The sequence below is a fragment of the Salvia hispanica genome, chromosome 4, assembly GCF_023119035.1.
Source record: "Salvia hispanica cultivar TCC Black 2014 chromosome 4, UniMelb_Shisp_WGS_1.0, whole genome shotgun sequence".
Lineage (NCBI taxonomy): Eukaryota > Viridiplantae > Streptophyta > Magnoliopsida > Lamiales > Lamiaceae > Salvia > Salvia hispanica.
In genome coordinates this window covers 33,389,745-33,444,782 of record NC_062968.1, presented here as the reverse complement: position 1 = coordinate 33,444,782, position 55,038 = coordinate 33,389,745, and the positions used below count along the sequence as shown (strand labels likewise).

General features: G+C 39.1%; 8 protein-coding genes across 11 annotated transcripts; 3 read left to right on the top strand and 5 right to left on the bottom strand.

The window, feature by feature from the left end:
• The first annotated feature begins 16,546 nt into the window (after positions 1-16,546).
• LOC125221856 lies at positions 16,547-17,394 on the top strand. The gene is made up of 3 exons (XM_048124160.1): positions 16,547-16,707; positions 16,834-16,895; positions 17,132-17,394. The coding sequence occupies exons 1-3, from the start codon at positions 16,650-16,652 to the stop codon at positions 17,252-17,254; spliced, it is 243 nt and encodes an 80-aa protein (XP_047980117.1). The 5' UTR covers positions 16,547-16,649; the 3' UTR covers positions 17,255-17,394.
• A 1,424-nt stretch (positions 17,395-18,818) lies between these two features.
• Positions 18,819-21,314, top strand: LOC125221855 (AT-hook motif nuclear-localized protein 9-like). 3 transcript variants are annotated; one of them, XM_048124157.1, is made up of 6 exons: positions 18,819-19,065; positions 19,475-19,895; positions 20,236-20,300; positions 20,404-20,529; positions 20,623-20,781; positions 20,913-21,314. In XM_048124157.1, exons 2-6 carry the CDS (start codon positions 19,508-19,510, stop codon positions 21,078-21,080), a joined length of 906 nt encoding a protein of 301 aa, XP_047980114.1. In that variant the 5' UTR covers positions 18,819-19,065; positions 19,475-19,507; the 3' UTR covers positions 21,081-21,314. The 3 variants fall into 3 exon arrangements, with proteins under 3 accessions (XP_047980114.1, XP_047980116.1, XP_047980115.1); XM_048124159.1 differs by lacking the exon at positions 18,819-19,065 and adding an exon at positions 19,114-19,136; XM_048124158.1 differs by lacking the exon at positions 18,819-19,065 and adding an exon at positions 19,145-19,283.
• A 474-nt stretch (positions 21,315-21,788) lies between these two features.
• Positions 21,789-23,592, bottom strand: LOC125221857. Its single transcript, XM_048124161.1, has 2 exons — positions 22,825-23,592; positions 21,789-22,359 (listed from the first exon to the last, which is right to left on the bottom strand). Exons 1-2 carry the CDS (start codon positions 23,569-23,571, stop codon positions 21,862-21,864), a joined length of 1,245 nt encoding a protein of 414 aa, XP_047980118.1. The 5' UTR covers positions 23,572-23,592; the 3' UTR covers positions 21,789-21,861.
• Positions 23,593-24,040: 448 nt separating this feature from the next.
• LOC125220940 (putative ripening-related protein 1) lies at positions 24,041-25,589 on the bottom strand. The gene is made up of 3 exons (XM_048123067.1): positions 25,419-25,589; positions 25,197-25,370; positions 24,041-24,639 (listed from the first exon to the last, which is right to left on the bottom strand). Exons 1-3 carry the CDS (start codon positions 25,587-25,589, stop codon positions 24,133-24,135), a joined length of 852 nt encoding a protein of 283 aa, XP_047979024.1. The 3' UTR covers positions 24,041-24,132.
• Positions 25,590-25,958: 369 nt separating this feature from the next.
• On the bottom strand, positions 25,959-30,358 carry LOC125221854 (FT-interacting protein 7-like). Its single transcript, XM_048124156.1, has 2 exons — positions 30,135-30,358; positions 25,959-29,285 (listed from the first exon to the last, which is right to left on the bottom strand). The coding sequence occupies exon 2, from the start codon at positions 29,226-29,228 to the stop codon at positions 26,202-26,204; it is 3,027 nt and encodes a 1,008-aa protein (XP_047980113.1). The 5' UTR covers positions 29,229-29,285; positions 30,135-30,358; the 3' UTR covers positions 25,959-26,201.
• Positions 30,359-39,761: 9,403 nt separating this feature from the next.
• Positions 39,762-40,937, top strand: LOC125218168 (actin-depolymerizing factor 1-like). The gene is made up of 3 exons (XM_048119785.1): positions 39,762-39,867; positions 40,149-40,414; positions 40,497-40,937. The coding sequence occupies exons 1-3, from the start codon at positions 39,865-39,867 to the stop codon at positions 40,645-40,647; spliced, it is 420 nt and encodes a 139-aa protein (XP_047975742.1). The 5' UTR covers positions 39,762-39,864; the 3' UTR covers positions 40,648-40,937.
• Positions 40,917-45,359, bottom strand: LOC125218167 (O-glucosyltransferase rumi homolog). Of its 2 annotated transcripts, none has more exons than XM_048119783.1 (6): positions 45,101-45,359; positions 42,456-42,976; positions 42,012-42,204; positions 41,872-41,936; positions 41,559-41,769; positions 40,917-41,497 (listed from the first exon to the last, which is right to left on the bottom strand). In XM_048119783.1, exons 1-6 carry the CDS (start codon positions 45,272-45,274, stop codon positions 41,126-41,128), a joined length of 1,536 nt encoding a protein of 511 aa, XP_047975740.1. In that variant the 5' UTR covers positions 45,275-45,359; the 3' UTR covers positions 40,917-41,125. The 2 variants fall into 2 exon arrangements, with proteins under 2 accessions (XP_047975740.1, XP_047975741.1); XM_048119784.1 differs by having other exon boundaries at positions 45,110-45,359.
• A 6,043-nt stretch (positions 45,360-51,402) lies between these two features.
• On the bottom strand, positions 51,403-53,433 carry LOC125185162 (O-glucosyltransferase rumi homolog). Its single transcript, XM_048081656.1, has 5 exons — positions 52,892-53,433; positions 52,458-52,650; positions 52,301-52,365; positions 52,023-52,233; positions 51,403-51,956 (listed from the first exon to the last, which is right to left on the bottom strand). The coding sequence occupies exons 1-5, from the start codon at positions 53,197-53,199 to the stop codon at positions 51,585-51,587; spliced, it is 1,149 nt and encodes a 382-aa protein (XP_047937613.1). The 5' UTR covers positions 53,200-53,433; the 3' UTR covers positions 51,403-51,584.
• Between the last annotated feature and the right edge of the window lie 1,605 nt (positions 53,434-55,038).

The window sequence follows — 55,038 nt, the reverse complement described above, 5'->3', positions numbered from 1 at the left end:
GAGAAAACACATAAGCAAATCAAAAAACAGGGCTACTAACTTGAAATCAAATCTATGGATAAATAACGAAGAACTTAACAGATCTGCATACCTAGACGAAGTGAAATAGAAAACAAAGGAAATAAAACAAGTCTATTAACTACTGTTTCTTTCACACGCCAAAACCAACTTCAGACGCTAAATCCACTCCGGATCCAAGCGTCCGACACGGACTCCAAACAGAAGAAATTCTCCATTACGTTAGATTTACAAATTTAAGCTCCGAACACTCAATCAACCACAGATCTGTCACCAAATTCCACATCAAACACCTCAATAACGAAATAAGCAGAGATCGACATAGCAATTTAAGAATTACGCTAACAGCAGAGAGATCTAAGCAAAATAACTTGAAATTAAACAGCTAAACTCAGATCCATGAGCGATAAGCAGTTAAACATCATCAACATCAAAGTCGACTCCCAAAAGTGAAGTTCGACGGTGGAAACTAGCAAAAATAGCTGAAATTAAAACAATTGTATCTTCGCCCTCACTAGGACGGTGTTACCAAACTCGAGATCTTTAGAAAGTACCCCCCTATCACGATTATCCCCAGAATTTTTCCCAAGTGTGTGTGTAAATGTATGAGCTAAGAAGAGTAAAAACTATATCATTGCGCTGCATGCTCCTCTCTATTTATAGGCGTTTTAGTGGGTCCAGCGAGGTATTGATAATGACTTTGTTGCCCTCAGCTGTAGACTCCCTTTATCACGCCAATTTCCTCGTAATTCCTGCTCATTTCGTTCCATTCTCCTGCTAGACCATCTCCTCCATAACTTCCTCGATCTAGCCATTTTCTTCACACACCTGGCTTAGGAAACGTGTTAGACCCAGCAAATTATAACATTACTTTGCACATACCGATGCATGAAATTAGCCTTATCAGTCCCCACCGCATGTTTGTTTTCTATTTAGCTAGATTAGGTAATCTGTCTGCTAGGTCGAGGAATCATTGTGACTATCTTGTTGAGTTGTGCGAAGTTATGGGTATGATGCATGTATGCGAGTTTTTCGTTTTCTAGATCTAGCTGGTAGTTAATTTCATTTTCAGTCTAGTGGTAAATTTCTCAACCCAAAATTGCGTGGCAGCCAACCCCTTTCCAAAATTGAGAGGCTGCCTCTGTTGGGTCTGGGAAAGCGTTTCTCCAAGCCATTCTGTCATTTTCTTCATTAACTTGATCGCGTCAGTCATCCTCTCGTTCTGAGTCGATGATCTGTTAACCAAGACATTTATGCTTTCCTTAATGGCCCACAATTCTCCTCTGGCCCTGTCCAATTATTCTCTCATCGCAGCGACCTCCTTCCTTAGCTCCTCCACATCGGCATTCGCCACCTCCTCTTCCGGCTCCTTCTTCGCCTTATCCACATTCGCTCCCACATTGTAGAAGCACAACTCATGTCCCTGCATGTATAGGAGCCCCTTGTTGAAAAATTATTCCACGCTAAATAGCTCTGGGGGCTCGCACATCGTCACGCTGGGCTCCGCCTTTCCAATTTTCATCACAAAGTTGCGTTCTATGTAGGCGCCCAGGAGATGGCAAGTATACATGTGGCGGGAGGGATTGGCTGTCATCTGGTGACAAGCTTGAGCCAACCAATAGCCGAGGTGGACTTTGATGCGTTTTGACATACACCATGTGAAATAGAGCTCAGTGGTGGTGAGGCTGGAGCTGGCAGTGCCCATCAGGTTGTAGCCAATGAATTCCTGTGCAAACCGGAGGAGGTGATCAGTGATATGGATTCCTTTCGACAAGCTGGTCTTAAAAGTTCCACTCCTAGCGTGTGTGATAGACTCCCATGCTGTTTCCGGTGTGAATCCCGGCATGTTCCTTGGTGGGTCGTACGCTCTGTCATCCCAAATGCCCTCTTTGTCTCCAGCGTTTGTAAACAGTCTCATTCTGAGGAACCATTCTCTGACACTCATTGTGTGCTCAATGATGTTAAAGAGGCGGAAGGAGATTGAGTGTGCGTCTGGGTCGGTGTTTTGCTTGAAGCGAAAGATGGAGAAGAACTCTCGTGCTGCATCTACTGGCACCTCCTGCTCGTTGTGTTTTAGTAGCCACTCGAAACCGATATCCCTGATGTGGTCGAGGAACTCCTCCTCCAACTCTATCTGCTTCAGAGAATCTGGGTCATATCGCTTCCCAGACTTGGCCAGCTTCCCCACTGCACTCCGGTCCTTATGTGTCTGAGCCCGCCTGGAGTCATTAAATTTAGCCATAGACGTCAGCAATTTCTTCATAACCCAGATCTCTTTCCGCTCGAAGTTTGGCACCTCTTCTTCTTCAGACTCTTCCTCTGACTCGCTCTCAGCAGTACCAGATCCAGAATAATTGGGCAGTGTACGAGGAGATTCCCTGACGGAGGAGGTCCTCTGTGACGTCCTGGCCTGAGGAGTGGCTACCTTCTTGCCCTTCCTCTTGCGTTCCATCGCCACTCGACGCTCCTCGGCAGCGTCTACCTCCCCTTCTGACCCAGGTGTCTTTCCCTCCTGTACACTCCCTGCCCTCGGGGCAAGGAATTTTGATCCCCTGGACTGTTCTCCGCCATCCACCTCATCCAGCGCGCTCCTCCGCGCCATTCTTCTTGATGCCCTTGGTTTCACTGGTGAGTATTCTGGCACCTCATCCAAATCTACAATTTCCAATGGCCCATCATCCGTAGGCCCTTGTTCTTCAGCAATAATGGGGACCTCATCCCCTCCAGACTTTTTAGGAATTTCTCCCTCAGCAAACATGGTCGGGGTTTCTCTCTTAGATAGTCTACAATTTCCAATGGCCCATCATCCGTAGGCCCTTGTTCTTCAGCAATAATGGGGACCTCATCCCCTCCAGACATTTTAGGGATTTCTCCCTCAGCAAACATGGTCGGGGCTTCCCCCTTAGATAGTTTCAGAGTCTCCTCCTCAGGTTTTTCAGGGATTTCTCCCTCAGACACGATTGGGGTTTCCCCCTTAGATTTCCAAGGGATTTCTCCCTCAGTACACATGGTCGGGGTTGCCCCCTCAGATTCAAACGGGGTTCCCCCCTCAATATACAGACTCGGGGTTCCCCCTCCACAGACTTCAACATAGGGGTTCCCCCCTCCACAGACTTCACAATAGGGTTTTCCCCCTCAACAGACTGTAATACAGATGTGTTACCTTCCTTCGCGGCTTCATTCACAGAGTAGTCCACCGCCATCCTATCAATCTCGTCCGCAAAACCGCTGACGCTCTCATCTTCAGGTCTGCCACCATCCTTTCCCTGTTCTCCGATGTCTGGGCTCGGCCCAGTCTCTGCATCTGCTCGATCTAGGGTTAGGGCTCCCTCTGAGTGTGGAATAGGCGGTTGGGCCGTTGATTCGTCAGGAATCATCTGCGGCTGTTGGCGGAACGCCGAAAAGCGGGAAAAGATTCTCATGGCCTCCTCTTTACTGCCAAATTTCTCCTCCAACTCCTTCAAGAACGCCTCCTCCTCAGGATTTCCGACGCTAGTGGGTTCTGGAACGGGAGTCGGGCGCCACTCCGAGCGTATATCGAGTACTGGAAAGGTCGTCAGAACCGACGGCTGTTTGGACGAATCGCCGGACGGTGGTTTGGTGGCGGGGTTCTCCTTCCTCGCAGTAGGATCTTGTGCCTTCTCCATGGTTTCTTCATGCACAACACTCGCAAAAAAAACTAGGGTAAAATTTGGGTTAGGGTTTGGGAGAAATTGGGGGAAATTAGACAGAGAGAGAAGAGTCGATTGAATGTTTGATGTGAAAGGGAAGAGTAAAGGTGATGGGCTTTTCAGGGTGGGCAGACAAACGGTTGTGTGGTGATGTAAGCAACCGTACGTCCCCTAGAAAAGCGGATTTTGAATTTTGAATAGTAACCGTCTTCCCTCCAAATTCTCACTTGTGAAATTTCTTCGTCCCCCTAGCAACTCACAATTCCATAAACAAAAAACAAAGGTGAAACGCCAAATTCTCGGGTCTAGGGGTATGAGTAAAATTTCCCCGAAGAGTTTAGTGCTTCGAAAATCTTTTTGGAAAATTAATTTTTTCTCTTTGTTTGGATTTTTCTCATATTAGAAAGCACTTAAACTATTTACACTTGCAAACGAGTATTCTCAAGACTCCCTAGGTCAGTGTACAGATAAACTTTTATTCCCCATTTTACCTGACCTAGGAGTTCATTGAGAATAGCCATTCGCCTGACCAATTAGGAAATAATGGCAGATGCATGCAGTGGCGTTTCTTCCACCACATGCAGATCTGCATTATCCCTATATACCTTCACCATGTGTCCATTGACTAGGTGATAAGGCTAATTTCATGCAACGGTTATGTGGTGAAAAACGTTATAATTTGCTGGGTCTAACACGTTTCCTAAGCCAGGTGTGTGAGAAAAATCGCTAGATCGAGGAAATGCTGAAGGAGATGGTCTAGCAAAGGAATGAGGTGAAGTGAGCAGGATTTAAAAGAAAAGAAGGCGTGACAGAGGGAGTCAATAGCTGAGGGCAACAAACTATCTATACCTCGCTGGGCCCCACTCCAACGCCTATATATAGAAGAGCATGCAACGCACATCATATCACTTTTTCACTCTCTTTTAGCTCACACACATAACACACACTTGGGAATGGGAGATCTGGGGTAGTCGGGTTACGAAGGGTTCCTTTCTTTAGAAGTTTCGCAGTTGCAACACCGTCCGCGTGTGGACGAAGATACGATCTCTTTTAATTTCGTTTGTTTTGCACTTTTGCGGTCGAACTTCACTTTTGGGAGTCGACTTGGCTGTTGATGACAACACTCGTTATCTTTTCGCTTTTGTTGATTTGCGTTTAGTTGTGATACTTTGAGTTGATTTACGTAGATCTCGCTGTTGAGAGTTTATTTTAACAAGTATTATGTCGATCTCTGTTTTATTTCGATGTTGTGGTGTTTGATATGGGAATTCGGTGATAAATCTGTGGTTTATTGACTGATTGGAGGTTGTTGTTCGAATCTGAAGTAATGAAGTGTTTTTGTTGGTTGGAGTTTGTGTCGGACGCTTGGATCCGGAGTGGATTTAGCGTCTGAGGTTGGATCTGAAGCGAGAAAAGGAAATTGTTAGATAGATTTGAGTTTTCTTCTTGTTTTATGCTTTACTTCGTCTAGCGTCTGCAAATCTGTTTAGTTCTTCGTTGTTATGCATAAATTTGATTTAGATTTAGTTTGCTCTGCTCTGATTTCGTTCATGATTGATTTTCTTATGAGTTTTTTTTTACGCAATTTGGTTGTAGAAGATGATGTCGTTGTTAGTTAGTACTCGAGTTAGTTATTCCGCGACCAACGAGTTCCTAGACCGCGTGATCTAGCGGATTTGCTAGACCGAGGGAACCTGTTTATTTCCTTCTGAACGCACTGAGAAAACAACATACTTTCACTAGGAAAGGAACAGAATTTGGGGCGCTTCCTGGGATCTTCACTGCTCCATTTGCTCGAAGGCCAACGATCGTGTGTGGTCCTATCCACTTGGATTTCAACTTCCCAGGCATCAGCTTGAGCCGAGATTGAAAAAGAAGTACTTTCTGCCCTACTCGTAGTTCCTTGACCCGGAGGTTCTTATCATGCCAGAGCTTTGTTCATTCTTTATAGCACATTGCTGAGTCAAATGCTTCTAGCCTTAGCTCCTCCAGTTCTTGTAGTTGCAGCTTCCGTTCTTCTTCACAGGCTGGCGCCCTCATATTCATCTCTTTTATGGCCCAGTATGCCTTGTGTTCCACTTCCACGGGCAGATGATACATTTTTCTGAACACCAACCTATAAGGTGACATCCCGATTGGTGTTTTATAAGCGGTCTTGTATGCCCAGAGAACATCTTCAAGGCGTTGACTCCAATATTTCCTCTTAATATTCACCGTTTTTTCCAGAATGCTTTTGATTTCCTATTCGAGACTTCAGCTTGGCCATTCGACTGGGGGTGATATGGTGTAGACAGCCTATAATGCACACCGTATTTCCTCATCAACGCCTTTATGGCGCGGTTGCAGAAGTGGGTTCCCTGGTAAGAGATAATAGCTCTGGGCACCCCATACCTGTTGAAAATGTTTGCCATTAGAAATTTAGCTACTTTCTTCGATTCACAGGTGGGTGTAGCCTTTTCCAATATCCATTTGGATACATAATCCACTGCAACCAAGATGTAAGTGTTACCATGAGAAGATGAGAACGGTCCCATAAAATCCATTCCCCAAACGTCGAAAATTTCACAAACTATTATTGGCACTTGAGGCATCTCATCTCTCCTTGAAATTCTTCCTGTTTGTTGACATCTTTCGCAAACTTGACAGAATTCGAAAGAATCCTTGTTCATGGTCGGCCAATAGAATCCACTATCCAAGACCTTCCTGGCAGTTTTCCTGGGTCCAAAATGACCTCCACACGCCAGGGCGTGACAATGGTTGAGCACATCCCTCTGTTCCCACTCTGGAATGCATCGTCGAATTACTTGGTCTGAGCACATCTTCCAGAGATACAGATCGTCCCAGAAATAATATCTAGCCTCACTCCTTAGCTTCATCTTCTGGACCCGGGAAATTTTTGTGTTATTTCGTGTTGTTGTTGATCGAAGGTTGTTGGTTGAATCTGAAGTTATGGAATGTTTTTTTTTGGCTGGAGTTTGTGTCGGATGCTTGGATCCGGAGTGGATTTAGCATCCGAGGTTGGATTTGAACAGGGAAAGTCGAGTTATGCATGGATTTTGAGTTTTCTGTTTACTTTCTGTTTTACTTCGTCTAGCATCCGTAGATCTGTTTAGTTCTTAATTGTTCTTCATTTAATCGTTAAAATCCAGTCTGCTCTGTTTCCGATTATGCTCATACCTGTTTCTTCTGAGTTTTTATGCAAATTGGTTGAAGAAGATGATGTCGCTGTTAGTTAGTACCTTAGTTAGTTGTTTTTCCAGCTTTTCGTCCGTACTCTGCTTTTTCAGTTATGGTCCCCACCGTCGGTTTATTTCCCAGATCTAGGTAATTTAGAATAGTCTCTCAGATCTAGTGATTGTTCGGTTCTAGTTTACGTGCATGATTTTGTTGTTTCGCCTAGATCTAGCTGTTAGTGTAGCAGTTTAAAATCCCAAGTTTAGTTTAATTTCCTCAACCCAAAAAAAATGCGTGGCAGCAGCCAACCCAAAAACAATTCCCAAATCATTGAGCATGATTATTACGCATCCATCTCTGTGGGATCGATCCCTACTTCCCTGTGCTAGGTTTTAGTATAAGTGGTTGAGGGTTTTTGAAGAAGTGCTCTGTGTGTCCGACGACCAGGATTTTCCAACGACCAGTGAGTTCCTAGACCGTGTGATCTAGCGGATTTGCTGGACCTAGGAAACCTGTTATTTCTTTCTGTGCACACAGTGACCCACACTACATATCTTCAATTCTGAATAACAATCTTAAATAGACAAGAATGTTTGCAAGACTTGTGATACTACCCATGGGCTACTTAAGCCAGTGGGAGCTAGTGGATCGACAAGTGTAAACATGGATCTTAAAAGGCTAGAATAATGGCTAATGGGTTTTATGCCCAGAGAGAATCATCTTCTTGCCTGCCATTCTGCCTAAGTCAATCTGTATCATATTGTCTATTATAGCCTACATAAATTAGGATGTACGTATTATGATTGTCAAGACAGTTCTCTTTGGTAGAAGTCTTGAGGAAATCATCTGCATTGAATATCTTAATGGTTATGTAATGAAGGGCAAGAAACACGTGATTTGGAAGCTTATGTAGATCATTTGTGGTCTTAGGAAATGATCTAAATCATAGAACATGTGTTTCATCATCGTTGTCAAATCTTTTGATTTTGACAAGTGCCCTTAACATAGCTACAAGTACAAGAAAGTTGAAAGTGCACTATATTTGGTATTTTTTTTGGTGCTCTACGATGATGACATCTATAAATGTTGACAAACAACTAAGAGGGTTATCAATGCACATCCTCCATCCAGTCACCAATCGAGTAGGTACCAACTCATTCTTATCGTTCTCTATCACATTCCTGACTTCTTTGGCACCATGTGAACTGGGCTGACTCATTCACTGTCTGAAATGGAGTAAATAATACCCAAGGATAGCAACTTCAGGACTTCCTTCAGAACTTCCTCCCTCATGTTTGGGTTCAGCTTACGCTGCGGGTCTCTATGAGCCTTTGCCCCTTCTTCCAGTCTGATGTGATGCAGACAAAGGTCAGGGCTGATTCCCACCAGGTCTGAGAGAGTCCATCCTATGGCCTTCTTGTTTCTCCGGATTACTTCCAGTAGATCATTCTCCTGCTCTGCTGTCAAGTGGCTGTTGATTATCACTGGAAATGTTTCATCTTCCCCAAGGTAGGCATACTTTAGGCTCTCGGGCAATTTCTTCAACTCCTTCTTTGGTGTGATGGCTTCCTGGGGCAGGGGATTTTTCTCCAGGCCTCTGGTTGCCATTTCACCCAAGTCAGTTCCCTCGTCTGGGCTCCTCACTTGAACAGACCCCGTCGACTCGAATGACAGTGGTTGGTGGCAGAATGCCATGATCGCTTCATTGATCTGCTCGTCTGTCAGGTTCCGAGTTAATAGGGTTTCACACCACCCTGCCACCTCCTTGTCAACAGACTGACTCAACTCCGAATTGTTGAATTGTTCCTGCATTAATTCGGTCTCAAGGTATTCCTGGACCAGGGGGTTAATAACATCAACAACATGCAAATTTTCCACATCCAATGGTTTCTTCATGGCTTCATCAATGCTAAAGGTGTATTTCTCCCCATGGTAGTCTAGGCATATAGTCCCGTCAAACACATCAATAATAGTCTTAGCGGTGCGTAGGAATGGTCTTCCTATAAGCACTCCGTTAGACTCAGCAGACTCGTTATCACTCATTTTAATTACATGGAAATCAGCTGGGTACAGGAAATCATGCACTTTTACTATCACATTCTCCAGCACACCTTCGGGTAAAATGCATGTTCTATCGGCTAACTGAATTACTACTTTCGTATCAACCAAACTTACCCCTCTCAACTTCTTATATATCGAAAGTGGAAACACATTTATCGAGGCTCCTAGATCACACATTGCATGCTCAATTTTAATGTCACCCAAAGAAATGGGCAAAGTGAACATACCTGGGTCTGTGCATTTTGATGGCATCCTCATCTTCTGTATCACAACCGACACATTTTCTCCAATTACTATCTTCCCGTCGGATTTGGTTTTTCCAGCTATGAACTCCTTGATGAATTTGCTGAAAGTAGGCAGCTTCAGAGCCTGTAGGAACAGTAAGTTGATTTCCAGTTTGCTGAAGATCTCCATGAAGTCTTCAGTGTCATCCTTCTTCTTCTTAGCCTCCCCTCAGTGAGGAAACGGCTTCATGCGCTTCAATGTTCCTACTGGACCCCCGACTGAAGATTCTTCAATTTCTTTCCTTACTTCCTCAATCTCCACTTCAGGCTCTGGTCTAAGAAAAATGGATCAGTCATACGAGGTAGTGGCTTCTCCAAATCGCCTTTTTGAAGGCCATCTTTTACCCTGGTGTTCCTTATCTCAGTATCCCCTTGATCAGTAGTCAGTTTCTCATCTTCCTTGCTTGTCATAGGAGGTACACTCTCATCATCTTTCATTACTAGACCCTCATAGCCCCGTCCTGACCTCAAAGTAATCTGACTAATGTTTGCCCGGTCAGGTGGTTTCATTGAAGCTGGTATCGTTCCCTCGTGTCCCCTCATCTCATTAAACGAAGTGGCCAATTGTGACATTTGCTTGGCCAACATATCCATGGCAGACTTCTGCTCTTGTTGTGCATCTTGAATTTTGTGTACCACATCATTGTTTGCCTGCATATTGTTCTGCATATGTTGTTGAGAGCTGACTAGGTCGTGTACCATATCATCCAGATTCCTCTGAGGCTTATAGTTCGACTGATTGGAACTCGACCCTTGATTATGGCCCAGTCCACTCCCCTGATTTGGGCAATAGTTCCCTTTACCTCCTTGATTGTTGCTGAACTGACCCCCTGATCTTTGATTTCCCTGGTGTGTATGCTGGAAATTCTGATTGTTTCCCATGGCGTTCCTCTGGTGTGGTGGCACATAAGAACTCCCTTGATTATTCTGGTTCCTATTGTTCCAATTGGGCTGGTCCCCTTGATTGCGATAACTCCAGTTGTTTGGGCCTTCCTGATTCTTTCCTGACCAGTTCGAATTATGTTGTGGTCCTTCTTGACTACAGTTAGGCCAATTCTGTTGGGCTTCTGCTGGACTTGGGTACTGTAGTTGGAGATGTTGGTTCCCATCGGCCCACCTGAAACAGGGGTTGTCTCTCCATGGTACCTCCTTAATCTTCCACTGATTCCAGCTTGTATTCTGATTATTCTGATTCCAATTCCCCACTGCATTCACCTGGGCTTGGAATTCTCCATCGGGCGGTGGACCATGATAGAGTTGGAGTTGATTTTCCTCTGGACCTGGCGGTTTCTCTTTCTCCTGCGAGGTAGGGGAATTCTTCTTTTCAATTGCACTTAGAAGTGCCTTTTCCAACCGATCTATCCTGTCCCCGACTCCTTCTCCTTCTTGTTCCTTTACTGCATTAGCCGAACTTCTCCTCATGATAGTACGTGGGTTATCGTACGCCTTCTTTGCATCGATCAGCCTTCCCAAAATCTCACGTGCTTCACTTGCCTTATTCTTAGTAAAATTCCCCCCGCTCGAGGAATTCATTAAGTCCTTAAACTCAGGATTAGCTCCTTCATAGAACAAGTAAAAAGTCTCAGCCTCCATCATCCTATGATTAGGACAAACGTCGAGCAGCCCCTTAAACCAAGACCAGTATTGGCTCAAGGACTCATCGTAGTCCTGCTTACATTCTTGAATCTCCTTCTTTAAGGCATTTGTTTTGTTGGACGGGAAGAAATAGTCCAGGAATTCCAGTTTGAAATCCTTCCATGTGTTGATCGAGTCAGGTGGAAGCCTCAACAGCCATGTATTGTCCTCCCCTTTTGGGGCAAATGGGAATGCACGCAGGCAGTAGTCCTCCTCAGTGGCATCGTTGGGCCGCTTTTGGATTCTGCACAGCCTGCTAAACTCGTTGAGGAACTCGTAAGGACATTCATTCCTCCGTCCAGAAAATGTAGGTAAAACACCCAACACGTTTGTCTTAATATCAATAGACCTCTGTCGCTGATTCGAGACTATGGCATGGGCGGGTTCACCATCCAGATGCGCGGTGAGTGAACCAATCTCCGGATCATGGTTCACCAGGTGTGCCATAACTACGTCTGCCTCCTCCTCTGTTTCGGAGTGCTCTGTTTCTGTAGACGACTTCGGGTCCTCTCCTCCTGACGAATTCCACTCTTTTTCACTTTCTGATTCGAACGGAAATGGATCTACTGTTGTAAACTCCGATCTGGTGGTGACTGTGGATGTTGATTCCTTGACCTGCTACCTGACTTGAGCGTCCCTCGACCCAGACGGGTTACTCCAGTTTCCAAATCGTGAGCCCTTGTTCATAAACTGTCAAGAGAAACAATAAAGGAAATTAAAACTATATACACCAAATCTTTAAACACGTAAACAAACTACGCCATCCATCCCCGGCAACGGCGCCATTTGAAGAGTGAAGGTGTGAGTGCTGCGTGGTTATATAATAGAACTTCCCCGATCCAGAGAATCCACTAGACACTAGGTCTAGGAACTCAGAGAATCCTCGGGTTACTTGTCGTTGAGCACACAATCACTTCCTTCTCCTTTCAAAACCCTCAACCCGCTATGCTAAAAAGATTAGTACAGGGAAGCAGAGATCGAATCCACAGAGACAGATGTGTAAGTAAACATGCTGAAAGACTTGGAAACTATTTTTGGCTGCTGCCACGCAATCTTCTCGGGGTTGAGATTCAATTCCCAGACTCTGGAAATGAAATTTCCTATCCTAACAGCTAGATCTAAGCAGAGATAACAGAACATGCATAATGGTGACCAAATGAGCTTGAAATTGCTACTAGACGGGGTAAACGGTTTCCTAAACTAACCTAGGGAAGCGTAGCATGTGGGGACCATTTTCCTAAACGACATAGTACGACGGAAAAAGTTGCAGATCAACCAACTAAAGGACTAACTAACAGCGAAATAACAGATGAAAAACAGAGCAAAGCAAGGATCGAAACAGGGCAAACGAAATTAAACCGATTAAAACAAAAAAAACTGAAACTAAAGCAGATCTACGATTACTAAACGAGGTAAACAAGTAAACAGAATTTAAATATCACAACCATGCAAACACGAACAGATCTACACGCTGGATGCTTCATCCACTCCGGATCCAAGCCATCCACAACAATCCAACACAATTTCCATTTCCGATCTTCGCAAGTTCAACCAGATTCAACCGATCAACTACAAATCTCCATGCAATTCAAACTCCACCTCAGATCAAACCACAATATCCACCAAAAACAACCAGATAATGCAACAATAACATAACCGAAACCATAGTAGCAAATTCCATAACAAAATACGCAGTATCCAACGAGAAAGTAGCAAAACACGACCGAGCTTCGAATAGCGAAGACTCGGTAAATCCGAAACACAGACAAAAGCAAATAAAGGATTGTATCTTCGCCTCCCTTGGAGACGGTGTTACACCACAACGGAAATGAAAAGTGAACCCCTAAGATGATTCCCCTAAAAGTGTGTGTGTGAAGAGAAATGGAAAAGCTAAGCTAAGAGTTGATGATGCAGAAGGAGGACTCGCTTCATGTTGAATGCGTGCTCTTATTTATAGGGGGGAGATTCTAGACTCTTCCTGGTGTTTCCCATTTTGCCCTCCTTGCGGATGCTCCTTCGTCTAGTAGACTCTTCCCTTTTTCTGCTCACTTTTCCCGCCAGCTTCTTCCTCCAGGTAATCTTCTCTTTCTCCCTGGGGCTGGCATTTTCTCTACACACCTGGCTTATAAAGCTTTGTTAGACCCAGGAAATCACAAAATTTATCCCATAACCAATGCATGAAATTAGTCTTATCAGTACTCGTCGAACATATCCGTCGTGGTGTCGTAGGCGAACAGCCGGATCGCAACCGTGCACTTCTGCAACGGCGTAAGTCCGGGTCTGCCGACGCCGTATACCCGATACTGGAAGTATTCATCACATCCCTCTAATGTCTGGACAATGCGGAGAAAAAGATCTCGCTGCATTCTAAAACGGCGGTGAAAAACCGTGGGCCCCACCGTGTTTGCTCAGCAAAATAGTCTGCGAACAGACGTTGGTGAGCTACGTCGTGCTCGCGGGGGACAAACGTCCGACGTCGAATCGGCCGAGGGATCTGCGTCGCCGCCGCTTCACGCTCGTGCTCCATTTCTGCCAAGCATTCCGTCGCAGCATCATTAACGCAATCGAATAAGATCCGAGTCAAGACCCGAGTAATGCCTTCCGATGTACTCCATTCGTCGCCGTCGGGATTCATTTTTTTAGTGAGAAAGTTGGAAAGTGAGAGATGAGAGATATGGGAGAGAAAAATTGGGAGATGGGAAATTGGAAGATGGGAAATGGTATGGGAATCGGGTGTTTAAATAGAAAAAAAAAAATTGAAAAAAAAAACGAGTCGCATCGTCCGCGGTATCGTCCGCGTCGCTCACAGTGGGGCGAACGATACCGCGGACGATGCGACGGAAGATGCATCGAGCCTACAGTGGCGGACGAAGGGGCGGAGGATGCATCGTCCGGGCTATCCTCCGCCCCATTGTGGATGGCCTAAAGTGTAAATTGATTGAATCAAATTATTACTATTTGATGTTGAGTTAAGTATGCATTTATGTCTCTAAGCATGACAGGGAATTGATAATAATTAAAATAATAGGGATATTAGTTATTTATAAAATTAATAATTTAAGATTGTGGGAAATTTTCAATCCGATGAAACTCGTCCATATTTTGCTATGCATGAGACAATATTTTCAAAGAATGAAGATAGATTAACATCTAAAATATTAGAATATAAAATGGAGAATAAATAATATAAAAATAAAATTACACTTAAGTGTATATTACTCTCTTCATTCTACAATAGGAATCATATTTGATGTGGACACGAATTTCAAGAAATGTAAAGAATAGTGAATTGGAAAAGTTAGTGAAACATATAGTCCACTTTTTTTATAATGGTTTTATAATAAAACGTGAGTGAAGTGAGTTAGTAGATGTGGGACCTACTTGTTATTTGTGGCAAAAGTGAAATGTGACTCTTATTGTGAAACTGATTGAAATGACAAAATGTGATTCTTATTATGAAATGAAGGAAATAAATATTTATAACATTATAAAAAAAAAAAAAAAAGTTTATTTGTACATCTCTAAAGACACTCAAATAAAACAATTTATATTCATCAGCAGACGATTTTTGAACTTAATGCAGCACATTGAAGTCACTACTGGTTTATAACCACATTCTTGTTCCCTCTCCATTGTCGACATTAAGAGTTGAAGATGGACTATGTGGTGCAGTGTGTCGCCGAAGATTTAAATATTGGCTTGGTGTCCTTTTAATTACTGCTTATAGGTTAGTGGGTTCGATTCCTACATCATTATCACTACAGATCGCATGATTAATATTTGTAAAAAATGTAAATCTGAATCTTTTGAAATATATTCTTTGTTTACTCAAAGATTAATTTTAAAATGTACTACTCCCTCCGTTTTGCTATAATTGAGGCGGTTTGGGCACTGAGTTTTAGAAATGAATGGTGTGTGTTAAATAAATAGATAAAAAAGTAAGAGAGAGGAAAATGTGGAGAGAATAAAGTATAAAGTGAATAAAGTAGAGAGAATAAAGGAAGGGAGAGTAAAGTAAAAAAGATAAAAAAGTTACCAAATATAGAAATGACTCAACTATGAAGAAACTTTCCGAAATGGTAAAATGACTCAACTATGGCGAAACGGAGGGAGTATAAAGAAATACACTATAAATTAGTACTCATTTCATCCACAAAATAATACTTCCTTCGTTCCATAATAGAAATACTATTTGATTTAGGCACGTGTTTTAAGAAATGTAAAGAAAAATGAGTTGAATAGGTTAATCGAATATGAGTCTTACTTATATTTATTAATTTTATAATAAAATGTGAATGAAATGAGTTGGTGGAATGTGTGACCTAGTTACTATCTATAGTAAAAATGAAAAATGAAATAGAACTTTTATGGGATGCCATAATAATACTCTTTTTATGGGATGAAGAGAATAGTAGTAACTAATTTTGTTCTTTTGCAATATTCACGATTTAAAAAATTATTTACTTGGATATATAGACCTCAAAATACACTGAATCATCACAACAATACACTAAATCATTACACTCTTCACAATTTATTATAAATCGTGGACAGATTTATTACACAAAATATAGTCATAATTTATCCTTTTGGAATCCCATCTTAATTTATTTACATATGATTTCTCGCAACATATTATTTCTAAAATATCAATTTCTTTATATTTATCACACGTGACCCACAGTTTGTATTATCAAATATGTGTAATATTATTGCGAGTGTTTTTCTTATTTCACAATACATTCAATCACAACTATTTAAATTTATTAACTATTTTTTAGGATATGGCTAGGATTAAAATTACAATTACTACTTAGTATTTATTTTAAGAGCTACTTTGATCGTAGATCTATCAATTGTAAGTAATTTTTAATTACATAATCTCTAAAACTCATGAACTTAAATGTATTCTTAATTTCTCTTGAATTCAAATCATCAGTTGAAACTCAATAATTAATAATCAATTTATATGTCCAAACAACATTGTTTTGCTTATCGAACTCACAACACCATCTACTTTGATGCTATATTATCAATTTTTAATGTCTTAAGTCAATTTTAATTTTGCTTAATAAAAATCGTGAGCAATTTCAAAATGCATTAAACTTGATATATTTAGACACAATTATTTTTATTAAACAATCAATAGACATTACTAGACCTGCCCAAGGTTTACCGAATCGACGGTTAAAACCGAAACCGTGAGAATTTTCCCGAACCAAAACCGTCGATTTTTGAACCGTGGTTCGATTCCGGTTCAAATATTTTCGAACCGAAACTGTGCCGGAACCGCCGATTACGGACGGTTCCAAACCGTAACCGCAAAAAATCGCCGAAAAACCGTGAAACCAAGCCGGAACCGCAAAAAAATGGCGGTTCAGGACCGTGAAAAATCGTGAAAAACCGCTGAAAAACCGTCGGTTAGGAACCGAAACTGACGGTTTTGGAACCGGAACCGTAACCGCGAAATTTCTGGAGCGGTTATGGTTGGGGTAACCTCGCGGTTCGGTTCAGATTCGACAATATCCAAAATCGGAACTGGCAGTTCCGGAACCGTGGGCACCTCTAGTCAATAATAGCTACTCTATAGGAGTATTTTATAATTTTATTATTTATTACTAGTACTATTAGTCATTAGAGATTAAAAAACGATTTTCAGAATTTTGAAGTCTTGAATATAAATAAATAGAACTTCGTGGGCTTCTACGAGAAAATCATTAATTATCCTCGCCTAAATTGGAGCCCTAGGGTTTCGTATTCGTATCCCAGTCATCGCCCCAATCGATCGAGTCGCCGAGAAAAGGAAATGTCGAAGAAGAACGATTTAGGTCGAAGGAAAAGGCAGCATGATTTCGATCTGAGAAGTAATGCGTTTCTATTTTTTTTTTGTACTTGTCGATTTTGTGATTCCGTCATAAGCCTAAATTCAAGTTTTGTATCTCTGTTGATTATCAATTTTTGACTTTGCTTTGGATTATTGCGGGAAACAGGAGAGAAAGAAGCGAAGGAAAAGAAGGAAAAGAAGCTCAATGCCAAGAAAAATAAGATGAAAGTATGAATTTATTCTTCAATCAGCTCCCCTGTTTTCTTCTTCGATTATTAAGAATTTGTTTTTAAGCTGAATGTAATCTGCAGTTATTTAATTACTTTTTGGGTTACTGTTTATGCATATTTGTCTAGGTTAAACTGTTTTTGCATGGTTTATTATGCTAAATTGGCCATATCTTTTATGGGTTTGGAGATTATTTAGTTATGTATGTTGAATAAGTTGATTTGTACGGTGCTTAGGTTGATGGTAGCAGTAAGAAGAAAGGTGGGGGTGGATATCAAGTAGGAAAGAAAAAGTTGAAAACAAGGATGACGCCGTTGGCCAAAGCTAAAGCTGCCCAGGCGATGGAGGTCGACAAGTAAGGTTACTGTCAGAATGGATTCAATGCAGCAGAAAATAGGAAATCTGTTGAATCTAGTTGGTTGTAACCTAGTAACTTCCATTTGTTTGCACACTTTGCCTTCATCTATCATTAATTCAATTATGCATTTGTGTTCTTTAACTTCAGTTTTGGATATATTGGAATTTTGCATAGATATATTTTGGTATCCCATAGTTGAGGGAACTCCGCAGAAGGATATATTTTGGTATCCCATAGTGTGACATTTCCTTCAGGTGAGTGAATACAATCCAATCCCTCTTCACATACTTGAGTTTGTGGTCATATAGTAATGAAACCATCAGTCTTAAGACTCTTATCACATCAAGCTTTCTCTAATTAAGTTGAGGGCAATATATAGGAGGCTGTGTTGTGTGCCTGCAACAGTTCTCATCCTAACCTGAGCTGATGATTCCCATAATCCCATCCCAGTGTAGCTTATGGTTAAGGACTACATTTCTTGGGAATATAAATACTGATCTGGTCTACTGTAATAGCTCTCAAGTAGAATCTATGCTGCCTTGTTATCACCATTCCGTGTATTATTGAATGACACACTTGTTCAAACTTGAATTCAAGAAGCCTAAAAACATCTATGGGCTTGTAGTTCTGGAGCGGTTATGGTTGGGGTAGATGAAACTCATGCCATGGCAGGATAGCACTTTTGAAATTCTAAATTCCTCTACTTTTTGGTGCCTAACGAGTGATGCAAATATTGGAAATATGGCATTCAATCTCACAGATCCTGGTTTCGCTATCAAACATTTATTCATTGCAATTGCTATCTCATTTTCTGCACTTGCTTTGCCTTAAAAGGACTGTTGCATCGTGGTCACAGTGCAATCATATCTGGGTACGTGGGCCTGGGTTGAGCTCGAATCTGAGTACCAAATGAGTTCGCTTCAATTCAGTTTTCCCAATATGTAAGGGCACCCGGGGAAACTAACCACTTTAGTTTTATTATTGTTCACTTTTGAACAATTCATCACATCTATCTTGAATCTTCGTGAGAGCCACGAATTTTAAACCGCTGTTAAAATTAAATTTTGGGTTGCATTAGAAAGGTCTAAGATTCTGATACGCTTTTTGTAAAAAATAAACACTTTTCATTACAATTACTACTACCTTGTTTTAATCAAAAGAAATTGCTAGCGGATTAATTTGCTACTACTTACTTTTGAAAGATTAATACTACAAAACGAAATAAATTACTAAACGTCGATGATTAATCATATTGCAAAATTTGTTCTGAATAAATTTTTAAAAATGAGTGCATTTTATCTAGAAAGGAAATGGTAGTCGGTTAAAGTCGATGAGTAAATATTCAGTGCTGATAGAAAGAAAGAGAGAAATTGTTTGTATACTTATGTTTAAGCACTAAAGTTTTATTAAAAGTCGATGGCCCACGTAGGCGAGTGGGATAAAATGTTTAGTGATTGAACTGAAGTGTGACATTCACAATGGCACGAAGATATTAAGATGAGAATTATGGACCAAGCACTCTGTTTTGTCTTGATTTCCAAACCTCTCTCCAACCCCACTTCTCATCTATACCTAATCTCAACCATGTAACATTTTTTTACACGAATAGTATATAGTCTGATACATCTGTAATATACTAAAAATACGTGTGGGAATGATGACAGAGATTTGATATTTACCAAAAACAACATCTGACATGGAAAGGCCGGTATTGCGGCAAAATATCTATTGCGTTCTCAACGGCATTTAGTCAGAAAAACCCAAGAAATAAGCAACTGCATTTCTTTAGATAAGAAGGGCTTCAAAGTTATGGTGAGAGTTCATCCATGGCTTTCATCAAGTTTTCTGCCTTTCTCGAGTCCACTTTGCATGTTTATTATGCAGTATGTTCTCCAGATGGGCTCTGTTGTGGTTCTTGAATTTCGCTTTTGCTTTAAAGATTCTTGTCCTTTTCTTGATTGAAAACCTCGGTGCAATCAGTTGATTTATGAAGTACTACTACTGAGTTATCTTGAATTTAAGTCATTTATGTAAGTAGAATCCTTAGATGGTTAAGTTTGCACATTTGTTACTTACTTTTTTTTTCAGCTTCTTTGTTCATGATTATCATAGGTTTTATTTCATGTCTTGATTTAAAATTTAGCAAATTGGTTGAGAGGGAGAGTTCAGTGAGCTAGATTTGATATGGTTCCTGAAAATTGATTTTTGATGTGTGTTTTAGTTGTATCAAGAGTAGAAGCCCCAAAGTAAATGCATGGATCAAAGGGATGCTATGACATTAGCCGGCTCGTCTCCATATTACATGCAGGTCGAGTCTGTCACGGGGCTGCACAGCTCACCCACTATGAGCCCAATGTCGCACTTCCAATCCAACACCGGTGGCAACCTAAATGTGCCGTCTTTGCCTTTAGATACTTCATCGGCAATGTCTGCTCATGGAGTTAGTGTAGGTCCCCAGGCTATGCAGCAAGGCGAACCTGTGCGTAGGAAGAGGGGAAGACCGCGTAAATATGGGCACAATGGTGCAGTTTCACTGGGACTGTCTCCCTCTGTCCCTAGTCCTACTCTGATGGCAAGAGAAACTCTAAAGAAGAGAGGGAGACCACCGGGGCTTGGACGTAAGCAACAGCTCTTGCATCTAGGTAGTTTTACCCATCTTATACAGCAATTCAGATTAATTATTATTTCTTTCAACAGTGTAGTTAATTGATATAAAATCTTAGAGACTATTGCATTCTATGATTTTTCTCATCAATGCATCTGTCTCTTATTTTGCTGGCCTGTAGTTTCACCATATTGTAAGCGTTTAATGTTCCTCGTTCCTTGTGTTTGCAGCACTACTATATGCTCACTTATAATCATCTGGGTATCGTATCAACCTTTCGTGCGTTTCTACTATATTTTATCAATACTGGTTCATAAGTTCTAAAATGGGATATTTACTATTTAGCTGATTTTTTGAAGAACTAATTATCTTTGAAGGTGGATCTGCTTTCAGTGGAGCTGGAAAACTGACTCCACATATCATAAATGTTGCAGTTGGAGAAGTATGTATATTTGAACAGTTTTTTTTTAACCATAACTTCTTAGTATGATATCTTTGCCTTTTCAACTCAAGCAAAATGGTGATTGATAATTGCTCTGTTGCAGGATATCAAAAGAAAAGTATTATCGCTTTTGCAGGGGCGAAGAGGCATAGTTATCTTCTCGGGCATTGGTTCTGTCTCCGCGGCAAATATCAAGATTTCAAATTCTAGTGGAAGTGTCACGTACGAGGTGAGGTGTTAGCTGAGTTTAAAGAAATTATTTAGGGGAAGAGTATATGAAATCTTGATGGATGGGTTTCATATGGATTTCATTCATTTGCAGGGAAACTTTGACATGGTAAATCTATCAGGCTCGTACATCAACGACGTTGATGGTCCTCACGGCCCAACTGGTGGTCTTAATGTCACATTTTCTGGTCCTGATGGTACTCTCATAGGCGGCCCAGTCGAGGGACTCCTCATTGCTGGAAGCCCTGTTCAGGTGCCCTTAAGACTTTGAAACCAACTGAATTTTACTATATGGCTTACTACATAAAATTTACTATGTTTTTATGTTCAAACAACGTAGTTGATATGCCTTTTTTCTATCTTATTGGTGATGAATTGCTCCAGGTGATTGCTGGAACCATGGCACCTTTCACTTCTAAGGCGAAAACCAAGGCTCCCGAAGATCTGGAACCTTCTGGAGATCCTCAACATAGCACACTTGGAAACTCGGTAAATCCAGCTAACGTTAGTCAGAGTCTCAACCAGATGCGCGCTTGGACGAGTTCAAGATGACGGATGTACATGAAATTGTTGTGCTGACATTAACTGAAGCTGGAAGGAAAGAGCAGTTTGGCTCAATGGATTTGGTTTTCTTAGATGACATAGGCTTTTCATAGAAATGTACATCCCCTCATTAATGATTTTCCCTTGTATGAACAAAGATACTTGTAGTTCATCTTGAGAGGACAACTCAAGAAACATTTGTGTACTCAGTTTTTTTGTATTAATTTGCAAGTTTTTTCTGAATCTTGGTGAGTGTATTATGCATTCTGTCTGTCACAAACAACAGTGAATTGATCCGAATTGAGGAGCCATTTTTAAGAGAATTCATTTGTCTATATTCTTGAAATGGAACTAGAGACAGATATGTCTTTGTTCTAATTATGGTTCTTCTATTAGCTTAGTAAACATAACAAGTAGACATTAACAAGAATTGTTGTTTGGACATATCATTAATCCCACAATGAATCTTTTTCTGTTGTCCATTGCTGGAATCTCTTCTCTGGTAAATTGTGATGGAGACAAATATTGTGTCATTCATTATGCTATTTGTCTGAACTATCACTAAACGGCAGAAAACAACAAGATGCGTGATTCTGAATAGTTACAATTCAATGATTTTTTTTTTCTTATATGGATAATAGTACATATGTTTAGAGATAGTACATATAAGCAATTAAATAGGATACTGTTTAATAAATTTTGTCACAGGTGTGAGAAATGATACAGGAATCACATATTACATGCATTGACATGATTTAATAGAGGAAGAGATGGTAAATATTCTTACATACTAAGCATCAGACCAGGTGATATCCAAGTCGCCCCAGTCGCCTTCGGGAACCCCCAAGGCTTTCCAGACAGCCTTCGAGGCATCAACGATGTTGTTAGGACACGGTGGCTGATAGTCGTGATCGGCATCACATCCCATGGTGGAATCACACTCATCCACCACCATTGCTGTCACACTCCGGCCATTTCCACTTATGGTTACGTTGTTGAGGCATCTGCTCCCTCCGCTGTACCAACCAGTTGATAGCGCGACGACTGGTGTGTCATCAGAGTGGTACTGATTGTCACACTCGGATGGGCCGCCTCCGTCTCCTCCCTTCTGGAAGCTGTTGATGGTGAGAACTGCTTTCGTGCTTCCAGAAACGGGGGGAGAACATTTGTAAGTGGTGTAGAGCTTCCCTTGTTTACAGCAATCGGAATCGTTTTCCTGGTTGCATTGCCCCGGAGGTGGTTTCTTTCCTCTGATTTTTCCACTCGGGTTGCAAGATTGAAGGCGTCCCTCCAACGTCTGAGCAGCAAGGATGATTGACAAAGCAAAGATGGCTACTATTTTGAGACTCTTCATCTTTGGTCTATATTTGTTTAAGATTAGTATTGAAACTCTGAATCTTGGATGCAGAAATGGGATGAAGTTTAAGTGTTTATATAGATTTAGTTTCAGTAGAAACGCCAAGAAAGTGCTCAAATATTTTTACTTCTGCAACGTTTTAGATGACAGAAATACAGTCTTATGCTAAGCTGAAATTCTGTCTGAGTTGATACTTTTTGTCAAGACACATGCATTGGCCTATCTATATTATGCTAAATAGAACAGTAGACAAGAAATCCAATATACATATATTTATGATATATTACATGGTTGGATTTATTCAGAACAAGATAGCCAAATCTTTATTCCATATGCATCAGATTACATATTTTATTTACTAGAAAACAAGTAACTGAATTCTGTTGTTGATCAAGCATCAGACCACTTGATATCCATCTCACCCCAATCATCCTCAGGCACTCCCAGAGCTTTCCAGACGGCTTCAGAAGCATCGACAATGTTGTTGGGGCACGGAGGCTGATAGTCGTGCTCATCATCGCACCCCATGGTGGAATCACACTCATCCACCACCATGGCAGTCACACTCCTCCCATTTCCATGAATGGTGATATTATGGAAGCACCTCTTCATGTTGTTGAACCACCCTGTCGAGAGTGCCACGATGGGGGTGTCGTCTGAGTGGAACTTTCCATCACACTCTGACGGCCCTCCACCGTCATCCCCTTTCTCAAAGCCATTGATGGTGAGAACTGCTTTAGTCTGGCCAGTGACCGGGGGCGAGCATTTGTAGGTGGTGTAGTACTTGCCACTTTCACAGCAGTCGGAGTCGTGATCCCGGTTGCATTTGTCTTTAGGTGGTTTCTTGCCCTTGATCTTGCCACTCGGTTTGCAGGTTTTGCCTTTAGCATCAATGCTCAAGCTCAATGACAAGATCAGGACAGAGAGGACCAAGAATGTCAAGCCAAGATTTCTCATTTTTCTTCTTCTTTTTGTTGTAGGTCTTGCTTTTGTGGTGTGTGAACTTGGATTTGGTATAAGCATATTTATAGTGGCTGATACAGTTAGCACTGCTAATATAGAACTAATGATTGTTCTATCAGTTTTATATGTTCGAGGATTCTCCTTGCAGGCATGAACAAGGAAACCATGTAATTTTCCCATGTAGCCAGAAATATGTGCACAGTGAATCTTGGCTTATGATTTGGTATTTTACTAATATTGGTTTATTCATTGGCATGATGTGAAAAGGACTGCAAAAATGCTTAGGTTTCTACTGAAAAAGCTCATGGGGAAATCCATTTATTCATAGTCCAGACCAGATGTGTAGGATTAGGAAAAGCTTCATACATTTGAACAAGAACTACAGTAGCAACTGTGTTCCTTAAAAATAGGAGTATAATTTTCATTTTATTAATTATGAATATTTTGCCAGAAAGATTCAATATTGATGGAGATATATGTCAAGAAAGTTGTTTCTCAATTTTAAGATCAGACATGATGAGAAACAGTGATGAAATATATACAACGAGTTTAGAACAGTTCTGAAATTGATCAGTTTTAAACCATCGATTTCTCAGAGCAGAAATAAGCAGGATTATACTTTTTATTTCAACAAAAGGGCAAAATAATGTACACCAACACTCAAAAGTAGTAGTATATTCATAAGATGATTTACACAGTAATACAATACTAGTATATTTTTACATTATACAAAAACAAGCATCAAGCATCAGACCAAGTAATATCCAAGTCGCCCCAGTCGCCTTCGGGAACCCCCAAGGCTTTCCAGACAGCTTTTGAAGCATCGACAATGTTGTTGGGACACGGTGGCTGATAGTCGTGATCCTCATCACATCCCATGGTGGAATCACACTCATCCACCACCATTGCTGTCACACTCCGGCCATTTCCACTTATGGTTACGTTGTTGAGGCATCTGCTCCCTCCGCTGTACCATCCAGTGGACAGTGCGACGACTGGTGTGTCATCAGAGTGGTACTTGTTGTCACACTCTGATGGGCCACCTCCGTCTCCACCCTTCTGGAAGCTGTTGATGGTGAGAACTGCTTTCGTGCTTCCAGAAACGGGGGGAGAACATTTGTAAGTGGTGTAGAGCTTCCCTTGTTTACAGCAATCGGAGTCGTTTTCCTGGTTGCATTGCCCCGGAGGTGGTTTCTTTCCTCTAATTTTGCCACTCGGATTGCAAGACTGAAGACGGCCCTCCAATGCCTGAGCAGTAAGGATGATTAGCAAAGCAAAGATGGCTAATTTTCTGAGGCTCATCATCTTGTATTTTTTCTGTTGCCTCGGGATTGTATTAACTTGCTGTGTGTTTGATGCTCAAATAGGATGAATGGATCTATATATAAGTATTTTTGCAGTAAAAATGCCAAGAAACTGATCAAGGTATTCAACTTCAACCAAATTAATTGCTCAAAATAGCTTAAATTATCAGTCAAAATAAATCAATCTTTTCATCCTCACTCTCACGCCACAGACTGATAATTTGGCCTACATATATCATAAAAGATTGAGATTTATTTATTTCTTTGTGATTGTTATCATGGCAAAGTAACTAAATCTTTAACTACTAGAAAATCTTGATCATCACAGACAAAATAACAGTTTTCACTGCTGTTTTGAGCACTCTCTTGTTATTTCCACTGCCTAAATCTGTATATATAATCAGAGTACTGCATCCTAATTTGCATGAGTCATCCAGTTCTTGATCAATACTACTTCAAAAGCAATATATCGAAATATCAATCCAAAATGAGGAACTTCACCTTCACCCTAGGAGGGCTTCTCCTTGTGCTGATCCTTGTTGCATCATATCCCTCTGATGCCAGACTCCAGTCGTGCAAGCCGAGTGGCAAGATAAAGGGAACGACTCCACCACCGGGGGAATGCAACAAAGAGAACGACTCCGACTGCTGCAAAGCAGGGGAGACATACACTACCTACAAGTGTTCTCCCCCTGTCTCTGGAAGCACCAAGGCAGTTCTCACCATCAACAGCTTCCAGAAGGGCGGAGACGGAGGCGGCCCATCAGAGTGCGACAACAAGTACCACTCCGATGACACGCCTGTTGTGGCGCTCTCGACTGGATGGTACTCCGGAGGATCGAGGTGCCTCAAGAACATTGTCATAAGTGGTAATGGGCAGAGTGTGACTGCCATGGTGGTTGATGAGTGTGACTCGACAATGGGGTGCGATGATGACCACGACTATCAGCCTCCGTGTCCTAACAACATCGTCGATGCCTCTAAAGCTGTCTGGCAAGCATTGGGAGTGGATGAAGGTGACTGGGGCGAGTTGGATATAACTTGGTCTGATGCCTGATGCAGTTTGTGTGTTTTTATCCAGTTTTTAAGTACTGTTAAATTATCTTGTCAGAATTCTTGAACTATACTTATCAAGAATGTAATATCATTCAGTTTGTTGAAGGGCTTTTTTCATATTATACTTAAATATTTATGATACATATACTTACCGCATTTTTTTTAATTCTTTTTTGCTTTCTACTATAAGTACAGAAACAAGAGATGTGACCATACATAATTACATATCCATAATTGAAGAACGATAAACAGGAATATCTGTTATACATGAAATGAAGTTTGTGTCGCCAAAACAAAAAGTGGCTTGCTACAGCAAAGAAGCTGCACACACACTTTTGTACATTCCACTCCAGAAATCCATAAAAAAGACATAGCTAAACTAAATGAATTTGAGGAATTCATACTGGAATCTGATGGCTTAGCAAAACAGTAGTAAGCCCGACATGAGACTTACAGCATGCTATCAGTCCTGGCAGGGAGACGGCGGAAGAAGTTGAGTGGTGCCGGCGGCAACTTGTGCCTGAATCTTGGATGCCTCATGAAATATAGTCCTGTCAAGATCACCAGCAACTGGAAAGGCACAGTATACAGCACGGTTGCAGCCACGACACAGAAGACCATGAACAGGACAGTTGCGCGTGGGTCTCGCCAGCTCAGCAGTGCCTGGATCCTCTCCCCTTGGGATGCTATGTCTCCTACCACTGTCTGAATCCTCCCAGCAATGGTACGTAGCCGATCATACCTCATCCTGACGAGATCTGGGTTCCGTGAGGTAGGGAAGGTGTCGAATTCCTCATCAAGCTCATCAGTGTGCACAGTGTCGGCACAAGACAGACGTATGTTCATGTGAGGTGGGTACTTCGGCCTGAAGCGGTAGTTCCAAAGCCCGATGAGGAACATGTAGAGGAACAGTGTGGGCAAGATTAGTTCCGGGAAACAGATGAGCATGATGAAGAGGACATGGACTAGTCCGGTTGTGATCGGGTTCTTCCACAGGGAGACTTCCTTGAACCATTTTACAACAGCAAGCAATCCATTGAAAACCGACATTAGCCTGAAAAAATTAGCCTTGCTACGCCTCATGCTCCAGAGATGTGAGTCAGAATCATTCATGTACTCAACCACTTCTCGTCTCAGAGGGGGCTCTGCACGGCTCAAACGTGCTGCCACTATATTAACAGCTTGATGGCGCAGCATGTCGAGCTGCACCATTGTCAATGGCATCTTGTAGTGCATTTTGGGCAAGAGTGGTTTGGCATACAAGGCCATCATGTCAGACATTGACGAGCATGTGAACCGAATAGCCAAATGCAACTCTCCCATTTTCTTGACACCAGAGGGATGAAGCACCAGCAACGGGTACGAATGAGTATAAACCCGGCCTGTTTCAAGAGTTGACACTCGTATCCTAACTTTACCTATCTTCAGATCTCTGTGACCATTTGAGCCCTTCTCACCAATATGACCATTATCAAAAACACCAACTGTAAGAACCGTTGCTGGATCAGAAACTTCCCAAGTATACTGCTCATTATACTTCGGATTTAAGCTGTCTGTGACCGTCCTTGTTCTGACCCACTTCTGGCCATACTTTGCCACACAGAAAGTATCAGAAGTGCCCCGGCCATTTGTAGTCTTCATGGGGGTAATAGCATCAGCACTCAAAATGCCTAGCTCTAGCAAGCCAATGGGTTGCTTCCATAGCAGCTTAGCTGATGGTCGGAGATCACTGCTATAATGCGTGGATTCATCTAGCACGTGGTAGCCCCCGTCAAGGCAGACACGCAGGTGGATTCTACTAGAAAACCTGTCTTTCTTTGGCTCCTCACTATCAGCTGAACTTGATTTTTGTAGGTTAAACCATCGAGAGTGAACCATTCTGTCATCAGCACGTCGTTCAACTGCTGTCAATGGTATATAAACCTTACCAAGAACCTCATCCTTGTTTGGACCCACACGATCTTCGACCGAAAGTATCAGATGGTCATCAAAAGGTTCGGCAGCAACAAACATCAAATCTTCATTCCACAAAGCATTCATACTATGTGATTGGACAGGTTTCGTCTTCAGAATTTGGTTGCCAATCTGAGCCTTAACATGCACATTTGCAATATGATTTTTCTCACCCATGACCAAGTCCTGTGCCTCGATCACATTACACCGCACATACCATAACCTCGGTGAGTGGTAGACTTTTGAGCGAATATGAGTGGAGGAAACCGAGCTATCAACAAGATTAGCTGCATCTGCGTGCCAAGCTTCAGAGAAAGCCTCGTCAGCTTGTGTGCCCATCCAGACAGCTAGCATCAATTCACCTTTCTTTTTCCCACCTTTCTTGTCCTCAAGTCGATACCATTCTGGAGCCAACGGACTGTCAGGTGGAACTCGTGTGGGGATCTCACGGAGATCAAATCGAACAGTTCCAACAACCTCATCTTTCAGTGTATCCTTATCTTTAACAGTAACTTCCAGAACTGATGACTGTATTCTGTCCTTTGAAAATGTGAACACAGTGTTCCATTCTGGGCTTTGTGTTTTTTCAAAGTGCTTCGTCACTCCTTTATAGTTACCAAGCTTCACTTCTACATATGGGTCAAGACCCCCAGTAGCATCCTTGGAAGGAAGGTCATGAGCTCGAACAACTCTAACAAATAGGAACTGCATTGGCTCGACAAGATCATAGATACCAGATGGCTTCTCCGAACGTCTAACTCGTCCCCCAATGACCTGCCCCCCTCCAAGAAAAGGGCTTGTTTCTTTAAGAGCAAAATCAGCAGGATGCGAGGAGGAATTCGCAAACATGCCAAATGCTTGTGGTTCCTGAGGGTGAGACCTCATCTCATTAACTCCGTGTACATTTGGTTGCTGGGAACCCGTAGGAGGAGGCTGTTGCGGCTGGCTACTTGAGTTAGGAAGATGGAAGAACGTGCGTATTGACCCCCTTTTGCCTTTAGCCGATGTGCCAGAGACAACCTCTTCCCCTTTCTGAGAAGGCAGATGACTGGCATGGCTGCTTGGATGCACGCTCGAACGTGAAGACGAAGTTGTCTCAGGAAGAGGCACTGAAGCTCTGATAGAGGGATCACTCGTCACAAAAACTTTCAGGCCAAGCTCCCCTCTGGCACGGGTGAATAAATTCCCCTTTTCCAATGGATAGTTAAACACAACCGCATCAGCATGGGGAACAAACGACGTACTGGTTAATCTAACCTTCCCAAGGGAAGCTTTTGAGTTGGTGGTTTTGTTGATATTGTAGACATGAGCCTCGAGAATGAGATTGTGCAGGTTATCAGGATTCGCCACGTTGAAATAGAACGTCTCGTTCCAGAATGGGTCAAGGTCCTTTTCCTTTACCGTGGTGTGGAATTTCTGACCATCAAAATGCAGCTCCACAAATGGACTGGACGAGCCCTGCCCGTCTTTGGGCAAAAGGTTGTGGGCTCTTACAACCTCCACACCTAGCTTGAGATTGCTCATGGATTACAACTTACACCACAAAGAAGCAATGTCTTGTTCTAGGGTGAATTTATCAACCTGCTCATGAAAAGGAGAGCAACGTCAAGTGATGATGAAGAATAAAAAAATAACCCCAGTATTTTGGAGATGTATATCTTTTTTCAGTGCCAAAGAGAGCTAAGAACTATTGCTTTGCAGCATGAAAGTAGTGAGCAATAAAAAAGTAAGATCAATTCAAAGTTATGACACTAAAATCTGCATCTTGGTTAAAGCTTATGGAGTACTTACATTATATTCATATCAACAATGCATAACCTCGAATATCCCCAGCAATACTTAAGTGCTAATGAAGCTCGATAAGTCTTTAAAAGGGGTGAACAAATCATTCTTATTTTACTCACTCACTATCTCTAGACCAAAACAATAAGATATGTCAAAATCAAATTACAGATTCATTTACCAGAAACCAAGAAACATTGAATTTAATCACACATTTCATCTTTCCACAAAGAGAAGTTTAAGAACAATAGGCATCTAAAATCTGAACCATGTCAGCTACGAGGCTGGAATAAAGGGCAGAATATCCCTCCCAATTTTTATTCAGAAAGAGCTCCACTTTTAGTTATATTCCAATTATATACTCACTTTACATAAAACTTGCCACTTTTACGATACTTCTATCTATATCATGACTGATTATCAAAACAAAGAAACTCATCAACAAGAAGCCCAGATGCGCAAGATTCTTGAAAAAACAACCATATCAAAAAAATCACACCTTCAAACTAAAAACCCCACACCAACAGAAAAGCACACACACAAAAGGAGGAGTCTTTACAGTAAAAATAGAAAACCCACCAAATATATAAACAAAATTAAACATAAACCGAAAAAGGAAAAGGATTGGGGAAACAAAAATGATAGTACCTGTTAAATTTCAGAGTTTGAAAAGGAGGATAGTGATTAGTGAGCTTCAATTACACAGATCCAACCAGCAACAAATAGGGTGAAGAAGAAAGAAGAGGACGTGAGAGAGAGAAATTATGGTGGTGAAGAAAGAGTAACAGTAATAATAATGGAGAAGCAGGGCAGGGGTCCTATCCTTTTGCACAAAAAAGGTAGTGAGAGAGGAAAATTCAAGGAAGAAGATTAGCAAGAAATGAGAAAGTGGAAAAGTCTTGGACGTTTATTGTACTGTTTTGGACATACGTGTGTTATTTAGCATTCAACCCTCCACATAAACTATATTAGATTATTTAATTATTTTCTAACGAGTTCAAACAGTGATCATCGATTCAGCATACGCGTCGAGGAAATAATTTGATGTTTATACTTTATATTTTGAACTCATGTTTGTTCACATATAACCCATGGTTCTTCAAAGTACACTTTGCATTTTAATTTAATTGTCTAATAAAAAGCACACATGGCACATGTAACTCTAGCTTTGATTTTGGACACTTCTTTATAGCTGATACTTGAATTTGTAGCAAAATGTTTACACCTGAAATATACAATCACAAAACAAAATCGTCATATGCTTTTTTTGTCAAGATTTAACAAATTCCTATACTATCTAAAATGTGTTTATTTGCTGCAAAAAAAGAAAGAAAAGCGTATTAATTAGAGATATTGGCATCTAATATCACGAAACTTTCAAAAGATTGGGTTTTTTCCACGAACTTTAAAATTGGCAAATAATATCACGAACTTTATCACGTGGTTGGCTTTTTCCCACGAATGAAAAAATTCCCACAAATAATACTATGATACCAAATTTTTTTCGTAATTTCTCGACAACAATTCGAAAGTTTCAAGTTTTTCAATATTTGAAGATAATTTTTCTTGAAGCACACCTTCAAAAATTGTTCTTTAATCTATTAAAATAACATGAATTTTTTCATTCGTGGGAAAAAACAAATCCAAGGTAAAGTTAGTGATATTATTTACCAATTTTAAAGTTTGTGGGAAAAACCCAACTTTTTGAAAGTTTCGTGATATTAGATGCCAATATCCCTATTAATTATTGAAATAATTTTAAACTTTTTTGGTCAAATTTGGTGTATTATTCTTTTGCAAAGAAATCTAATTCATAACAACCGACCTACTGCGTGAGAAGGGTTGAACGCTTTGCCTTACATTAAATGTATCATTTGAGTTTGCAAAGTGGTCTGCAATTTTGGATAATATCACCTGATTATCAAAATACTACTACTATTATATTAACCTTCTGCAAATAGACTTGTTACCAGACGACGACAACTATGTTTAATTAAAAAAAAATATTGAGTTGTAATTGTACGTGGAGTATATAATATTACTAATTGGTATGTATGAATGGAGTAGATTAACTTTGGTGTCATCTTCACACCCAACCAAACAAAAAAGCAGTTCCAACTCACCTCAATAAAATAACATACGATTAGTATTATTTAAGGTGCTATTGATTTCTCGTATTGACGCGTTTCTATAGTTTAGGCAATTTATTAAAAAATGGCCAACCATTACCGAAATTTCATTTTCTAATGAATTTCACAATATCTGGACAACAGATTTCGATTTGATTAGTTTGGGACAAAATTAAATAAATTCAGGTTAATTAGTGGCACGTGCGATAGCAAGGGGTTGCTAAATTTAGGTGAAATTAGTTTAGAAATATGGATAATCTAAATTTCTATATAAGATTATAGACTAGCTAGTTTTCACCAGTACGACGTTGTATACAAATTCTACAAATCCAAATACGAGATAGAGAGAGAGGGAGAGAGAGATTTATAATTTATTGATTATTGTTTTAATTAAAGGTGAAGCAAGCAAATAATATTGGTTGGCATGTAATTGATTATCCGTAGAATGGCAAAGCATATTCGTTGATCAGTCGATATCATTTCTCCTTTACCTCACATTTTTCACAAATAAAGACACACATCACAACACAAATATCCGCATTCTTGCCCTAAAAAGGATGAATGTAGATCAAAGGGACACAAATAAACCTGAAAAATATTGTGACCGTCGGATTAATTAAACGGAGAAGTAGCTTTTTACACATATTTTGAGAGAGACATACTATATTTTGTAATATTGCGCTTTAGCAAAAAGAATTGACAGTGATAATACTACAACGCATCTTGATATTCAGAATCCACTAGTATTTCTCTACCAACCAATATAATTAAATCATGCAACAAATACTAAATTGGACTTGTGTTCATAGTCTTACAATAATCGATGGGAACACTGACTCCCAGAAATGTACTCCCTCCGTCCCATTGAAGATGACTCACTTTCCTTTTAAATTTGTCACAACTAAGATGACTCATTACTTAAAATGGAAACACCTTTATCTCTACTTTATTCTCTCTTTCTTACTTTACTCTCTCCTCTCAACACACAAAATAAATTTGCATAAAATTCCGTGCCACCCAAGAAAGAGGTCATCTTCTTTGGGACGGGGGGAGTATATTTCAAATGACAATCATCATACTCTTACTCTACTATAACACTAATTGTTAAAATTACTCATACCCGTGAAGAAAATATACTCATTTTATATATCAAGTGCCAAAAAAGCTTGATTGCTTCAAATAATGAGGAGACGTGATAAAGTTCTTAGTGAGAGTACTAGAGCTTTAACGAGTGCAGTGCAGGTGCGGTATGATATCACGCGATCTAACAGGTCCAAAGGATTCGACTAGACTTCTAAGGCTAGAAAACCATGGAACTATCAGAAAGGGGTCGTTGGATGCACTCTATTCCCTCAAAACCTCAACCCACTATACTACAACTAGCACAGGGAAGTAAAGGATCGATCCCACGAGGATGAAGGTGCTACGAAACTGCATTTGAGGATGTTTTGGAAAAGAAAGGGGTTGGCTGCTGCCACGCAAATTATGGGTTGAGTACTAAAACTACTGGGTCTGAGAGACTTAAACTACTTTACTCTACCTACTGGGTCTAAGAAACAAGAACGTACGGAACATGCATGACTTTAAGAAATGAAATATTTGAGTAATTAAAAAAAACAACTGGAGTTAAGTAACTAGACAGACTTTCCTAATTTAGACAAACAAAGGAGAAACGGGACCAATTTCCTTAAACAACCAGGGTCTGGAAAAGCAGCTGAAAAGCAGAAGTACATGCAGAAAAGTAAAAGGTCTTGCAGAAAAGTGCTAACATAAAGCAGATCTGATTCTAACTACCACCAAACATCATCTTCTTTAGGAATCAAATGAGAATAACAGAGAAAACAGAGCATTTAACATCATGAAAACAGAGTAAACTTCGGATCCAAACTAAAAACGAGAAATTAAAGTCGCAACTAACAGACCTACGCTACTGGACCTAAGAAATGGAGAAACAGAACGTAAATAGCCATGATCATGCAGAAACGTAAACAGAAACACCAGATCTGCCAAACTCCAACTCAAATCCAACATAACTCAACAAATCCAAACAACTCCATACAAAAATCCACAGCCTCCAGCAACCAATAAACAAATCTCAGCTCCGAATATTCCAACAATAATTCAACAACGCAAAATAAAAACAACCGAACAAGCTCGACCGAACAAAATCCAACAAAAGCAAAGGTAAACTTCCATAAATGCAGAGATAGGTTCAAATCCAGTAGATCCAAGTCAACAACTAAGAGTTACGAAACTAAAACGAACGAGTACTTAAAACCGAAAACAAACTAAACAAAGCAAACTAAATATTGTTTCTTCGCCTTCACAAGGCGGTGTTACACAGCAACAAAATAACGACGATGAACCACCACGGTAGCCGGAATCACCCCATCTCCAAGTGTGCAGCAAGTGAAATGAGAATTTTTGAAGTGTGGAACTAAGGAAATGGAACTAGAGCCTTCAAAAGTGAGCGAGGAACCTTTTTCTGTTCTTCAAGGTTTAGCTCTTTATATAGGTGAGGCTCTGATCCCTAGGGCATCCCTCTGGTAATTTGACGCTTTTGCCCTTGAATAAGACTCTTAAAAAGGAATCTGCTCATGCTCTATTCTGTTCCTGCCGCCAGCTTCTAATTCTCCCAGGTCCGGGCGACGACTTCTGATTTTCACTTCAATTCCATCTCTTTTGCATTTGCCTGGTCAGGTAACAGCAACTCCTGAGTCCGGCAGATTTACTACGCATCTGAACTTATATAACGCACATTAGCGCCCCAAATGCACAGATTTTTACCCTAAACCAATGCATGAAACGAGTCTTATCACTTAGCCTTGCCCATTTATTACTACTCCATAACCTAGTAGTACTAGCATATATTTCACTTTTACTCCCTCCGTCCACGAAAAAAAAGTCTTATTTTTTTATTTTGGTCCGTCCATGAATAAGAATCCCGGTTCATAATTACCATAAATGGTAAAGAGACCCACATTCCACTAACTCATTTCACTCACATATCACTTATTCCACTAATTTTTTTTCACCCACTTTTCTTAACATTTCTTAAAACCCGTGTCATTTAGAAATGAGACTCTTAATCGTGGACACGAAGGGAGTATTTGTGTTTTTAAAAGTATGCAATTGATGCGTCAAAATATTTTTGTCTGTTGTGAGGCACGAATATAGTACTACTAACTTTTTTTTATTACTTCTTATTTTAGTAGGCTACACGATTACACTTTTATCATTTTATAATGTAAAGTAAGTCGAAGTTACATGCTACACTACAAAGTCCTATAAATAATTACTCCACAGTACTAGTACAAGTTAGTAGTTATTTTCTTTACTGCGGGACTCTCTCCGTCCCAAAAAATTTATCACTTATTTCATTTTTGTTTGTCCCTAAAATTTTGTCACCTTTCATTTTTATCATTTTTGGTAATAGACCTCACATTCCATTAACTCATTCTCACTCACATTTTATTTTAAAATTAATATATAAAAATAGAACCCACATACCACTAACTTTTTCAATCCACTTTCTATTAGTACATTTCTAGTACATTTCTTAACACCCGCGCCAGATCAAATGGTGTCGAATTTTAGAGGACGAAGGGAGTACTATTTTTTCAATTAGAAAATAAACATAAATTTTAAAGGTTATGCCACGGTGACTCGAACCCCTAACCTTTGGTCTGGATTTCAACCACTTTACCCTTGACCAACACAAACGTACATTATTACCATTACTAATTTTGTAGTATTGTGTATGGGTTATAGAACAATATTTCCAAGTCTCATTATTTGGATACAGATGTAAACTACTCTATTTAAATTAGTCTTGGGCTTCATAGATTGGGCTTTAACTCTTCTCTAATCGGACCATGAATCTTCTCTAATCGGACCATGAATCTTTTAACACATGTTTATATAATTAAATTAATAATATAATTTTTAGCACCTTTATAGATCATGCCACAATTCACTGATAAAAAATTCACATAAAAATCAACTAAAATATTTAGGCCTTAATTACAAATAAAACCCAACACGTGCGATTGCTACATTTTTTTATTAATCTATACAATATATAAAAGGGGAGTTTTGGGGTATTTAGGGAAATAAGAGGAATTTTAGGAGTATTTAGGTAAATCAATTATAATTCAATTGTAATCATTTTAAAAGAATTGTTACCTGTATTATTTTGTACGAAGCTAAATTATTATATGGATGTAAATTTGAATTGAGTAAAGGCCAAATGTTGTCCTCAACATTTGTCCGTTTTATCAATTTGGTCCTGATCATTATCTTTTTTATTATTTGGTCCCTCACAAATGAACTTGGACCGAAATCGGTCCTAAATTGACAGATGCGTTAAAAGTAACGGTCAAACAGGGTGTTTAGCCGATTTTGACCAAATTGTTATTTCAAATATAAAAATTATTATTCTAAAATAATTTAAGAAATTAAAACCTCTTCCTCCAAACCCAACAGCCCGCCAATTCTAACTTTGAAGTTTCTGTCCGGCAGCTCAGTGGCGGCGACGGCTCTACTAGACTTTCGACGGTGCAGCAGCGGGCATCGTAGACCGCGATGGTGCCCCTGACCAGCGACGACATTCTGATCGAGAGCGAGAAGCAGTCGGGACGGCGACGGCGGTGGCTGACGGCATGGAGGTTGCAGCTGTGCTCTCCTAACAACGGCGACACGAAATCGCCTCGGAGCAGTGGCAGCGGCTGAGCGACGATGATGTCCGGTGAGGATGAGACAACGACCATTGGTGGTGACCGGCGACGAAGGCAGCTTTGAAGAGTTTGAAATTTGGGGATTTCCGATTTGGTCGATTTGGGGGAGGATCTCTTCGAATTGGAGATGCACCTCAGCCGACGGAGGCCTGAAACATTGGAGTACACCGGCGTGGCGTCGGAGCGGCGATGACGAGGGAGGACGACAGTTGTAGAGTTCACCTCCTTGAGGAGCTCCGATTTGGGGGCGGATGAAAACAAGTTTCTAAGTTAGAAACTTGTTTTACGAAGTTGAAAATGAAATATCTTACCTCCCGATGGCGACAGTGGCGGTAGTCGGCGAGCGGCGGCGGCAACCGATGACAGTAGCGGCGGGCTGTTGAGTTTGGAGGAGGAGGTTTTAATTTTTTAAATTATTTTAGAATAATAATTTTTATATTTGAAATAAATAAAAAATCTAATAAAAATATTTAATTTGGTCAAAATCGGCTAAACACCCTGTTTGACCGTTACTTTTAACGGTTCTGTCAATTTATGACCGATTTCGGTCCGAGTTCATTTGCGAGAGACCAAATAATCAAAAAGATAATGTTCAGGACCAAATTGATAAAACAACCATATGTTGAGGACCACATTTGGCCTTTACTCATTTGAATTCCATAATTGTAGGGATGGAATTTAACTAATTTATTTTGTTTCCCTATAATTAATCCATGACCATGATGTTAAATATAATTAATTATTATAAGTAATCACACGGTATTTTGTTTGTAAATTTAAAATTTAACACAAATTTGAATTTTATAATTGTAGGGATGGAATTTAACTAATTTATTTATCATTTTTAAAGAATTGTTACTGTATTATTTTGTACGAAGCTAAATTCTTTTATGGATGTAAATGTGAATTTGAATTCCATAATTGTAGGGATGGAATTTAATTAATTTATTTTGTTTCCGTATAATTAATCCATGACCATGGTGTGAATATAATTAATTATTATAATCTATTCCAAATAAAAGTAATCACACAGTATTTTGTTTGTAAATTTAAAATTTAACACAAATTTGAATTTCATAATTGCAGGAATGGAATTTAACTAATTTATTTTGTTTCCCTATATTAATTATCACATGATTAAGGCAAGTGGTAATCATTTTTTTGTTTCCCTACGATTAATGCAAGTGGAGCCTTAAGTGGAAGGAGTGGGAGGTGGAAGGAGGTTACGTGCATAATAATTTTGTATATAAATATGTCATATATATGGTAAAATACCTACTTACTACCTTATAGAACTAAGCATACCATTTTCTTGACGCCATGAAACCATTCCACACTATGCTCAATGAGCTCGAGGAGGCTTCTTCAATTTCTTTGGTTGTCAAAGTATGCTGCATTCGTGTTTTTGACACAACCGCTTTGGAGACAAAACCATTGTGATCAGCAAACAATGTGTTTTACAAGATCGTGCAATACGTTATTTTGTTGGTCGTCGAATGTTTATTTGCAAAGTAATAGTAAATCGTAACTTTTGGACTCAGTAAGTAGCAGAGCAGATTGTAAATCTTCTCTTCACAATGCCTAACAACACAATATAAACTCAATTTACAAGATTTTATTACATTTATCAGTGATGTAATTGTAAGTGGTTGATATTAATCGTAGGATACAAGTGATGTTTTTGCTTATGCCGCAGGGATAATGAGTGCCTTAATCTTTCTAAAATACATTGTTAGAATCTAAAACGTTGTCGTTGAGAAAAATAAGAAAAAATGTTAGTACTATGTTTTTGTTGATCTTGATTTTAATTTGAATGTGCAATGAAGATGAAGAAAAAGTATAGAGAATTCATTTAAGCAAATAAATAAGGTGATGCTCAAGAAGATGTGTGACTCAATTTTTATGTGTTGGAATTGTACCATTTATTTGCTGAAGAAACAGAAAAAGATATACCATTTCTTTTGCCATTGAGATTGTATATTTCGAAATAGTCTTTTTGAAATGTACAAAACCAAGTCGAAAGTTCTGCAATTTGAGTTTGTTTACTATATATCTCGATGAAGTCTGAAATGCCCTTTTTCAACTACAACCAATGCCATGTGTTGAATTATTTGCCAATTTTTACTAAATTTGTTACTAATATCTAATTGTTGTTTACATATATAATCATTTTTGTTTTACGTAGTGTAAATATTGGATTGTTATAAAGTAAATTAAGATTTGTGCATCGCACAAGTGATATACTAGTTACGAATAAAACCCAACACGTGCTATTGCTACATTTTTTTATTTTTTTATTTTTTCCACAAAATTATCCAATAGTATTTTTTAGTTAAAGACTATAGTACAGTATTATTTGAAAAATCCCATCCATGGGCCCGTTCACTTGTACAAAACCAAATTTGTTTTGACACATATTTTAAGAATTGCAGTTAATAGAAAGTGGATAAAAAAACTAAATTTGTTTTGACACATAGAATTGCACTTAATAAAAAGTGGATAAAAAAAATTAATTGAAGATGGATCCTATTATATGGAGAAGTAGTATTTGTTTTAAAGTGAAATATGAATGAAATTAAATTAGTGGAATACAAGGTCCATCACTAAAAATAGTAAAAAAAAGCAAATAAAATATTTATTTGTGGACTGGTGAAAATGACAAAATGAGACAATTATTAATGGATAGAGGGAGTAACTCATAAGTAGGGCTGACAAATCGTGCGAATTGGATCGTTTTCGGGTCAACCCTGTATCGATCCAACTCAATAAGGCCAAACCCTAACCAAACCAAAATCGCCGGGTTCTTTTCTGATTATTGTGTCATGTCAAAAATTGTCTGCCTCACTGTTAATATTTGTAAATTGTAAGTTACTATACAAATTTGCTTAACACGACACTGTAACAATCAGAACATGATATTATATTATAGAATACAATATTATACTATTATAACATAATTAAAACTTTAACACGATTTAAATCTAAATAATATAATAAACTTAGTAATTTTTTTTAATTGACAAAAATAATTTTCGTTCTCATCGGATAACCTAAAGCCAACCCGAAATCATTTAATTCTCATTGGGTCGACCCGCTAAAGACCTAAATCTAATTAACTTAACCTAAATTCATTAATTTCGTACGGAATCTTGTCATAATATTATTGTGTCGTATGAAAATTTGTCAGTCCTACTCATAAGCCAGAATTTTGTGGCTGTTGAAAATAATTAAAAATTACTGCTGTTGGATGTGAAAAATGATGATCCTCAAAAATAGGCAAGAAGAGAGTGAAAAATGATGATCCTAAAAAATAGGCAAGATGAGAGATATGCACCTTTGATTTTCCTAAAAACGCAGCTAAAAAATCTCCCCATCCTCTGAATATTTCGTCAACTTCTTTAACCAAAAAACAAGGATCATTTTGCATTATCTATTCATCTCTGCCTCCATTTCCCATTTGATCACTTCCATCTTCATTCCAATTCCCTCTCTCTCATTACACACAGACACAACATGGTATGTTTCTTTGTTGCAACTCATTTATGATTTTGTTCATCCATTAATCTTGATTCTTGAGATGAAATATCATGAAAACTGCTTGTTTTTTCCTTATCACATTTTGTAGTTCTGTTTTTATGACATTTAATGATATGTTTCCAAGACAAATAGATCATTTGATTAATCCACCAAAATGTGAGGCATGGAAAATATTGGTCAAGATTTTGAACATTATAAATAAGAGATGAAACTGTCACAACATTGTTTCGTTTCCTGCATTTCCTCAATCTTCATTGCAGGCCAACTCAGCCTCCGGAATTGCTGTGCACGACGAATGCAAACTGACATTCTTGGAGCTAAAAGCCAGAAGAAACCACAGATATGTGATCTTCAAGCTGGATGATGCCCTCGACAAAGTGGTGGTAGACAAGATCGGGGGCCAGGGCGAAAGCTATGAGGATTTCTGCAAGTGCTTGCCTGATGACGACTGTCGCTATGCTGTCTTCGACTATGACTTCACCACAGATGAAAACTGCCACAAGAGCAAGATCTTCTTCTTTGCATGGTAAAAATTATTTTATTTTTCCTTTTCACTGCTTTGTTTGTTTCACAAAAATGATTTTGTTTCTTTCTTTCAAATATTGTAGGTCACCTGATGTTGCAAAGGTGAGGACTAAGATGTTGTATGCAAGCTCCAAAGACAGGTTCAAGAGAGAGTTGGATGGGATTCAGGTTGAGTTGCAAGCAACTGATCCTAGCGAGATGAGCTGGGATATCCTCAAGGCCAGGGCTCTTTGAACACACGTTGCACCATCCACCATGTCTCAATCTCATATAAAACGTTCGACTTCTTATAGTTTCGTGGGTGGCTCTTTCGACTACATCTCAACAGGGCTTCATTTTATTTAGTATTTTGGAACTAGTACTTCTAGAAGGATAAAACAATCTGTTTAATTTTTTTTTTGTCATTTTTTGGTTTTGTTTGTTGTGTTTTTTTTACAAGAGTGTTATGATGCATTAGCTGCATCTTCTCTGTGGCAACCTTTTTTTTCATCTCATATAAACAATGCTTTTCAAGAATCATTTTATTGACATCAATGTCAAGAAACACAACATAGCTTCTGAATCATGACACCCTCATTTACAAAACCTCAAAAACTATGCTCTTATGCAACACTAACTTTAAAAGTGAAGAAAAAACCATAAAAAGACAGCAGCTTCCACATTAAACAAGCATGTAACAAATTTTTAAAAAAAAGTAAAGATAAAAGAGTGCTTATAACCGCTGTGGCTTCTTGTTTTGTTCGTCCCAGTACTGATTCTCCCACGCCTCCACTTGTTTAGCCATCTTGATCTTCCCATCAACCAAGGCTTGGATTTCTTGAGGCTTGTAGGGAGGTTGCATCGTGCACGGATCCGACCCTCTAGGCCCCTTCTCCAAGGATTCCTCCATGAACTCTCTCCAGATCCCTTGCGTAGAGCAGGCCACTGACTCCGTGCACAGCTCCACTGCGCCAGCAGGAACAGAGGGCTTGTACTTCATCAGCTTCCCATACTCGTTGAGAAGATGGAACATGTAGTCGTAGACGTACTCCATCTTCAGATCCTCGTGGATGAAGCTACTCCCGGCTTCACCAATGGACTTTGCCTAGAATTTGGACTCGTTTAGGACACTTTTGAGGTTTTTTAGCAAAAAGGAAACAATTTACCTTATCCTTGTGGTTGTTTCCCCAATCGACTGCGAACTTGAGAGATCTGCATTTGTCACTGTCCCTGACGGGCCAATAGTGGTGCTGAGGAACCATGCCTCTTGTGAAGAAATCATACCAACGTAGTGTCATCAGCAAGACGGGGGAGTCGCAGGCAAATATGTACTTCTCGCTCACGGACCACGCCCATCCTTCTATGTAAATCTTGTACCTAAATTTCAAATGCATGAATGAACAACTTTTTTCTTTTGAGGTTGGTTCACTCTTGAATAAGGTGATTGCAGAAAAAGAAAAGCAAGAAGCAAATGATCACCTGTGGGTGCATTGGTTTCCAAGATTGGATTGCTTGTATCCTTGTCGGGACTCTGCAATCCAGTCCTGAAATGCAAGCAAAGCAACAATAAGAATGTAGTTGAGGGATGATGATGACTGGGTGTCGAGAAGATTGCATACCTGAACATAAAGACGAGTGTTCCAGTCAGTTTGAGGAGTAGCATTACACTTCATAAGGTCAGCCCTCCATTTGCAAACACTGGGGTTTCCCTTCCAATAAGCATAGGGCTTTCTATCCTCCCATTTTGTCTTCTTGTTTCCTTCTTTTATGTCCTTCAACACACTTCTCCATGGCTTTATATTCGTCTCAGCCCTACACCACCAAACATTCTTAATTTTCCCCTTCATCATCAATGACCAAACGCCTCAATCCAATTTATCTAGTGTCTTCGGTTTCATTTTACCAATACAAATGAGCTAGACAAGAAATCATATTGGACTAGAACAGATTCAGAAGCCCTAATTTTGTTAAGATTCCTAATTTTCGCGCCTTTTTTTTACGAGAATACACCAACAAACAATAAGCAGGGAAAAAAGGCCTTTGAGTTAAAAAAACAAGATTACCAGCCCCAAAACGACCAGTCGGGAAACACGATATCCAAGCTGCGCCAATCCGAACAGTAGCGGAAAACCGGCGGCGGGGCGGAGTCGGGCAGCCGGAAGCGGCTGGCCTGGACGACTGGGCGGTCGTCGCAGTCGAACATCAGCTCCAGATCGGGAAATCTCCCCGGGTAGGTCCGGATCAGCTGCGCGATCCCCCAAACAGTGAACAGAGCCCGAGTCTGGATCGACGGCCGGAAATTCTCGACGTACACCTTCCCGTCCAGGATGGTGAGGCGGAAATGCGCCGTCGCTTGCGCTTTATCCACCATCTCCTTCGTCACTCCGGTCCGTCTCCAGTGGCGGAGGTCCTCGTGGATCCATCGGAAATATTCAGGGCAGGTCGGCGCCGGATTTGCAGACGGTTCGCGCCTACCCGGGCGGTTTATCGGGCAGGATTTGGTGTGATTCCACGCGCCGCAGTCGAGGGTATTTTCGCCTTTTGCTATAGTTGTCCTTTGGTAAGAGTATTTTACATACTTACCCTTCAAGATTAAATTTACTCAAATCAATAACAACATTTCTCAATAGTAATTTTTATTTTTTAATAAAGTGCGCACTTAAAGTGCAACTTATAATATCGAAACACATGAATTTTCAATTTCTATACCCTCCGTTGTATTAAAATAGAGGCTTTGAACACGGCACAGAGTGTTAATATAAAATCGGTAGGTAGGAGAGATATAGAAAGAAAAGTGATTGAAGTATTATTGACGGAGAATGTGGGCCCTTATAAGAGAGAAAAGACTTGCCGAAAATAGAAAGAAACTATTTTTGTTGGATGCACTAAAATAGAAAATGTCCATTTTTCTATTTGTGTCATAAACGATAATTTGGGCATACACAAAACTAGTACCAAAAGTGATAGTATTATAATATCTTATGTCATTCTCCTAACTCTGTACACTATTATTATTAATCAATATGAATATTATTATTTTAATGTTATAAATTAATAATTAATTTATTTTTTAATATCGTTGAAATATACTACTCATAATTATAATTATTGTTATAATTATATTTAATTTTATAATAATATTATTGTTACAATACTAAACACTAATAGTAATTAATAAATAATTATAGTATAATTATTTAAAATATAAATCATAAAAAATATATAATAATAATAATAATTAGTATTATTATTTTATATTAAATTAATAACTAATCAATATAGTCTTAATAAAAATTTAAAACTTCGAATTGTATTCATAATGATATAAAGAGTTGAATAATTTATTTTTTTTGGTTACAAGAGTTGAATATTTTTAGTTAGGTGTTTCAACTCTAAAATGAATATAAAATAATTTAATAAAAAATATTTAATTAATTTAGTTACTTTAAATAATTAATTTAATTAGATGTTTTGTTCTTCATTTATTATCAATGCAAATAAAACACTAAAAAAAAGAAGAAAAAGAAGAGAATAATAGATAAAAGAGTAAACATAAACTAAGGAGAAAAAAGAAAGAAGAAGAAACTAAAGATGGAAAAAAAAAAGAAAGGAAGAAAAAAAAATCACATGTTTTAATGTTTAATTGGTGGAGTATTATTTAATTATTTAATTGAAATTTCCAAAAATATCTTTCATAACAAAAAAATCACATATTTGGTACCTAGAGTTATTTTTGTCACATGGTACCAAAAACAATACTCCCTCCGTCCCACTTTAGGAGTCTCGGTTGAGTTCGGCACGAGTTTTAAGAAATATAAAGAAAAGTTGGTGAAAAAAAAATAGTGGAATGTGAGTCCTACTTTTATATATTAGTTTTATAATAAAATGTGAGTGGAAAAAAGGTGAGTGGAATGTAGGGCCTATTACCAATTATGGAATATTCCAACCGGGACTTCTAAAGTGGGAATAAACCGGGATTCCTAAAGTGGGAAGGAGGGAGTATAAAATAAAGATCTGGTACCATTTATGTGTGAAAGTGAAAAATCATGTACCAATTTATGTAGTTCACTCAATAGAAAAAAAAAGACTATTTTTTATGGGACGGGTGAAATAGTTATATTGAGTACAAATAATGTTATAGAATAACATTAAGAAATACTCCTGTATTTTTTTGCGCCCAAGTTTTAAATTATACTCCTATATACTGTGAATATTACGTAACTGAAACCGAGAAAATCTAGCACACGTTATTTATGAAATCTAACTACGCGTAATTAGTTCAATTCAAATCATGAGGCTGGTTGGTATGAGGAGTAGCTAGTAAGTATTGATTTAAGGTTGACTAATGTCATGTTATTCTCGGTGCACACTAACAAGATCCTTAAATTAATTTCTCAAGAAAATACTACTGCATTTCAACATCTTCATCTGAATTAATTGTTTAATAGAGGGCATATGTGAGTGTGATGTCCCAGTAGATTTTTGTCCTACATCAAAATGAATGAACAACTTACCAATAATTTAATATGAGAGCAAGCAATTTCATCTATATCCTAAGACTCTATGAAAGTGTAGTAATATTTATTCAACTAAACAATAAAAATATCGAATATAATACTACTCCCTATCAAACAAGATATATTCAAACAAAAAAAAAATCGTTTCACACATAAAAATGTTTCATTAAAGATTGATGTCGGACACTTACGGGGTCAACCTGGCCGGTGAAGATGAACACAGCAAGAACGAGGAGGAAGAAAACGAAGAAAAGTGAATATGATGAACAAAGTGGCTTGTTAAATGAGGGCGACCTCAGAGAATGTCTCTTGAAAGAAGGCCTCAGCCAACATATATTCATCAACTTCTCTTCATGTCCTTTCATGTTTTCCCTTGCTTCTGCCAACACACCTTCTGATTACTGCTTATACATGTGTAATCAAAACTCATCCATCAAGATTCTTGAGAGGGAGAGAGAGAGAGTTGAATTTATATAGAGTTGTGAAACATAGGTAAGAATATGAATAATTGTTTGTAGAATAATCTACCAGTTGAAAATTGAATGTTAATAGTAATGAGAAAGTAATGTATGTCATCTTTAGAGGGCTATTCACGTTGATCTCCTATTGGATGATAGTATACGTCAATTGACCCTCCTTATATCATGCCTTATACATAGGCCGAGGAAGGAAATATGGGGTTAATTAAGTAATCTACCATTAGAATGAAGATAATAATAATAATAATAACAATAATAATAATAATAGTTGCAAATGACCTTTGGTATTATAATTACTAGATATTTTCCTATTAAACACGTACTACTCCATCACCCTCAACAAATGTAGATATCACCTAATTACTACAAATAAACATGAAGGTTTTCTTATAAGTAATAATTATAAAATCTTTTCTACATAATCATCAAGAAAAACTATTTTTATAAATAGGTCAAACTCAAAAATGATCTTGGAAGTCAACTCACGTTTTATATTACAAGCAGAGTGTCAAAATTTAAGATGAATTACTTACCATTTAAAGCTTTACAAATTGAGAAAAGTAAAATATAGAAGTAGGGAATTTGTCGTGAAGCAAGTGAAAAGTGTGATACTAGGAATTATACATGTGAGTAAGCCCACAATTACTGGGAATGACTACATCTACTTCATCTCAAAACATATGCAAACTCATGCTGTAGGAAATAAGCAAGAAGAATGAATCACCTGAAAACGTGACACCAACACATGATGGCCATTTCCTCACCGATTTTCCTTCAATATGATGCATGTATCACAGAAATGAAAGTTTAGTTGAATCAGTCTTTCATGTATATACAGACAACAACTAGTAAGGTAAAGGACAAATACGTTAGTAGGAATATGGAGTATGCTCAAATCCAAAGCAGTCATAATTTCGAATACTGAAGCATTAAGTAAGGAAATCTGTTTCCTTGACCGTATAAGTAAGAAATACGCCGAATTTCACATTTTAAACTGAATAATCATAGGTCTCGACTGCTAGAAAATAATTTATACTCCCACCGTCCCATAAAAATATGGACAATTAATATGACATGAGAATTAAGGAAAAATTGGTAAAGTAAGAGAGAGAGAAGGAGAATGATAGTTAAAGTAGTGCTAGTGCGTGGTAGTGGATAGTGGGACAAGGACCCGCATTATTAGTAGTGTTTAATGGTGTTATAATATGTAAATAAGTTGATGTATTGGGGTAATAAATTGGGATAACTTTCCAAAAATGAAATGCACATATTTTTATGGGACGGTGGGAATACATAGTATTTCATTAGATCTGCTTGGAAATTAAACCCAAAGTTACACATAAACTGCGTGGGTGATTCAATATAACATGAGGCACTTGGTTGTCTAGTATATGAGCTTTATGCAGACAGCACATTTTTGTACCTTTAATTCTCGATAAGTTAAGGTTTGAAGTAGGGCTGGGGAATTATACCGAAATACCGGAATACCGGACTTACCGTACCGAAAAAATACCGAAAATACCGTTTTTTCGGTATACCGTAGTTTTCGGTACGGTATCATACCGTACCGATAGAGATCGGTACGGTAACGGTATTAGATTTCCCATACCGCGGTATACCGCGGTATACCGAAGATTCGGTATGTCGGTATATACCGGTATACCGAAGATTCGGTATATACCGATGCTTCGGTATACCGATTGATAATAAATCTATATTTATATATGTTATATTTAAACTAAATTTCAAAAAATAAGAATTTTTATTATATAAAAATAAAAGAATCAAAATTGGGAACCCTATTTTTTGAAGTAGTTGAAAACTAGATTTTTTTTTAATATTTTGGATATAATAGATTTTTTCACGGTATAATGGTATAACGGTATGTCGTACCGCAAAACACGGTATAACGGTATATCGGAATGCCATATCGCAGTTCGGTATACCGCGCAAAAGTACGGTATACCGAAATGCGATACGGTATACCGATAACACGGTATGGTAACGGTATGGAAAACTGCCATACAGAATTTCCGGTATACCGAACTCCGGAGTATACAAAACTTACGGTACGGTATCGGTATGGTTTTTGTCATACCGTAACTTTCGATACGGTATACGGTATGGCACTCACGGTATTGTATACCGTACCGAACCACCCCTAATTTGAAGAGCAGTCTGACAGTGTTGAAAATCCTTGTGTGACACTGGAGCTACATGAAAGCGTGGCTGTAAGATAAAAATAAAATAAATCCTTTGATTTGTATCCAACACTATATGGCCCACAGGAGAATTAATGCACTGTGTGACCTTATTCATTTGATAACGGAATGATCCTCTCATATAAAGATCTTATTAGATGGTCTCCAGCAATATTTTCATTGCCCCACAATTATAGAGGAAATATAAGCAAAGCTCCTGTGTAAATGACAAATTAATCGACGGGGCAAAGGAATTGCAGAAGATCAATCTACCCGTCCGAGAAAATCACGACGACCTACTCGTCGAGAAATTTTGGAAGAGGTTTCCCATGCTGAGGTTGTTCGCTTACAAGTAAGTTATAAAATATTTTGCATATTATTTTTTTTATACATAAAGTCATAACTTAATAAGTTTGAGTTCATGATTTTTCTATGTTCATCATCTTCTAAATTCTAATTCGTACATACTACGTATACTATTTGTAGATGGAAGAAGATCGTCGTGCAGCTGCAGCCATTGCACTATCCCAATTGGGTGGTCATGGCGCGGTTGGCGCCGAATCCGATGCTGATAATTACATCTCGGTCGATGATTACGATATTGATGATGTTAATGTTAATCTGAACGATGATAATGAGGACAGTGACGGTGGTGACCACGAAAATGAGGAAATGCCCCCCCCTTCACAAGACGGCCGCGGAGAAAAAACTAAATATAAATCTGATATATTTGTGAAACATTTCAAAAAGGTCCCAATAGTTTCTTCCGCTAATGAAGTGCCGGTATTTTTTATGGCATATTGTAACTACTGCACCAAAAAATACAAATTCAAGAAGTCCGGGGGATATGGCTCTCTCATCCGTCACATGCAGACGATTCATCCCGAACTATATGGGCATACCGCTAGCCAAACCCAACTCAACTTCCAAAGTGCGAGTGCCCATGGCTCCGCCTCCGGTTCGTCTCAAACAGGTACGCCGTCCTCCGCTCTTTTAAGATATGATCATAAGCATACTACTGACGTTATGGCTAAATTTGCTGCCATGCATCATCTTCCTTTTGGTATTTATGATAATCAAGATTATGAAGATTCGATGAAAGAGTGTTATAATTTGAACTCAAAAAGACTACCTAGAACTAGTATTCAACGATCTACCAAAAATCAATATAATGAAATGAAAAAAGATTTATCACGATATTTGAGTAACTTGGGACACAAAGTGAATATTTGCTCTGATGTATGGACTGACGCTTTCCAAAAGCATGCATACATGGGAATTACGGTTCACTTTATGGACAATAGTTGGTCTTTGAACAAACGTTTAATTGCTTTTAGAGATTTTCCTACACCACACACTGCAAATGCAATTGCTTTTTTAATTATTCAAGTTTTGAATGAATATCAATTATGCAATAAGGTGTTTTCTATTGCTTTTGATAATGCAACTGCTAATACTGCAAGTATTAGCGACTTGATTGATGCGTGCTCTCCGATTATCGATGGTAAGTATTTTCATCAAAGATGTGTATGTCATATTTTGAACTTATGTGTACAAGATGCGCTTTCTTTATGGCAAAAGCATGTTGATCCTATTAGAAATGCAGTTAGAGCGATCCATTTCAAGCTTGGCAAGGCTTGGAAAAAATATTGCCGTAACAGGAACATCAGGTATACAACTTTTATAATGGATGTGTCTACTAGATGGAACTCTACATATGATTGCCTCAATTCTACTTTGGAGCATAGAGATGCTTTGTGCGATTTTTTTAGAACTAATCCCTATGGTGATATAGTTCTTACGCCTAATTGTTGGGACCAAAGCATGAGTTTATGTCAATTGTTCAAAGCTTTCAAATGTGCGACCGTTGAATTATCGGGTGTTTACTATTGCACATCTGTTCGTGTGTTAGAGCATTGCATGTATATAGCACTTGGTTTTAAAACATGCATGAAAAATGCTAGATCTCGTGAGTTAATGTGTGTTTTATTTTATATGATTGAAAAATGGTTGAAGTATTTTAGTGAAATTCCAACTGTGTTTTTAATTGCTAAGTGCTTGGATCCGAAATGGAAATTAGCTGGCACAACTAAGATCTTAGATTTCTATTATCAAAATTTGCGTTCTATTGATCTTAGTCCACTTCAAAATTTGCCTTTTGATGATGATGAAACCTCGAGAGTTTTTGAACTAACCATTCCTGATAGATCACTTGTTCAAGCTCAATTTGAAAGTAGTTTGCATACTCTCTTTGCCGAATATGAAGAAAAGTATAACCGTACCCACCAAATTCGTCCACGTACACAACATGCTCCTCAACCGCAGCAATACGGCGGTTTTGGTTTTGCTTATGATGACCCCGATGCTCAATCACAATTAGCCGACTTATAGTTCAAGGTCCACCTCAATGGGATCGGTAAGCGAGTTAGATTTTTATTTGGAAGCACGCCACCATACTTTTAGTGATGCAGGTCCTACACCCGCCCAAATCGACGTCCTAGAGTGGTGGGGAACACACGAGAAAGATTATCCCATACTTGCGTCAATGGCTAAGGAGATCTTTGCAGTCCCGGCTTCCACCGTAGCCGTCGAGTCCGCTTTCAGTGTTGGAGCATGTGTCTTGGACGTGAGAAGAAGCAAACTCTCCGCGAGAAATATGGAAGCTGTGATGTTACTTGATGATTGGGGAAAAGCTGCAAAGAGAGCGCAAGAACCAGATTGGGATGCTCGTGAAGAGAGTGAGGAAACCTTCACCGACACCGAGGATGAAGGTGGAGAATGAAGGCCAACCGTCGTCAACCGCCAACCAAACAAGGTAAGCAAGGTAAGAGAACTACGTGGACTTTGATTCCTCAATGCAATTGAGCATTAAGGATACGTAGGCACCTCAACTTAAATTTTAAATTTAAGTTGAGCTCAAGTCCTTTTCCTTTTATTTCTTTTTTTTTTCTAATTGTTTCAACTTTACTTTTAATATGTTTTTTGTAAATTGTAATTTTGTATTTAAATTTTAAATTCAAGTGTATAGTTGTAGTATTGTTGTATTTTGTAACTTGTAATTGTAATATTGTATTGTAGAAATTTACATTCAAAGTTTCAAATCAATAAAATTGCAATTCTTTATCCGTTTATCGTTATCAATTCTCTTTGGATTTTACTATAGAATTGCAATAAAAGTTACTCCCTCCGTCCCAAGGTATTAGACCAACTTTCCTTTTTGGGATGTCCCAACATATTAGACTCATTTCCTTTTTTAGCAAAAAGCATCTATCTTATTTTATTCTCCACCTACTTTTTTCTCTCTTCTCTCCCCTACTTTTTCCCTCTCTCATACTTTACTCTCTCCACTTTAACTATTTAAATATCACTTCCTTAAATCATGTGCCCAAAAGAAGTGAGTCTAATACTCCGGGACGGAGGGAGTATAACTCTAAGATTTAAATAAATCTAAGATTTTTTTAAAAAAAAATAAAAAAAAGTTCCGGCCCGGAACCGCCGGAACCGGTGAAAAACCGGCGGTTAGTAACCGGAACCGGCTGTAACCGGCGGTTAAACCGGAACCGGATAACCGGTATCCGGGCCGATTACGGTTCACGATTTTGACGAACCGGAACCGGCGGTTTTCGAACCGTGGCCACCTCTAGAACAGAGGCTTAGTACGGAATCCACGGATCATTTGCCTACTTGTTGAGTTAGCAACAAGAATTTTGGAGGTAATTTAGGAATCACCATACTTGCCAACTTGTTGATTAACTTGCCAATGCCTTTTTCATCTCATATAAACAATGCTTTTCAAGAATCATTTTATTGAGATCAATGTCAAGAATCACACCACATCTTATGAATCATGACACCCTCATTTACAAAACCTCAAAAACTATGCTCTTATGCAACACTAACTTTAAAAGTGAAGAAAAAACCATAAAAAGACAGCAGCTTCCACATTAAACAAGCATGTAACAAATTTTTTAAAAAAAGTAAATATTAAATATTGCTTATAACCGCTGCTGCTTCTTGTTTTGTTCTTCCCAGTACTGATTCTCCCACGCCTCCACTTGTTTAGTCATCTTGATCTTCCCATCAACCAAGGCTTGGATTTCGTGAGGCTTGTAGGGAGGTTGCATCGTGCACGGATCCGACTCACTAGGCCCCTTCTCCAAGGATTCCTCCATGAACTTTCTCCAGATCCCTCGAGCAGAGCAGGCCAATGACTCCGGGCACAGCTCCACAGCGCCAGCAGGAATAGAGGGCTTGTACATCATCAGCTTCCCATACTCGTTGAGAAGATGGAACATGTAGTCGTAGACGTACTCCATCTTCAGATCCTCGTAGATGAAGCGACTCCCGGCTTCACCAATGGACTTTGCCTAGAATTTGGACTCACTCGTTTAGGACACTTTTGAGGTTTTTTAGCAAGCAAGGAAACAGCTTACCTTTTCCTTGTGGTTGTTTCCCCAATCGACTGCGAACTTGAGAGACCTGCATTTGTCACTGTCCCTGACGGGCCAATAGTGGTGCTGAGGAACCATGCCTCTTGTGAAGAAATCATACCAACGTGGTGTAATCAGCAAGACGGGGGAGTCGCAGGCAAATATGTACTTCTCGCTCACGGACCACGCATTTCCTTCTATGTAAATCTTGTACCTAAATTTCAAATGCATGAATGAACAACTTTTAACTTTTGAGGTTGGTTAATTCTTGAAATGATCACCTGTGGGTGCATTGGTTTCCAAGATTGGAATGCTTGTATCCTTGTTGGGCCTCTGCATACCAGTCCTGAAATGCAAGCAAAGCAACAATAAGAATAGTAGTAATTGAGGTTGAGGGATGGATGGTGATGATGATTGGGTGTAGAGAAGATTGCATGCCTGAACATAAAGACGAGTGTTCCAGTCAGTTTGAGGAGTAGCATTACACTTCATAAGGTCAACCCTCCATCTGTAAGCACTGGGGTTTCCCTTCCAATAAGCATAGGGCTCTCTGTCCTCCCATTTTGTCTTCTTGTTTCCTTCTTTTATGTCCTTCAGCACACTTCTCCATGGCTTTATATTTATCTCTGCCCTATACCACCAACCATATTCTTAATTTCCCCTTCATCATCAATGATCAAACGCCTCAGATCCAATATATCTATTGCCTTCGGTTTATTTTATCAATATATACTACTCTTAATAGGATTAGTACAGATTCAAGAACCCTAATTTTGTTACAATTCCTAATTTTCGCGCCTTTTTTTTTTCCAGAAATAAATCAACAAACAAAAAGCTGAGAAAAATGGTGTTCGAGTAAAAAACAAGATTACCAGCCCCAAAACGACCAGTCGGGGAAGACGATGTCCAAGCTGCGCCAATCTGAGCAGTAGGTGAAAACCGGCGGCGGGGCGGAATCGGGCAGCCGGAAACGGCTGGCCTGGACGGCGGTGAGGTCGTCGCAGTCGAACATCAGCTCGAGATCGGGCAATCTACCCGGGTAGGTCCGGATCAGCTGCACGATCCCCCACGCCGTGAACAGAGCCCGAGTCTCGATTGACCGCTTGAAATTCTCGACGTACACCTTCCCGTCCAGGATGGTGAGGCGGAAATGCGCCGTCGCTCGCGCCTTATCCACCATCTCCTTCGTCACTCCGGTCCGTCTCCAGTGGCGGAGGTCCTCGTGGATCCATCGGAAATATTCCGGGCAGGTCGGCGCCGGATTCGCAGACGGTTTGCGCCTGACCGGGCGGTTTATCGGGCAGGATTTGGTGTGATTCCACGCGCCGCAGTCGAGGGTATTTTCGCCTTTTGCTATAGGGATCCTTTGATAGGAGTATTTTACATACTTACCCTTCAAGATTAAATTTAGCTTGGTTACTCATATGCATAACAACATTTCTCAATAAATAATTTTTTCTGCGCCAAGGTTTAAATTATACTCCTATTTCTATTTATGAAATCTAATTAAGCGTAATTAGTTAAATTCAAATCATGAGGCTGGTTGTTATGAGGAGTACTGTCATGTTAGTGGCTCGGTGCACACGTACAAGATCATCGAATTAATACATAGAAAATAGATATTTTAACATCTGCATCTCCAAATTACTCATGGGATTTTAGATAGCTTTATTTTATGTGTTAAGTAGAAAGAATAAAGTAAGAGAGAGAATAAAATAGATAAATGTATTTTTATTTTCATTAATGAGTCATCTTGATTGTGATAAATAAAAAAAAAGTGAGTCATCTTTAATAGAACAGAGGAAAGGAAGTAATTATTTAATTATGAATGTGATGTCCCAATAGATTTGTGTCGTATGTCTACGTGAATGAACAACTTACCAATAATTCAATATGGGAGCGATCAATTTCATCCATATTACATAAACTTTTTTTATAGTCAAATTATCATTAATTCAATAATGAAGCGAGCAATTTCATCTATCCAACTAACTTCTTTTATCTAGTAAAAATTGATGATTGGCAAATCCCTTTTGCAAAAGCGATATTGTTCACTGAATTTAGTCTACTAGGAGTATTTCTCTCCGCCAAATAAAATTTAATGTACGAATAATTTGATAGTGCACAACGAGGTCAGTTTAACCCCATGGTAATAAATTCCTTTTTTCCAGATCTTGTATGAATACAGAAGACTATAAAAGAAAATTTTATTCCACTTAACAATTATAATATCGAATACTACTACTATCAAACAAGATGTATTCAAAAGAAAAAAAGAAAAAAATGTTTCGCACACAAAAGATTGATGTCGGACACTTACGGGGTCAAGCTGGTCGGTGAAGATGAGCACAGCAAGAACGAGGAGGAAGAAAACGAAGAAAAGTGAATATGATGAATAAAGTGGCTTGTTAAATGAGGGCGACCTCAGAGAATGTCCCGTGAAAGAAGGCCTCAGCCAGCATATGTTCATCAACTTCTCCTTATGTCCTATCATGTTTTCCCTCACTTCTTCCAACACACCTTCTGATTACTGCTTATACTGTGTAATCAAAACTCATCAATCAAGATTCTTGAGAGTTGAGAGAGTTGAATGTATATATAGAGTTGTGAAACATATGTAAAGAAATGATTCGTAGAATCATCTACCGCTTTGAAAATCGAATATCTATACATGTATAAAAGGCAATATATTAAATTAGCTATTAGTTATGGACTTTTCGAATGAATTAAAAAGAATCATAGTAGTAGGGTTTAGAATTCATATATATAGACGTTACTAATTGAGTTGAAAGAATTATAAAGAATAGTAGTATTACTGCTCTATTTAATTTCAAGTAACGCCGTTACTAATGGGAAGTTATATGATTTTAGGCACTAACTTAAATTAAGTGAATTTATTATAATTATAGTACAAATTATAGTACTCTCTCCGTCCTTCTTTAGCTGAGCCGTATTCCTTTTTGGGTTGTCTTACTGTAGCTAAGTCGTTTCCTTTTTTTTTTAGCAAAAAGCAACAATT

Coding starts and splice junctions, on each gene's coding strand:
- LOC125221856 (XM_048124160.1), top strand. CDS start 16,650: ATGTCGAAGAAGAACGATTTAGGTCGAAGGAAAAGGCAGCATGATTTC. Junction 16,708..16,833: donor GCATGATTTCGATCTGAGAA/GTAATGCGTTTC, acceptor TGCGGGAAACAG/GAGAGAAAGAAGCGAAGGAA. Junction 16,896..17,131: donor CCAAGAAAAATAAGATGAAA/GTATGAATTTAT, acceptor TACGGTGCTTAG/GTTGATGGTAGCAGTAAGAA.
- LOC125221855 (XM_048124157.1), top strand. CDS start 19,508: ATGGATCAAAGGGATGCTATGACATTAGCCGGCTCGTCTCCATATTAC. Junction 19,896..20,235: donor GCAACAGCTCTTGCATCTAG/GTAGTTTTACCC, acceptor TTATCTTTGAAG/GTGGATCTGCTTTCAGTGGA. Junction 20,782..20,912: donor TTGCTGGAAGCCCTGTTCAG/GTGCCCTTAAGA, acceptor GAATTGCTCCAG/GTGATTGCTGGAACCATGGC.
- LOC125221857 (XM_048124161.1), bottom strand. CDS start 23,571: ATGGGAAAATTACATGGTTTCCTTGTTCATGCCTGCAAGGAGAATCCT. Junction 22,360..22,824: donor TGGATATCAAGTGGTCTGAT/GCTTGATCAACA, acceptor CAGACGTTGGAG/GGACGCCTTCAATCTTGCAA.
- LOC125220940 (XM_048123067.1), bottom strand. CDS start 25,589: ATGGCAGTCACACTCTGCCCATTACCACTTATGACAATGTTCTTGAGG. Junction 25,371..25,418: donor CCTTCTGGAAGCTGTTGATG/GTGAGAACTGCC, acceptor GAACACTTGTAG/GTAGTGTATGTCTCCCCTGC. Junction 24,640..25,196: donor GAAGCCCTCCTAGGGTGAAG/GTGAAGTTCCTC, acceptor CTTACTGCTCAG/GCATTGGAGGGCCGTCTTCA.
- LOC125221854 (XM_048124156.1), bottom strand. CDS start 29,228: ATGAGCAATCTCAAGCTAGGTGTGGAGGTTGTAAGAGCCCACAACCTT.
- LOC125218168 (XM_048119785.1), top strand. Junction 40,415..40,496: donor AAGATCTTCTTCTTTGCATG/GTAAAAATTATT, acceptor CAAATATTGTAG/GTCACCTGATGTTGCAAAGG.
- LOC125218167 (XM_048119783.1), bottom strand. CDS start 45,274: ATGAAAGGACATGAAGAGAAGTTGATGAATATATGTTGGCTGAGGCCT. Junction 41,770..41,871: donor GGAAACCAATGCACCCACAG/GTGATCATTTGC, acceptor TTTGAAATTTAG/GTACAAGATTTACATAGAAG. Junction 41,498..41,558: donor GAAACAACCACAAGGATAAG/GTAAATTGTTTC, acceptor TCCAAATTCTAG/GCAAAGTCCATTGGTGAAGC.
- LOC125185162 (XM_048081656.1), bottom strand. CDS start 53,199: ATGGTGGATAAGGCGCGAGCGACGGCGCATTTCCGCCTCACCATCCTG. Junction 52,366..52,457: donor ACACTCGTCTTTATGTTCAG/GCATGCAATCTT, acceptor CTTGCATTTCAG/GACTGGTATGCAGAGGCCCA. Junction 52,234..52,300: donor GGAAACCAATGCACCCACAG/GTGATCATTTCA, acceptor TTTGAAATTTAG/GTACAAGATTTACATAGAAG.